The sequence below is a fragment of the Bombus vosnesenskii genome, unplaced genomic scaffold (genome assembly GCF_011952255.1).
Source record: "Bombus vosnesenskii isolate JDL3184/JDL3185 unplaced genomic scaffold, Bvos_JDL3184-5_v1.1 scf7180000013266, whole genome shotgun sequence".
Classification (NCBI taxonomy): Eukaryota; Metazoa; Arthropoda; class Insecta; order Hymenoptera; family Apidae; genus Bombus; species Bombus vosnesenskii.
In genome coordinates, this window is record NW_022882926.1 from 2,517,595 (window position 1) to 2,589,683 (window position 72,089).

Below are 72,089 nucleotides of genomic sequence, written 5' to 3' on the forward strand. Positions count from 1 at the left end.
AATTATTCTTCGATCGCTGTACAACATATGTTAAGTCAATGAAATCCTGAAGAACACGATTCAAACCCTTGACCCGTATTTTCCTGCGCCAACACCTTTCGGCGTTGCGGGCAAACCAAGGTGCGCCGTACACGTGTTAGCGTAACCCAACGAAGGAGGAAAGGCGGGTGTTTCGGGCGCAATTAACGGCGAGGGATGCTAATTTTGACCTATATAACAGTGTAAAAATGTTGGACGAGCATGTGCAATACAATCGTCTTAAAGGCATTTACGTTCTTGACCTGTCGAGAACCCCGGCCACCTGCTCAAGGATTTCATGCTCTTATCGCGGCTATATCCGTTACGTCAGTGCAACGATCCGGCAGGAACGAAATCCGGAAGAGTAATACAAGGCCTCGGTGATACGTAAAAAAGACCATGAGCGTTGAAGGAGTGCTACTTTCCGGGAGGAAGTTGTATTTCAGCCACTTTACGGCCGATGTACTTATCAGAAGCGCTCGTTTCCCGGCAATTTCATTGTCTATTTTCGGAATCACTATCTCTACTTTTGAACGAAGACTTTGCAACAAATACGAACGCAACGTGGATAGACTATTTGCACTTAATATCCACTCAAGAGCGGCGTAATTAAGGAAAGTAAATTTTTCAGGAAAGAAAAGAGAAGGTATTCTTTGCCATTAATATTTTATTCCATCGATAACGAAAATTAGTAAACGACCAATTCGAACGATCTCGACTAACTCTTTTCCCTTGGCCAGACCACAATAGACCTTAGAGGATTACGTTATCCGTGCTCGTTAAGCGAAGGAAAACAGCGGCGGCGCACCTTGCGCAATGCAACGCGAAACAGGGACACGGTAGTATTCATCAAGGTGTCGGAGTTGGTCTAGCTGTGTGTGTGGGTGGTTGGACTCAGCTGTTGGTACACCTGCCCGGCACGCAGCCAGTGTGAGAGTCGCTGGTTACGCGAGCACCTTTATATGCACTGTCCACGTCGGCCCCGGTGCATTTACATACGCGGTTCGCGCGAACACAATGTAATTGTTACCTCATAATGCATGTTCTATGGCGCGTCTCGGTGCATCGCGTTTCGCCTGACGTCTCACTCGAAGCCGCTTCTTCGACTGTTTCTTTGCAAGTTTCCCTCGAACGATGAAATAAAAAAGAGGAAAATGTAGGGCAACAACGTATTTCTACTGGAGTAGAGATTTTATTAAGAGTACGAGGGTAACGTCAAAGAGTAAAAACAGAGGGTAAAGAATCAAGATGGCATTGATATGAAAATGAATCATGATGCTTGCACAGGCTTGGCTCGTCGCGCCTGGGATCAACATACGCGATCTAGATTACTATTAATTACACGCTACTTGACGCCCATGCCTGTTTTCCCGTGAACTCTTTTATACTTGCGAGTTGTTTGAATCTCCACATCTTCACGCTGATTCTTTCACCTTTACGATTTAATGAAGATCGAAACTTCACGTCCCGTTGAATTCGCGTAATTGATACGCGCAGTAATTCTTCTCGAGCAAAGCGATGTTGCCTCGCATGGACCATCCACAGTAAGGTACCTCGCGGCGCGTATAGGCTTCTATGGAGCCACATTAATTACCAATGTCGTCGAAACGCGGCCGATATTCAATTACAAAGTTTAACGGCGGCGCTCGGTTTTCACGAAAGGCTTTTCGAAAACGTTGAAAGTCGTCTTTTCGCCGGAGTTACTTTACGATTATGACAGCGTGTATAAGACGCGCGGGCACGCACCAGCCCGGTTAAGACTGTAACAACGGGGATAAAAATCGGTTGGGCATAAAGTAGACAGTGGGAGACAGGGAACGAGGTTTTGACTCGAGAGAACAAGAGAAAAGGACAGAGGTATAGGTTGTTTCTGGCTGGCTGCGTGACTCGCGGCTACGTGGAAACCCAGGCGATTAAAAAAATATGACGAGCATTCATTTCCACGATCATAAAATCATTAGCATAAGAATTCCTCTACCTGCTCGCCACGGACACACCGGGTTCTGTGGATGGCGGTCTGTTCCTCAGGTTCTTCTCCTCTGGTGGTTGGAGAGGCCAGGCGCCCCTGGACTCGTTCGATTTTCGTCGTCGTGTTTTTTACAAGCAGTTCCGGCCTGATTTATAAACATATAATGTGACGAGGGTGTGGTCTCGCTACCACATAATGATAGGCCAACGTTAATTACGTTTGGTTAAGTCGTTTAAGGAACTCTTTCTCCCTCTCCCACGCTTTCTCGCTCCCTTTCTCTTTCGGGACACGGCACGCGGGGCCCCGAACGCGACCGCTACGCGAAAATTACTGCCCGCCAGCCATGCCGTAATATATTAGCCAAAGATTACAATGTTCGCCGCCTTGACGTGTATGGTCGCGAACGAATCGGTGTCTAAACTCGATTGCTCTTTCAAATTTGTTCACGTCCGCTATTATTAGCTCACGGTGTCGAATGGAATTTTTCTTCTTGCTATTTTTCACGATCCTTCTTCTGGCGTTGCCATGAAACAGTTGCGAGTGTTGCTTTCCTTCAAACCCGACGTAGATATATTTATATTTACATAATAAAATAATAAAATAATTGAAATATAATATAATAATAATAAAATAATACAAATTAATATAGCAACAATTAATACTTTTTATGTATAGATCATACAGTTATTTGATACATGTCTGTTCGCCATAACATTTTCTTTATTACTTTTTTTTATTATAAAACTTGATATCTGTAATAATAGTATCTATAATAGTGTAATAATAGTCACGTCATATTTTTATCTGTCTTTTACAAATATTCGTAAAACGACTGTCGATATGACGTTCGGAGATAGTCAGCGAAATTTTGCGACGAAAACGCAACTCTAATTAGGAGATAGGCCGAAGTGTCTATATTTCTCTCGGTTCGATCGACTGCCGAAGGATTCTCAGCGAGGAAAGCATTGTTCTCGTTGGTCGGAGCTACAGGAATTCCCTAGCCAGGCCGTACGAATCTTTTTGTAGCGGAGGAGAAATGATAAAATATCTCCGGCCCGCGCCTTTCTTTCGAGTCGTGTGGAGATCAAACACCGTTGGCTAGACTCCCACAGCCTAAATGGTGAGGCGAGTTGAAATATCGCGTTGGGCCTCCCTATATGTTAATCTCCGCATTAGCATAATACCGTGATTCTTCAAGGATCATTTGGAAATGCAAATAAATAATTTATAATAATAAGAGCAGACGGCCTGTTGTGGCAGCTACGCATTGCTACGTCAGCCGGAGACCACCTTCGGCCCGTAGTTGCGTCGGTAAATCTAATCGAGATATCTGTTGGTTCGTTGCTCCTTTTCTTGTCACGACAAAAACCGTTGGTGTTCGGGGATTGGCCTATTTTCTGCCTCGCTACCGTTTCGTCCTTCGTCCTACGGATTCTTGCCCGCCACGTTTGCGATTTCTTCACCCTTCACAGTTTGAATGATGAAAAACCTTCGTCAAACCATAGCTGTAATTATCATACCCTTCGAAACTTTGAATTAATTTACTTTATAATTGAAAAAAGGAATCTTCCTTTGAAAATTCACTCTTAATGGTTTTACTGGTATTGACCTTGTGTCCTCCTCCGATTGTCTCAATCATGCTCCTGACTCAGTTGTTGCGATTTTACTTTTAGCCATAATGTTTCCGCTCTTAGGAAGAGAAAATAAAGTTTCAGTGAGAAAAAGGGTACTAAGATGAAAAAGCATTTCCAAACTATCGAGACAAAGCTGAATGAAACGAAAAGTTGCACAACAATTCAAGTGATAGGGCTGCGAAGTCTTTGCCTTGTTTCCCTTCTGCACGAGTGTAGCGGACTTTATGATTTTCTGTGGCAAGCCAGCGGCCATATCGAGCGTATCCAGCTACTTTACGATCTCTAACCAGCCTCGAATTTACGCGGACGTTTATAACCGGGCCACGTGAATGAGACGCGCGTTTCGGTTTCCATCGGATCCTCGTGAGTCGAGAACACAGCCTTTACATAAATAAAGTATAAGCGTGTGCGTCCAGCGGATAATGTAGTCGCAGGTGTACCCGTGTGACGTGTTTTTGATGTGTTACGTGTTAATATACCGAAATATAGCTTTCGACTGTTCCACCTAGTCCCTAACCCCTTAATGGGAATCTCTCGGAAACCGTGAACCCGTTCCGAGAAGTCGTCGCTTTCTTTTTTATTTTTTTATGAAGCCATTACGGTTGTCGTGAACGTGTAAACGTTCGACATTAACCGTCTCAAAGCGTTATCCTGTCTTATAATAAATGCTACGAGGTTTTACGATTGTTAATTTCATTTTTCAATGTTGCCTGAATCGTTCGAACGGAAGATGGTCTGCGAATGTTAAGGGATGCTAACGAGAAGAAGAAGCCTCTTTCCCTTTATTACACGCGTCTGCGTTGAGAAACGAAGAAGAGAAAAGAAGATCGCAACGTACGGGTACGCGTACACGGCCGAGCTAATCACGGAGATCGTTCCACCGGTCTGTCAGATGCGCGTGTATTTTGCATAGAGTGGATTTATAAATCCCTTATCAGCTTATTATCTCGCAAGATTCCCGTGTGTAGTGACGCGGGTAAGGGCGAGGAGGAACGATACGAGAAACGTGGCAGCGGCCAAAAACGACCACGAACCGGCAGGGTGAAAGGAAGAGAAAGAGAGAAAAAAGGGGAGAAAGAAAGTGGGAGTATCTGTGTACGCGAATGCGTACAAGTGGAAGGTAGAAAGAGGACTCTCGCGACTCATGGGCCAGGGGAATCAGGGAGAGGGGAAAAAATAGTATATACAGAGAGAGGAGGCAGAAGGAGGAACGATGAAAAGTGGTGGGGGAGCAAGGGTGAAAGAGGCGGAGGGAGATACAGTGACAAATGAGAGCGACTACAAATTGCACTTTCCGGCTCTCATTCTCATTCGACTCTCGTTTCTCTCTCCCTCTGGCTCTGTTCCTCCCATTCGCCGGATCGGAGCAGACGGGTAAATGTTCGTCTGGCCCTCCTCTTTTATTCCTCTTCCACGCGGCCTACCTCCATTTATCCTCCTTCGTGATAATACTTCACGCTCGAATAACGAAAACTACTCACAGCGGGTCGGTGCAATTCCGGTTATTGGTAAGGACCATCGCAATATTCCAGCCCACTGCCAGGTCATTCCGCTACCCTGGCCCCGAACTTTCATTCTCGTCCTCATACTCTCGTTTGCACGCACTCTTCCATCGTGTTCTATCCGACCGTGTGAAATTAAACCTGACTCTGTGCCGGACTAATTCGAATACGAGGCAAACGATATCACGTTGATAAAAGATTTCAATCTTAAATAGACGAGTGGAATTAAAACTGGCCATTTGACAGACTAATTTCTTAAACACTTTCGCTTCTAAACGATACACATCTACTGCGAATTACACGTATCTAGGTACAATTGACTTAATCGTAAATCACTTTAATTCCTGAAATCTCTTTAGCTCGGCGTTCCACGATTCCATCATAGCGAGTTGCAGTTCTAGAGGCATAAATCCTCGAGGTCGTAAATTTCTTTCATCCCAAAGGCGATTGCGATCGGTCGATCCTCCGAGGCTAGCCTAATTTCCAGCGGAACTCGAGCATCCGCGAAGAAATACGCGGCGAGCGCGAACGCGCCGGTCGACCGACTTGTATTTACTCGGACGATTTCTGGTAGAACGGTGGGGCGAAGATGTTATATCGTGGCAGGGGCCAAAGAGTAGTGGAGGCTCGGCTATTCTCGGTAAGCACTCGCCTCGTCGTGGCTTGCTGCCGTTGTAATAACCCCCGTAGATCATACCAGCGCACGCACACCAACGTCTCGCAGTCTTCTTCGATGCAACGGAGAGCAGCACACGGCCTCGAACACCAGCACATATTATTCATTGAATGGAGGAGCGACTCGATCCAGCTTCGAAACACACGACACAGTTTTACTTGGCGGGAGCAGCCCTTAACCCTTTAACACCGGTCGTTCCGATCGTCTTGGGATGCTTTATCGATCTAAGTCGAGGAGGGACCAGTAATCGATGCTTTGGCCGATCGATGGGCTCTCGAGGAATTTGCTGGGTTGCAGAGCAGTGGCTCTGCACTCGTTAACGTAGAGAATTACTTGAATAATCGTGCGAATCACGGCGATCCGGGGGGTTGTACACGATGCTGGAATATTAGTCGGATGTTAGTAGAACTGCGAGCGATCGTTGATTTATTTGGCATCTTGCGATGTGAAGCGTTCCTGACGTCTGGAAGCAGGAAGTAAGAAAGTAACAACCTACTGACTCTAAGTAGTTTCTGTGTCGATTAAAATTTCCGACGAAATTAATATACCTAGATAAAATGAAGGATGAAGAAGCGGATTACTATTTTATGATGGCTTTTGGGATATAATGGAGCAACGAAAGACTATAACGGAGCGAGTGTGTACTCGATAGTGGCAAGAAACGAGTGAAGCATCGTGAAAGAAGCAGCAAAAGTGCGTTCGAGACAACTGCAACCCGTATAACTCGTGCTTCGGGCAGATTTATACGGGGTTCGTTGGAACACGACGCTCGGTGAGAACTGTCTCGAGAATTCGATGCTCCATCACGGTCAAGCTTCTCATGACCAACATGGTTGCAACTTCTTTGAAATCTTGCTGTGCACCAAACCGCGTAAGAATCGTGTTGAGGCATTTAATTCGGTACTTCATCATGGACAGCATTTCATGGTTAATGTTGTTACAACTTCCCCGAAATCTTGACACGTAAGCCGTGCGAGAACTTGACGATTCGATTCCTCGTCGCGTTCAAACTTCCAATGACTAAAAGGATTAACGATCTCTCGCGTGTTTGCAATTCCTTTAATTTCAAAATGTTTGCAATTTCTTCAGAATCTTTCGTCTCATCTTTCCATCTCAAAGACTAGCCACGATCGTCGGAGGCACGCGAGTATTCGTTTCATTCGGTTCAATACCGATAAATCACGACGATGCTCGAATCTTCACAATTGTATTATTTATGAAACTATCAATAGGGTAATTTATTCGCGGGAGCCGGCCGCGCGATTCTTCAACAGCGGTCCCTGGAGCAGGATTTATCGCCGGCCGGGCGAAAAATGCAACGCTTTTTAATCCGGGCTCGGTGTCCGGCGCGGTCGAGTCGCGCGAACCTACAATGTTCCCTGTGATTTATCAATCGGCTCGCGGAGGATTAACAGTCGCCGCGGAACCGGTAATAGTCGATCGATCGATATTAAAAAACGACAACGAACAACACCGCGTGTCCGCTAAATTAATGGATCCACCGGTACCAGCGTAAAGGTTCTCGTTAATCGATTGAAATCGTTCCCTCGGGCAACGCTCGTGGCGTTTGTTAATCCCTCTTAACCTCGTTGCTATATTTCGTATCTAGTAGGCGCAACCTGATTTCCCGTTAACACCCTCTATCTGTATCCCTGTTATGCTTTTCAAGCCGGTTTTCATTAAAACGAGGCAAAATCCTGGCGCTTTGTTAGCGTTTTCGTAACTCAAGCCACTCGTTCGATCGTTAAGGCGAGTCGCGCGATGCAATGATTTATCAATAGCTTTGCGGAGGATTTACAGGCGGGACAGGACCGGTAATGGAAGGCAATCGACCAAGCCTTTTAATCCTCTTACATCGTTTTACGTCGCCTCTGCGGAAGTGTCTACGACGATCTTGTCCACCCGGTGCTAACGATCGCGATCCTTTTTCTCGTAATTTTCACCTCTCTCTTTGGTCAATTACAAGCGATGTAAATCTGTTCGGTTTATCGTCGAGAATTGTGGCTAAATTCTTCAGACTTGTCTTGTCACTTGCTACATAAATTTCTGTTTGAAAATCCGTGTGTTAATCCATCGCTACCGAGATTGGGCGTCATCGATAGCCCTTGATGATAGTGTCGCTATGCATATTTATTCTAGAGTATTTTCCTGCGAATTTCTCTTGATTATCGTAAATTATTTGCTACGAGAAAGAATTAGCGTCGACTACCAGGAAACTTGAAGAAAAAAGAGGAGACTAATAAGATAGTAGCGGAAACTGGAGGCTCAACAGCTCGTAACTAATTATCCTAATTGAGGCGGTTTCGCGCGTTGGATGTCGCACGTGTACAATTATGGCGATGGGGTTATGTGGCACGCGACATAGCTACGTGCAAGCGTGCAACGCACTGTATGGACGCATGTACCGCCTTCGTACACACGTTTCTTTATAAAGTCAGGACAACCGTGGCGCATCACCTTCCTTCTTGGTTCGTCTCTCTCTCTTGCGATACGATGTTTCGTGACCGGTCGGCATTAATTATGTGTCGTGCCCTTTAATACGAATCTCGGCTTTATGAGCGACGCGGAGGAACAAGAGGAGGAAAAAAAAGAAGGAACGAGAGCGGAGGCGAAGACAAAAGGACGTTCCCGGCGACGGAATTATTTTTTCGCGTCTGGCCACCGGACCATGGAATCCCCTTCCCTCTCTTCGTTGCCCCGTTCCTCGTCTCTATTTCTCTGCGTGTCTTCTATTTCGTCGGAACGATATTTATTCGGTGTTCTCTGACGAGGGTCCAGCTGTTTTCGTCCATCCATGATTTCTGTGAAACGACGAGAGTTTGATTGCGGTCCGGTTGACTGATTGGACGGTCCCGAGCCCGGACGTCGAGTCACGCTTGCGAAAAATATTCGCGAATCTAGCTCTTCTCCGCTCGATTCGCCCTGGATGCTGTAACGATCCTCTCTATCTTCTCTCTCTCTCTCTCTGTCCTTTTCTCTCTTCTTTTTTTTCATTCTGCTGGCTTTTTCGTGATGAAAAAAACCCACAGTCGGTCGAATTCGAAACGAAATACGAGGCATACGGACGATGGATGGAATAAAAAGGAAGAACAAGGAACACAGAAACGACGAAGTAGAAAGGGGAGCATTCACAAAAAGCGAGGGAAAATCCATCGATCACGGGAGGCGATGCAAAGACACTCGGGGAGAGACGTACCCGTGGCTCTATCTGGTGAGGATCTCTCATCCGGGGCCGTGTGTCATCTCAATCGTCCGACCGAAAGAATTCCTTCGTGTTGGTGCGCCGTTTCAGCTAATAAAATCATCTGCATCCGGGCCAGAAATTATCTGACGAATTCATCTGCTTATCAAGCAATAAAATGGCCTCTCTCGCGCGTCCACCTCTGCCGATCCTATCTCTTCTCTCCACCTTTCCTCCTGGTCCCTTCCACGTCTCGCGTAGGTGCCTAGACACATCGTGGCGCCATGCCAGCCGAACCTTTTCGGTACGAACACATGTGCTTGCTATACACGCATATACATCCTCCTTTGGTCGTTCTTTCCTTGCTCGATTTTTTATACTGCCCGTTCAATGCTTGGACAGACGCCGTGCGCCTTTACGGGTTCGAGTATCGGGGGCCAGTTTAATAAGGTCCCTATACGTCCCCCCTTGCTCCGTTCTTCCCCGTGATATTTATAATCCCGCGAGGAAACTGTTTTTATAATCTTACATAGAAATCTCGGAGCCTTCGCGAGCTTAGGTGTGCGTCTTCTTTGCCGTTTCGAGGTTTTCGACGAAATGCGGTAGCTTTCGCGAAGTTAGTTTCGGAGCGTTGAAGATACTGTGCAGGAAATTTAAAAGAATAGCTAAAGATCAGAAGATTAAAGAGGAATATTAATGTTAAGGATGAAAGCATGGGTTGGTATTTAAGGTATTTAGAATTTTACAAGTTAGAGATTTTTAGATTCAATGAGAAAATGCTTAGTCGTATCACGATATAGAAGAAACCGATGTTCCGGTTTCATGGTTGGAGCAGTAAAATTCTCTCGTAAAGGCAGGTATAGGCCGTGCAATAAAAGAAACGTTAATTTCCTCGCGTTAAAGTTATTATTTATTGATACGACGTAATCTCAGGGCCGAGATCAAGGGAGATGCTTAGTCGGCCGATATTCACCCGAAACTGCGCGCCAGTCGGATTCCTCGTCGCATTTTATTATCTCGATCGTTCATAAATTTCGTTACAATACAAGTATAAAGTATCCACCGCCTCCGCGATACGAAAAAGGTCGTCCTCGGGGTCCGGGAGGTATCTTCGCGTGGAGCATTGTCATCGTTCGGGCAACTTTTCAATAATCAATTATACGACGTTAAAATCGTATATTTATGAATTCCTTTTTTCTACGGGAACGATGACAAAAACCGAAAGCAAAAGAGAAAAAAAGTAAAACTGATACTCTGATATTAAAGTCTCGATAAAGAGCGAAGTATTCCGTGTTATTTTCGATCGTTTCGTAAATTTCGAAAGAACAGGTGTAGATGATTCAGTACCGACGAATAAACCAGACAATATTCTAATATATCGCATCATCAATATATTTCACATCTTTGCAAAACAAATATTATAATACGATGCAAGGTATGGGTGGATGAACAAGAGATGCATTCTCATCCAACAACCTAAGCATATACGTAACGAAAAAGGAAAGAAAGAAAATTATTACAATAATTATTTGAACTCGCTTGGTTCGAGCCGTAGGTGTCTCGTTTCTCTCTCTGTATTTACAGCATATCACACATAGAAATTATAGCAGTACAATATATTACAAATGGAACCATCAGCCCCCGAATTTCTATTAATCTCGCAACGTTTTCGTCCTTATTTCCCGCTCGACGACGCAAACTAAATAATAATGATCATAATAATAATATATACAACAATAGTACGTCTGTTTGGACGTGACTTCCCTTCTTTCCTTCTTTTTTCCAATTTTCTGTCTCGCAAACCAAGCACGTCGCTCGGTTTTAAAACATCGTTTCGCTTCACTATCAACATTTTAATTAGACTTAAGCCCGCGAGAAGCGCGTACGATCGGTTGTGCTCGAGGAACAATTAAGCCGGAACCCAGCGAGTCGTTCTTTCGTTTCGCGATTGATAAGTCGGAACACGAACGTGGCTGGAATTACGAGACACGGCGCCGTTGGAAATTGCTTCGACTAATTTGTAACGCCGTGATTGCCGAGACACGATTTTTCGTAACTAAGAACACATAGCAGTGTCCCCTCTCTCTCTCTATCTTAATTTCTTTTTTTCATGTTTTTGTTTATTTCTCGCGTTTACTGCAACGGCCATAGCACTTGGTTTAAGGTTCATTCGTATTTACAATCGCACCTCGCCATCTAGATAGAGGTAACTCTCTGTTTGGTACATCGCCAAATTCTCGACGATTATTACATATACAGTTACGTTCGCGTTTGTAATCGCGTTTAGCATCCGTTAATACGATCGTCTTCCGCTTTTTCTCTTCCTTTATATTCTTGTTGATACAATCGTACTGGTAAATAAATACTAACAACACTCGAAAGTGTGTGTTTTCCTAACTTTGGTCACGAGTGTAGGTAGCATTACCTATCTTACAATCCCATTGTCAAATTTGCGGAACAAGTAACCTTGCCGTACTATTACGAAAAACGATCATCCGCGAATACATAGAGTAGAATTCCATTTATTAAAAGAAGAAAAAGGAATTTACAATTAATAACTCGAATCCGATTAATTGAACTCTCATCCATTGAATTCGTTTATCTAAACGAAGAAAATCATAGGTACTGAAAAAGGATCAACAAACTCCTATTGATTCGAACTTCACTTACATCTAGCAACAAGTTCAAAGGAATAAAGTTCTATTGTAACTTATTTAGCACTTCCTTGTAGTCCTCCGTTTCTTCTTCGAATAACAGTTTTCAAAAACTCCGTTTTCCCTCCATCGAACGTGTGATCAAACTCGACTTTGATTGCTGACATCGACTATCGTGTATGTTCGTCGAGGTTGCGTTGATCTCGCCCGAGCAATTGGTCATATGGTTCGTTCCCGGCAGGAATTAATAGGCAGTCGCTTGGTGATGCATCAGCGGGTTGAAGTGGTGCGGTCCAAGATGATGGGGCGGCGGTGGACCCGGCAACGGGCTGTGCTGAGGACCCACAGTTGGTGGCTGACAGACGTACCACTCCGTCAACTCTGGGCCTCTGGTCGAAGGATGACTCGACGGAGGATTGGTCGTGGTCGTTGTCGGGACGACCGGAGGCGGTTGAGGAGACTCGGTGTGTCCGGTCACGGACAAGCTACCCCCGCTGCTAGTGCTCTCTTCACCCTCGCTTTCATAGCCCCCTCCTATTTTGCCTTCGCCCAGGGTCATGCCGTGCACCTGGAAGTAAGAGGCGGAGCTTATTCTTAGGTACTCGCTGGAAATTTCTAGCTAGTAGCGAACCTACTAGTCGCCCTTCCCAGGGGTAGGAACCGATGAATGTGTAAAAGGTGGTAGAGGGGTGAGAAAGATAGCAGGGGCTGCGTGGTTTGGGAGTTGAAGTTGAAACGAATCCGGAGGAACATCGATCGTGTTTGTTGAAGATTCCTTGAGTTTCTGTTTTCCTGGTATTTATCACATTAAAATTGATATTACGTAGCATTGGTGTCATTTGTTGTGGACTACTTGGGATTTTCCTTTTCAATTTCATACATGGTAGCTGCAAAAATGCCGGCTTTCCAGAAATACGTGTACAACTCCCCGATTATTAACTATTGCGAGCGACTTTATCAAGGATGAGGAGAATTAAACGTATAGGTTTGTTTGATAAAGAAACGAGTGGATGAATTCGTAATAGTCCTATGTATTAAAATCAGTATAAGAGTTAGTGTATGCCGGTTGTAATCGTCGCTCGTTCAATGCTACTATGCCGATCAAAGAAAGGATAATAATACTGTCTGTTAGGGAGCACATTCATATATTTATATCGATGGATGTTAAAATCTTAACCTTCTTATGTAACACTGGCTGAAAATTACAAGACAACAATAACAATGCGTCCAGAGTCCAGTTGCCTGTAGACCTTGAAAACCAAAACAATCGTTAGTATTCAAAGGCACAATAATATGGGTCTCTCCTAGATGTGACATTTTTATGCTCATGTGCCGCTACAAGTATCTTCAAGATTTTGCGTAATGTCTTTGTAATAAACTGCGTGGTAGTTCGAACGTTCTTTTCCTAACTTTTGCGTAGACTCATTTTTCGCCCTTTTGACGATAGAACTACATATCTATCCTTCGGCGATGGTTAAGCCTCTCAATCGATTCTGCGGAGGCTCGAAATCTCGTTCGAGACACATTGTTATATACTTAATATCGCTACTGCTGTTTTTCAAAACTCGATCGATAACAAGTACAGGAATTTCAAAAATTACGCGCGTCATGCAATCCCATATTTGACCTAATGACACAGTTGCATGATACTTGATTGGTTTCGAATGACCTAATTTACGTTTCCACGAGTTAATAGAATGCACAACGTGAAATATCGAACGTGTACCACAGAAGAAAGCGTAGATAGTCGTATTCGATCGTAGTAAGTTATCGCTTCGGAGATCAAGGGACTATCACGAGCAAAAGGAGTGCGCGTTGGCTAAACCGAAGAAACCGGGATCAGGGAGACGAGGATCAAGTCTTCCGACTCTCTGATTCTTTCTGCCGTCTCTTTCTAGTCCTTCGTTCATAATTCAGTGAGCAAATCTCGACGACTGCCTTCCGCGAATCACGGCCGGCGAAAAGCGTGGAGAAGCGAAAGGTGCTCGCTCCTATCCGACGAACCTATCGCGCACGTATCTCGGGAGTTGCCGTTTTGGACGGTTCTGCTTCTCTTTCCGTCTACTATCTTTCTGTGTGTGCCACAGATAATTTCCTATTAAGATTCCGTAGCCGTTCGTGCATGAACCTTTGCGCGCCTGGATACCCGGCAGCCTTTCTTCCCACAACCGTTTTTTGCCCATTCCAAAGTGTCTACTAGCGTTTCCTAGCGTGAAACGAAATGGCAAACACGATAGGGCCATTCTTCATATACTTTGATACGCGCCTACGTATATGTGTGCAAGATGATATAGGAAAACAATTCGAGACTGAACCGTGGAAATACGGAATCGCGTGAAATGGACGATTAACACCGTTGAGCATTCGTAATTTAATTCCGAAGCAAGGAGTAGTGTGGAAACGGATGTAATTTGGAATGAAATTATAATTCTTCGAAGCAGATATCTAACATTTCGTCGGTATTAATGATTTTGATTAGGAAAATTAGAATTGCTAATCCTTCAAATAATAATTCCTTCGTTTGGAATTTTTCCGTTTCTATCCATGTCAGTGAATTATATAGTGATTTTTAAATATTTTTCTATTAATAGCGACAAAGGCTACGAAGTATAACAATTATTAAATATTTAATTGTAAAATCGTCGATTAAAAGGAAACCTAGTTAGCTCGAGAGAGCATCCTTGCAATTATCTCAACTTCAAAGCAGAAGCTTCGGCTCAGTTCGCTGACTTTCGGTTGAATTGAACGAGAGAATGACGCACGGTAAAATTCCATAGTTTTATAAATACGACTGAAGAAATGAAACTTAAATAGAAGTTTGCTTCATTTTCTAAATGTTATAGCAGATGATTTACTTTGGATATCTATATGTGTTCGTATATTATATGCATCGTGTGCTCTTTCAATTTTACCATTCAAATGCGTAAACATCCGTAGTTTACTGATAGTAAAGTGGAACGGAGGTCGAATGTTTCACGACTGCAGACGGCGTACCTTCATATGCTTGCGCAACGAACTAGGATGTGTGTAGGACTTGTCACAGCCGGTAACTCGACAATTGTACGGCTTGTCCGACGTGTGGACGTGACTGTGCTTCTTACGGTCGCTGCTGTTCGCAAACCGCCTCTCGCAGCCTGAGTATTCACACTTAAACGGTTTCTCGCCTGGAAAAAGACAGGAATTAATGACTTGTAATTGTGCTGGCTGCACTCGTGCCTGGCTACGATAATTGAAAACCGCTTCGGAATCACAGGAAACTACCAGCCCGGAATAGAAATGTAATTGCTACATCCTTTCTCTATCAATAACATGTGCAACATCGTACAAATGATTTAAATGTAACGTGAAGGAAATGTCCCTTATACGAAAGATCCTTGTTTATACGACGTTGAGTCTCTATTATTTGAATTACGACCGAGAGTAATTTCAGTTATACAAGTACCAATATTTATTTCTATGAAATTATAAGTAGATTATATGGATATTTGTGCAAATATTTGTTATCTACATAATTATAATATATTATAAAAAAAGACGAAATCTGGGTAAAAAATTATTTTATCTTCCCATAAATGTATAAAAATTCTCATCTTACTTCATGTCTTATCGAAATCTGAATCCAACTTCAGCTAAACTTTCTCGTTACTTTCTTGTTAAAAAACGGAACAGTTGAAATTCTTATAGATAAATTCTATTATCCGAACTAATAAAAAGTGCTGCAAGGGATACGTAGACCGAATGTCTATCCCATCCGAAAATCATACAATCTGCTTAGTCCGGTCGTTCTGTTCGGATAAACAAGGTCCCACTATAATTTAAAAGGAAATGCAAACAGTATCTGGATACACGATCGTCGAAAGTTTCCAGGGAAACGCAGTTACATTTCTAACCGGAACAGCCTAACTATTCGCAATTACAATTATCAGGAGGCCAAAGAAGGATCTTGAACGAAGTAGGAAGGGGCTGGTGAAACACGGAAACGGGCAACAGGAAAAATATTTTCTCCGGGGCAAAGAGGAAAAGCTCGCGGGCTTCTCGTAGAAGCTACAATAGGCGGCTCGAACGCGATTATATCGTATCGCGGACCGTTTCATCATGATTTCGTGGATATCTTGATGAGCACCGGTGGAACATTCTCTCCGCTGGTGGCTCCTTTTAGCCCGGGGGCGAAGAGAGGCGCAATGATATCGAGAGATAAGCTCCCCTGCACACGAATAGCCGCCGTCGTCGGGGCGCAACGAGACCGTGTGGCGTGACTCTTATTTATTTCCACCGGAAGTTGACTGGAATATATTTTACCGTCGGCTCACACCCCCGCCACCCCCCGCGGCCCCACACGCCGTAGACTCCCTTTTTCCGGGACTTCCTCCTGGCGCTCTCTCGGAGAAGTGCGGAGACGCGAGAACAGGAAGCGCAAACTTGGCGGATTTTTTATGGGGAAAATGGTGGCCAACTTTGCCCTTTTTCGCTTAAGGGAGTCAGGGAGAAAAGGGAACGTCGCACGGATTCAACATCTTAGCCCGTCAACTATAGAGACGAAGATTCTCTTTTTTAATATTTTCTGTTTAAAATATTATTCCAATTTTTTTCTTTTTTAATTGGAAACTATAATCGAGAAGGTCGGAGTTAATAGAAGAATAATAGAGATTCTGTTGCGACGAGTAGCGTTCGTTTTCTTCATTATGAAACGTTACGTAACGTGCGTCCCTCTTTGTAATTGTGCGAGAAAAATTGATATATTTACTTGGAATTAATTTTCACCGATGAAAACCAACGAGTAGCGCGATCATACGTGTTAATTCTGAAATCTTCGCCGGAATCTGTCCGGATCCTAGAAACGTACGAGAGTTAACGTCAAAACGTAATTAGAATAACAAACGTATGTTCGTATTTCATATTTTTGAATAATTCACCGACTGGTTGCACGATGGCAAATCGCGAAATTCATTTTTCCAGCGTGGTATCGCGAGGAAAGTCTGGACGTTGGGCGCGAATAGGTACAAAGAAGCATGGTGGGTTTTCGCGTACATGCCGGTGAACGTCGTTATTCATCTCACGTGTGAAAAGCGCGATAACATTGCCATGTTACAGTGACGTATCGCCGCGACACAGATTATATTTAAATCGCTCGGACGTGGAGTGCGGGTACTTATGGCAGCGGCGTCATAAGAAGGCGTCTTAAATATTTATGAAGCTGGAAAGATAGCGGTACGCGCGAGCGCGCGCGTTCTCCCTGTGTCGCCGCCTTATCTGACGTTTCACATGCCTCAAACTCCCTCGACTTGCCACCATCGGTGAGATTTCAACGTTGTTTGCAATTTGCGGACGATATACGTGTACGCTCGATACGCTGCGAACCGTATCGAGAAACTTCATTAAAGAAAATGTACGATTACTGTTCGAGATTTCGTTTATCAGCTTGAAAATTTCTGTAGGAAAAATAAAGTAGAATAACTTTAGTACTACGTACTTTTTTTATTCAATTACGTTTAAAAGACAGTATTTTTGACTCTGGTACCACTACATTGTTCAGAACTTTCTATTTCTCTGTTTTTACAAGTTTTATATTTCAATTGCTGATAGTTTTAACACTTAGTCAACCGAATATGGAGATCTCCCCTCTGTAAAGTACATCGCTGCGTGAACGAACGGGGAGATCTCCCTTTTTGATTTTTGCAGCGCTTTTTCATTTTCTTTTTTTTCGTTATTATAAGTTAGTTATTGTTTACCTGGAATTGTTCCCAATTAATTGCATCACTTTTATAAAGTACAGTACGTACTAAAATACACCAATCTAGTGGCATTCAAATTAATTAAAGAGTTACACTATCAGTTCTGACTAAATAAAATTATAATGGAACGATACCACATTGTAAAAATATTAATTTTACTTTTTTTTTACAAAGGAGTTTATTTAGTCCAGAAAATACAGATTTTAAGTACATTATTCACAATAAACATGAACTTTTGTAATGGTATGTTAGGCAAAGCTACCGATACGCGGCGGTACGACGTAGCCATGCTGTATTATGTGTCGGCGCTTTACATTTTTTGTTGTATGATGCAGTTTTTGGATTTCAGCCTCTGAGGGGTGGAGCTTTTTTTTTTTTATTTTTTTCTGTCCTGAAAAACTTGGTCGCAAAACAGGACGCTTCGTAAAAGATATTAATATTAAGTAACTAATGATTTACACGAACTATATTATACTCCATTACTTGTTTCTGTTGCAACTAAATTGAAATTATTCTCAACTAGATACAATGAATTTCGTTTCACACTCTTTTTCCTCTCTTTCCACTCTTTTTCTATCGCAGTTACTTTTTCCATAGTTGCAAATATTGAACTTGTTTCATTCGTATTATTAAAGAAATTTGTGAACTTGCTTCATAAAACCGTTATAAATTTTACATCCGACCGGTGATATTGGCAATTTTCGATTTCGATGGTTTACGAGACAAGAGTAGGTCGCTTCGTTCCGCCCGATTCATCGCGAATGGATCTCCACCCACAGATTCGCACCTACTCGAGAAACCCTTCTCGGGGGCCAATCGAGAAAGACAGAGTGAAAGGGACGAGGGTTCCGAGGTGCCAACGACGCTCGGTTTATCCCTGGCCCGCACGTATAAAAGGAGAATGTATCCCTGAGTTTCTGTGGCGCGCTCCTTCCAAAAACGGGACGATTAATAACTTTTCAAATCTGTCCCCGGCAGGGTCGTGAGCCCGCCGGGACCGCTTCGGTAGCGAGCGCGTTGGCAAATAAATAGCAGATAAATAAAAGCTCGCGTCTCTCCTACGTCGTGCATTCTGTCGTGCGCGCACAGGGTTGCGTGTGCAGATGGCAACAATATGCCGTGAAATATTGCCCCCGTTGGTCGTGTGCGGGGTTCTGTACGCGTGTGCGTGCCTCGTCCAATAGGAAGAGGCCTCGATACACGCCCGATCCCGTGGCTACGTGTCTCTCCTTTTTACCTCTCTTCGCGAGACACTGAGATCCAAACGTAAGGGAGAAACGAACAAGACAGTTGCAGTAAGCTTGGAGAATTCTGGCTAAACATTAATATCGTGACGATTGCAATGAAAGGGGTGGCTTCTTGAATCTCAATACAAGAGCGATTGCAAGTAATTTGCTTAGTTGTTAAGTAATTGGCTAGTTGATATCGGAAGATGGGAATTTCATTTGAATCGCTTAGTCTTGATGCGTTCTGCTTTTTTTCCAGTACGAAATATGTTATATGATTCAATTCAGAGACGTGAAATTTCTAATTAGTTATACGGTATTCGATATAGAAATCAATTCATCATTTTACGCTTCCTGTGTTCATCATTTTAACTTCCTGTGTGCTTGCGATGCGTTCTTGCCTTTTCGGAAATAATACAATAAAATATGTCTGAAGTGCGTGTCTTGTTCTTCCATTTTTAAATTGGGATAAAAATGAAACTAAATAACTAATCGATACAATTTTCATACTAAGTTAAAGGTGGAAGTCCAAACAACAGGAAAGCAATATAACTTAGGTGCTTTGAGCACGTTGACAAAACAAAGGAATGTGCTAAGACCAGCTATTGACAAGATCCGTTAAAATTTAGTTTGCCAACTCAATCATTCTCAAATTACGATGCATCTTCCTTTAGACGAGAGGCGTGAATCAGTTTTCCGCATTGACATGTCAATTCTAGCCTTTTCGACCTTAGATTTCCTAGTTAGTATCTCTAGGCTCTAACAACGATCAGAGTTTGATCTGTTCGCAGAAAAATACTCTATATAATGTGACTCATATTGGCATTCGTACAAAGAGACGAAGAACACGGGTACATTCACGAAAGTGCATTGTACGAGAGGGAAGAGTAACGCGAAAGAGTAAGCTTGCACAGGGGACACGCAGACGCGTATACATAAAGTGGAGATTCATGGTGCAGTGGGTTATACACAGTGTATCGTGGCTGAGGCAAGAGGGAGACCCGAAGAGCAGTTCCCGAAGGGCAGTGTAGGCACCGTGTTATGACTTTCAGAATGGGGAGGCACAATGGCCCAGATCCGCGCCGGATAAAATAGTTATTATAATCGTTTTGGCTACGGCCAGTATCGAACACAGCTGAGTGAGCGAAAAAGAAAGGAAATGTGCACGCGTGTGCGTTTTCAATTCGTATACGAGAGCCGATGCAACGCGGATTTCGAGATTCACGATGCACCCACGTCCCGAATCCAGATAGTCTCCAAAGAGAGCAGCTTGACGTAGAAATGACTGGATCAGAAAAAATACCGATGCCAATCGGAGCTTGACTCGAAACGAGCTGAATCCCATCCGCGCCACTGTGTTTGTAGAACTTGTTATTCAAGATGAAGATTCTTAACTTGTAATCGGAGGAACACGATGGTCCAACATCGCCGAAGATGGTAAAAACTCTCTTCGGGGATGTTAACGATCTCTTGGTTGTTCTAAGAATTTTTTTAATCCGCATGTCCTTAAACCAGATGTTGCTACAATTATAAAATTAAAAATCAATCTCTTAAGGTATAAATTTTTCTTTCGCTGAGTACGATAGTAAGAAGGATTAAATTCGTTGTGCTAAAAAGACAATAAATTTGTAAAGGATATATTATACGCGTAAAAATCAATGATTTAAATAATCGACTGAATTAAAACGAATCTATTCTTGTCTATATTAAGCGAAGGATGTGCTAACTTACTCCGTTAACGGATTAAGTATCTTTTTCCGCTATTTAAGAAGAACACTGAAAAGTGCAGGTGGAAGGTGAAATTTGCGTTTAAAAGAAACTCATAGATCTCTCGTCAGAATAGAATATAGCACCGGAAGATTTACAGCAGATACACTTCCGTTTCGGCGAAGACTTGAGCATTCCGTCGTTCTTTCGTCGACACGGTTCACACCTTGAAGAAGCAGCCTGGTATAAAGGCAATCTAGAATTCTATTTTTCTTGGAACGCTTCTTAGTGGAAAAACTCATTGAACTGCAGTTTTCGGAAAATCTCCGGAGTGATATATAGGCGTACACCATTGTACAGCTTTCAAACTGTCTTCTTTCTTTTTTTTCCTTTGACCATCGAAGGATAATGGATGATTTTTCGCGACCATTATGTTGGAAGAGGACACCGGGTCCTAGGTCAGCGGACATTGTTACAAGGCGTAGCAGAAAACCAAGCCCTGCTCGCTCGTTTTTCAAGACCTTTCCACTACACTCCCCCTTCATACTCTCTCTCGCCCATCCCCTATTTTCGAAAGGTTGTCGTGTGGATAATTTTCTTGTTATTCGTTCGGTATTAGTGAAACCGAGAAATTGTCTCTGTATTTTCTGTATTTCGATCGCTTATTTCTGCCAGATAAGATCCACGAAAAGTCGATGGGATCGGTTTCGGAGGATCGATCTTGCCACGGATTAGGACCCATGAGATATTGGATCTAGATAAAATCCATGAAGGCCTGCGTTTTGTAAATTGATTGTGCCGTACCCTCGTCTCTTCTTCTTCTTTCCCTCTTTCTCCTCTCTCCATTTTCGTTCCTTGAAACTTCTCCACCAGCCTTCCAACGAGATTTCTGTCCTCGTGGCGAAAGTCCGGAGATCGAGACGCGCAGATACAGAGAAGCAAAAGAGACTGGAAGAGATCGCGCGCGGTTATGATCGATGAGCTTTCCGTGGCGGGATAAAAGCAGGATCGAAACGTGAACGTCGCGATTTAATGAAAGCCGCACGAAACTCTCGGACACCCAGCTGCCGTTTCTCTCTCGGGTTGGAATTAGAATCGAGATCGTGATCGGATAATCATTGCGGGGCCGAAAATGGAAGTGTCTAGTACGCGCGATTCATTGCATCATGATTCCCGTTTACGTTTCACGATGCCCTGGCCTCGTGCACGGTTGCACTCGTGCGTGTTCGCCTGAACTTCTCCCTGGTCTTCTTTCGCGTTTCTACTGTCAGTCCGTAGAACGCGTCGCGTGTCGTAACCTTCTACTGGCATTTCGATATCTTCGTGGACGTTTAACGAACGTGCTTCGTGCACCTTTCAAGACGTTATCGACGTGTTCGATGAACTTCGTTCACAGTGTAGACTTCTTTGTTCTCTGCAATTATATTACAAACGTAAATCCCGAGATTACAATGTGACGTGTGAAAAAATGTTTCAGGATAAATATATCAATCTTGTAGCATACAGTATAGCATAACAGGATAAAATATTATAGCCTTTATCTTTATGAACCTCTTTTAATGCTAAGAAGCTGAATATTTTAGCATTCTGCGAACTGTTCGTTACTGGAAAAGACGAAAAATTGCTTTGGAAAGTGATAGTAAACGTGATCCATAAATAATAGTAAAACGTTTAAAAAGAAACAGAGGGTATTTTTAATGGAATCTTATATAATTCCATAAGGAACATATTATCGTTAAATTTCTTTTAAATTTCACCATGGACTTCTCAAACAGCCAAATACATCAAATTTATGACTTTATCTTTCTTGTCCTTACACCAAACGTATCTCTTTATCTAAGATAAGGAATCTGGAGATTCGGTCGCGATTTTCCAATCCCTTCGGGAGACCGATCGACCAGAAGGATAACCTGGCTTCGGTAAGACATCATTCAACGGCCATTCCTTTATCTTATCTCAAGATCTGTAGTTGGTGTTTCGGTGCTATCCGATAGAGGATTCCTGCACCGATGTATCATGGCGAAAGCTGTGTTCCGAAAAACGTGGCTCGTATTGACGTCACAGAGAGACGTTTAGAGGAGAAGAGAAAGAAGAGAGGACGAACAAACACTCGAATTACCTTCGTGGTGAAACATCTGTCGATGGCGCTCGCCCTTTCAGAGGCAACATGGTGGAATGATCGGCGCATCAACCGGTAGTTACGTTTACCCACGGATTTGCGGTTCTTTTTTTCCGAACTCGTCTCGTGCTTTTCCCTGGCCCCTCGACTTTTCCCTCCAGTTTTCTTCCTCGCTTGCCGATTCGCAGTGGCGGAAACGTTCCCCAAACCTCTAGAGTATCCTTGATTCTTCGCCCTTTTCCAGGCAGGTTCACGTGGATGCATCCAGGAATTCTCGTGCGCGAGAAGCTTCCCATTTTGTTTCCATCATCATAGTTCGATACATAGAGCTCGATACAGATTCAATATTTTTACAATAGAAACAGGACAAAACTTACATGTTATTTTTCCATGTCAAATTTATTCGAATTCGTTATCGAATGATTCGTATAAAGCTTCATCGTTTCCCGATAAAATCAAGTATAACAAGAGAATAATCCATATTCGACGCATTTCTATTACCTACCACAACCACAGTATCTTCAAAGATGAAATTTTTCCCTGGAAAAGCAGTCTGTTTCTCGCCAGATCCAGTTCCTCAGGACCAGAGTGTGTCTCATTCTGAAAAAATCGCGAGGGGATCTTGATTTCTCGAAAATTCGGTAGCCCGGTGTCCTGCACGTAGGTGCAGTTTAGAGTCGTATATCCTTGCCCGTTATCTGAGTCGGGATGCTACTGTTGCACTCGCACACGCTCGCCCAGAACTCGCACGTACACGCGCGCGTCCACTCGACGGACTTTCTCTCGCGCCGGTTTACACGACGTTTATACGTGTTTATGTAAACTCGGACCGTAGAACACACGTGTTGCTGCTGGCGGTTGCTGCTGTCGCTGGCAACTAATCTTCCCTTTCCACTCTTCTCCTCTCTCTTCTCTTCCTTCGTTGCTCCGCGGTTTCCTTCTTCGTGGTCCTCTCTCGTTTCTCCTCTAGGCTTGGAAGTCAGATCAAACTGAGAGATTTTCAGAAACTGCCGGCATAAAAGATAGGGGCGCCATGGCCACGGTATGCCGCTGCCCATCTAGAGTTACCGCAGGGTCGGTATACGAGGTTCCTCCGGGTTTATCCTCGTGAAAACAGAAAATCCTCACGGATTTCGGTTTCATCTTGGGCCCCTGAGAGTCCGCTTTGATTACACGGAAATTGATACTTCGATCGGAATTTCGTGGAAGGGGAAAATGTTAGGCTGCATGTTGACCCAGTGAGAGTTAGAAGACAACGGTTCCGTGTGAGCAGGTTAAGAGGATTCCGAGCTAACTCTTCCCTGTGATCGCTACCGTACGGCCCTGGCCAGCACAGGCCTCCCCGTATGCAAAACGCGAGTTATTTATTCGTGGAAGGTGGCATTTTTTTGGACACTGACCCGCGCGTATATAGTTGTCACGGCGCCGCGTATCTTTGCACCGATCTACCATAATTGAATATCCTCGCTGGCAGGGAGGAGCAGCGTGAATTCTCTTGTTCTTCTCTCGCCAACGGACTCTGAGAATCTTCTTAGGCTGCGATTACAGTGGATGCGAACTCAAAACGTCGAAGCAATTAGATACGCGTGTATGTAGATTCTCACGAATATACGCATCGCAGTCCTGAGTTGTATTATTCGTTACAAGGCCGATTCGAGCGAATTTACGTCCAATGTAACACGATAGTCTGGAACGTTTGTGCAAGAGCTACAGCTATTTTTCATCGCTTTCTAGTAGAATCTTCCAATTTCGGAGACATTATTCGTGTATCTCGATGCAAAACGTGCGATCCCAATATCGTAGGGACTCATCCGAGCGTAGATCCTATGGTAAACGGACTCCGAAGCGGCTCGAACCGACAATATTGGAGCGTGTGCCCCTCGACACACAGGTACATAAACAGAGCGGTGGTGGCGGCACACACGCTCGAGGGTCCTCGACGATCGGCATTGAGAAGCAAAAGTAGGTGCGCGCCCTTATCCCCCATTCAACAGCCACTGAAAGTCTCGTCAACTTTTGCACGGGCCACGTAGAAAACAGCAAACAGATTTGCCCGAGATATCCTTCTCTCTCTTTTTCTACCCTTAAATGGAAACGAAAGAGGGCTGCGTGAAGCTTGGACCGCTTTGTTGTATCTTTGTGCACCGGTGCTAAACGGCAGAAGAGGCAACGATGAATAAGGAAACTGAACAGTGGAAGAGAAAGGGAAGGAGACAGTGAGACCGCTTGTTAGAGGGCCTATTGTAAAGATTTTTCACGAAAGGAACTTTCCGATTCGTGCCGCCGGAAAGCTTGCACGCCGATCGAGAAGCTTTCGCTTTTTGGTAGGATATAGGAGAAGGCTAACAGAGTGAGATGTGAATATTTGGTGAAACTAAGTGAGAACGAGACGGAGTAATCGGTGAAAAGAAAACGCCGGCAGATTAGCATTTCAGGTTTTGAGAACCGGAACGAATTGTATTTCGAGTGCCGCTGTTCGTGTACACGGCTACTTAGGTCCACTTCTGTCGTTCTTAACCCTCGACAGCCCTCGCTTTAGCCTGTTCCTTGTGTCGTTATGATCGACGTAATTCTAAGCTGTCTTTTTTCGAAAGTAAAAATCGGAACTGTAAAATTTCATCGTTTATTTTTATCTTCAAAAAAAAAAAAAAAAAAAAGAAAAAGGATAGAAAAAATAAATTTGACATGTATTCGTTTGATTTCGATCAAAGAAGAAAATATCGCCATGTCCTGGCGATTCAGAAGATGAAATAAACGAGCAATACGCGACAGAAAGCCTCTTAAAGTCGGATCTCTTCGGAAAAGTTTCGATTCTCCCCTCGGTGGGCAAAAGCGGCGTTACAAGTACCCTTGCAGGCGTCAAGAAGGAAGTTGGTGATTTACGCGCGGCCAAGGATTAAGCGGGGAAACGCGATGGATACTTTGAGGGAGTATAAAGGCGCGAGACGAACACGGCACATGGAAGCGCCTAACGAGAGCAACGAGAAGGTGTGCGTACCATCGAGTTATCAGGTAACCGAGAGAGTCGCGGGTTTCCAGAGGCGATGCCTCATCGAATACCTTGAAGCCGAGACACACGTTGCCTCGAAACGATGTAAATTCAGCGGCTTTCTGTACCCGTTTTGCTTTTACTCGATTCGCTCGGGAAAGGATTAAATCATGTTCAAGAAGCAGGGAAACATTGACTCGCCAGTGTATGTCAGTCTTCGTGTAACCCGTGCGAGATTAGTGGAGATCATGTTGAGCAATAACTCAGAGGACCGTTTGGAACATCTTTACACGCGTTTGAAAAATCGAACTAAACCTGGACGATACAAGGATTCTGCCGACACAATGGGCCCGTTCACGGATGTTAATTCGAGAACACCGGAATTAGACGATTACGAATGGGATCATCGGGGACTTTGTCATCAGAAACAATGCTAGGGCAATGGTGGAACGCCGAATTAAACGCGCTTTAGTCACGGTTAATTTGGTTAGCCGACGTTTAGGTCATTAATAGATGCTGGCGTAAGATCGATCGGTATTTATTGACTGTCGATGATTCGACGATTTCTATGGACGACGTGGATCGTCGACGGACTTTCTGATCTCTACCCTTTTCCTCTCTAATTCTTTTCTCTCCATCGGTTGCTTCGCCCTCGATCTCTGTTTCGTACGCGAGCAACCTTTCGAAGTTGACGTGGCGCGGCCTGGTCTCGTGTGTGGGCCAGTTTTAGGTTTATTAATGAACAGAGCCGACCCGCACTCTGGCGATTAGACACAGGGCGTGGTGGAGAGATTGCTAAATCAGATCGCGTTCCAGAGCTGCAGCCGCATTATCCTCCGGCTATTAACGAATATCTCTCGACACTCTTTCCAGGTGAAATTTCAACCCCTTAACTTCTTGGCCTTACTTACGACTTCTTTAGAATTCGAACGTTTGACGTTCGTTGGTGGAACCGTGCTAAACCACCCCTAAATCTTTATTTTCATTCAAATGTTCATTTCTCTTTAGAAAAATTGCCGATCGTTAAAGACAATGCACACACATAGTACAATTACAATGATTCTCAAATTGATCATGACGTTTCGAACGCAGATAGTAAAGCGTTCTAGCTGAATCTGTTTTGGTCGGCTCGATGTTACAATTCCAAGGTTGTATACCCACACTTTTATATTTATACGCACGCGTTACTTGCATCTACCCACCTTTGAAATTGCATTCTGTCTTCATCAATAATGTCTTTATTTCAAGCAATAATATTTGTGCCACTGTTCACTTTGTTTGCTTCCTTACGTCAAATTAGATAAATTAAATAATGGAATCGACAACACGTGCATTACTAGCAATGAATCTATTAATATCGACTCTCACGACTGAAAAAGTGTAACGCCGCCGAATCAGCACGACAGAAAGGAACGCCAATAGCCTCGCACCCCCGGAAATAATTTCTAGTTAAGCAAAAGAGATCCTGTGGAAAGCCCCGGTAAACGCAATCTCGGGACACGTTCGTTCAACGAATCGAGCTTCTCGTCCCTCTTGTCCGATAGGGGTGCAGAGCCACGGGAACCATGTGCTTCGAGGAGGAGCAAGGGGGCCAATCGGTGAACGAAGGGGAAAGGATCGGGCCGATGGGGATCGGTGGTCGGGAGTGGGAGAGAACATAATGTTTCCCACAGCGCGAGGAGTTGTATATTTTACGATATGGCGAGCAATTTGACATCTCGCGCGAGGCATAATTCACGCCCGTGTGCAGGCCGTGCGTGGCCTGGACCTCGCCACCCTCCTACGTTCGCAATGATAGCGACTGGTACGTTGGTGTGCGTGTATGCATCGACGCGGGGAACACGCAAGAATCGCATGAAGGATAGCTCGTACACGCGTGCACACGCACCGAGCGGACAGGTACGCGCGCGTCCGACCGCATCGAAACCATTAGAGGCTTGGACTGTTCGTAAATACTACGATCGTTTTCTTTCTTTTCCTATTTATTAGGTCGTTTCGTAAGTTTTGTGACTTTCGTTATCAAAAAAAAAAAAAGAAAAAAAAATATGAATTCGATCTTGAGGTTTTCTACCTCTCTTTGTTAAAATATCCTATTTACCGCGTGGAAATTGAAGAAAACTAAAGCTCCATCATTTCCTATATATTGTCTTTGTCTTTGTTCGTTCAATTGAAAGTATCTAGTCATTAGACTGTGTCATATAACTTGAGAAAAAAAATGAAAAGTAGAGAAATCGCAGATAGGATTCCTATTTGAATTTTGTAATTTTGTTTGGAAGAAATAATCAAAACGATGACGATAATCGAAATAAAAAAATGTTGGTAGAGTTCTGTTTCGATACTCTAAGAATTCTCCTATTCTATTCACCTATTTTTCATCGATTTCCCTCAACGAGCCAAACCCTGTAAAGAGGCGTGTTCGATCTCTGGGTTTTGTTTGGATCAGCTTCGAGACCATCCTAATTGATTGTTAATTATTTCCCGCGATGATTAACGAACTGTAGGAATGTCGTATATGGACGAGTCTGCTCGTAAATGGGAATCCATGACTCGTTTCTCTATTTCGATTCCTCTCGTTCGTCGACAGTCGCCTCTTCTTTTTATGGGAATATCGAAGGTTGGTTTCCATCGTGGTGAACGTCGAGATTAAACGTTTCGACGATCGTCTCGCCATCGGTTGCGCAACGATTCTTCACTATGATTTTAGGATTTATGATGGAAAGAAACTCGTAAAACCCGTGCAATCCTTTCCAATGAATGATTGACGAATGACAGTCGAATAAAAATACCTCGGTGGTCGTTTGCCCGTACAAGCGGATAGAGTTCGTACGCGGAAGCTGGATTCTAATCTCGCCACAGGCCTCCATTTACCGGCGTGAGATTCGAACCGCGCGTGTCTTTTTATCGCTGATACGCCGTTGGCGTGCTCGCGTGTCGTTTCACGCTGGAATTTTATTTATCGAGACTTTTCGCTGTCCGACGCCTGGACGTTCTCCCGGCGCGTTTTTGCCCGGCTCTGATTAATGCCTCGCGTTTCAAAATCCAGCCCGTGTTAGATCTTCGTCCACATCTATCATATTAGACCCGAGATAATATAAAATGCTCCAAGGAAAAAGTTACATACGCGAGGTTTCAAAGTACCCAAAAACAAACTTTGATATTGCCTCATTAGAAAACATTTCTACCATAGCAAGACTACAAAAGACTGCAAAGCAAACTTCATTGCAATCTTATTATAATAAATTGAACATCAAGAACCAGGAAAACATTTACACTTTAGCCCGTTAATCTAGTAACTCGTCATTCGAATTGCCAATCCCCGAAACGCGATACCGTCTTTGTTCGATGATCCTCTGTTCAATCACGCGTACTTTCAAATCTTCTAAAAGTGAATTTCAGATCGCATTTACGTTCGCAAGGGTCGCAACCAATTCGATTAAGATCGATTTAAGAAAGTTGGTGAATTCTAAGACGTTTTTAATTAAAGGGCACCTCCACGGTTTCCTCCATAATTTTCACGCGAGTCAGGTCGCCCGGATCGACGACTAACCGTTTCAGGCTGTGGTTCGCGCACGTTTTACCGTTCTCCTTGCCCGCTCGCATCCTAATTAGCCGCGAACAATACGCAATCTGCGTCATCTATACGCGGCACCGATTCTTGCGCTTTGCCTAACAACCCATTCTACTGATTGCGCCGCAACAGGCAATAAATCTACGTAATCGGGGGTCCGGTAAGGCGCGCTCCGCGATTTTAACACGTGTACAAACTCGCTCGATAGTTATCGCCCGCGCTTTCCAGACGTGAATTCTCTCTCCTGCAAATGAATGATTCTACCCGACATTTTTCCGAGATCGACTCGCATAGTTCCGCGCTTGCATCCGCTCTACGATATAAGATCGCTATTCAAAACCGGAAGTTTAGGCTGATACGTTTCCTATGGGAACTTGTGAAATGAGAATTTGTTTTGGTGCTGGAAGACGTGCAGAGCAAACGTTTCTTATGGCAAAGCGTGATCGATCAACCAAAGAGACGAGGTGGATTAAACGTGTAGATTTGTTTGATAAAGAAACGAGTCGATGAATTCGTAATAGTCTTATGTATTAAAATCAGTATAAGTGCAACGGATAGTGTATGCCAGTTATAATCGTCGCTCGCTCAATGTAATTATACCGATCGAAGAAAGAATAACAATATTTATATTCTCCCTTAGGGAGCACGTTCATGCATTTATATCGACGTTACCACGAAAAATTGACCTTCTTAAGGGGGAGGGGGGGGTAAGGTTTTAAGACTTTTTTTTATCTTAAGAATTTTGTGTCAAAATTGCAAATCGATTGGAGCAAAATTGACGAAGTTACGAGTATTTTTATACATGTCGGATGATATTACCTATTCGACCCGAGCGTGCTATTGTTACTTCGCAGACATTTTTTTCTCTATATAATACCTAATCTTACCCCCAGATCTATTTATAGTACTTAACGACTTAAGTACAAACCTCCTTATACCTGTACTGTATATTTTGTCAGTGTAGAGTAAAAAATTTAGTGTAGGAGTAAATATTCCATTTTCATTAAGTTTTGTGTTAAATTATTACTAAAATGCCTAAAAAAGTTACTAGATCTGATAGACAATCAACTGGTTCGAGATTATATCGACCTAGAAAAATTGTACCTCCGCATAAACGTAAATACGAAGGCACTTCAACAAATAGCGCGTCAACTAAAAAAATAAAGGTGACTGTTGAAGATCAAATTACGAAGGATCGTGAAAAATATTATAGGATAATTGATTTTTTATTAGTCTTTTCAACAATTACTACGCTAGTGATGAGGTAAACCGATAAAATTCGCTTATGAACGTTTTATACCACATTTTTTAGTGTTCAAAATTTTAAAGCGTTTTCCTCACAATTCACCTTTTCAAAGTCGGTGGCCCCCATTACTTCAAAACTACTGCACCGATCTTGTTGAAATTTTGAATACTTCTGTACATAATTTGCGAGGTAACGCTGTAGAGTTTTTCAAATTTGTTAATTATTTGTATTTTAAAATAACAAATTAGCCGAAAATTTTCGCACAAAATCGCGTTTTTCCCTTCAAAGTGTTCCAAAAAAGTGAAAAATTGAAATTTCGAAGAAATCTTCGCAGCATTACCTGGGGAAAGCTGTTACCTAACGAATGAACTTTAATTTTTTGATTTCTGATGACCCAACACCACTTTCTGAGGGGCACCGCAATTATAGTTTTTTCCGAGACACGTCCGAAAAATTGCTGCCATTGTTTCCATATTGCTACCATATTTCTCCGTGAAAATTTTATACAATATTCTTCGAATATCATACTTTAATGTACTATTGGTTTTAAAAAAGAAATTTTAACTGTATCGTCAGAAAAAATTCACAAAAACATGCCTTTTTTTGTACGAAATAACCCCCCCCCCCCCCCTTAAGTAACTATAACAATCTGTCCCAATTCATTTGCTTCTAGACTTTATAAACTGAAATAATCGTTGGTATTCAAAGGTACAATAATACGAATCTCTGGCAGATTCGAATTTTCCATTTCCACTTGAACCTTTTTCGCTCATACGCCGCTACAGAGATATCTGCAGTGGCAGATATCGGATGGCTAAACGATGACAATTAATTATTAGATATTCCATTTTTAATTGGGAAATCGAAGTGATAAAAGTATTAAAAAAAAAAAAAAGGAAAACGACATTTCTTTTAATCGAGAGGAATTTAAATTTCACGTGGAATTCGATGGAAATAGAGTGGCTAAAGAAGAATTCTTCTTGAAGTTAATTATAATATAGACCAGATCTCGAAATCCCGTTGTAAAGGGACACAGACTCACATTCAGAAGCCCCAAAGGTCCGCCTAAATCATAAGAATCCTTTTCGTAAAGGGATTGGAAGTTGCGCAACGCATTAACCCTTCGGTTCTTGGAGCGTCAGAAGCGTGTCAGAGATTCGTACAAGGAAATAATAACGTGCAGCATGGCCTCTGATAATTTCCTCACCGGAGGGTACACGGCGTCGGGTTACGAAATTAAATTATAATACAGATGCCAGAGAAGGATCGACTTCGAACCAGACGCGTATTTCTATGACTTTTAACGGGTTCTACGGGTCAGTACGCGCCTGTCCAGTCCTTCGTTTCTTTAAAATATAGAACACAAAAGTCTGGTCTCGAATTTAAGGAACGAAGCAAAGGTTGCAAGGTCGAGACGTTGCCGAGAGGTTAGTGGAATCTGCGCGATATTAATTAAACTCTTAATTCGTTCGACGACAAATTATGCCTTAGCATCGACCACTTACATAATTGTTCCAGCCCCCGACTATATTTCGTTGCTCGGTCTGCGATCTAGATAAGCCTGCGTCCTTTACGAACTAGATTCGTGGCATTCTCGGGATGCTTCTTTCTGGTATTCCTGGTATTTCTGCCAAGTCTCTTGGGAATTATTTCTATCCTCGTAAATATATCTCGCGGCATTAGTACATTGGTCAAAAAGCGATAAACTTTTTGATAAATTTATAGTGGCACATGAGCTAGAGAACAATTCAAATCATGTTGTTGTTTTGCCTCGGAGTATCAATATCGTTAGGATACACATAATGCAATAATAAATAAACTCTGCGTAAAACAATATCGTCGCTACGTGTAACCGTTAAATAAATTTGAATTCAAATTTTCCGGCTCTCCCCCGACCAGTATAAATAAACAGACGCGATTGTAAGGAGTTCGGTTATCAATGAGTTATCAGCGATCTTATCAGCGATTTACATATTATCTTTAGCGAATCTGTTGGTACGAGCGTCTTAGCGAATATTGTCTGTATTATTTATCATTTTAAAATACACTTGACGGGTTCAACAGCGAGTTATCTCGTCATTACAACTCAACCAACCATCCTCTACAAATTTTGAAGAATTTTAAGCGACCAGATCGACCTTTGATCGAAATGAGATCATCGATGAGAAAATCACAGTATTTACATGGATCGAGCGTATATAATACGTATCAGGTTGCAAAATATTCTCAGTCTCCAAATATTCTTGGTCCAAATATTCATTGGGAACGATAAGATCACAGACTCTGTTATAACGATATTCACGAGGATCACGCGTGTATATAAAAGGTCCCACGATCGTCAAAAGGGTTCCAGTGCCAAAAGTCAAGCGAACATCGTTGGTACACGCAAAAGAGAAAGAGAGAGGAAAGGTCCCTGCGTGCGCTCGCACTAACGACCTATGTAAATGTTCTATCTGTTATCCTTGTCCCTTATCATTTTATCCTCCTCCGCCAGTGATTCCAACGGAGCATAGGAAAAGAGGGAAAGATGAAGCGAGAGAGGAAATTGAGAGAAGAGAGCGGATGGAAAAGGAGAGGAGAGAAAGAGGGTCCAGCATTCCAGAGCCCGGTCTCGACCCGCGACCCTCGCCCCCTAAATCATCCACCGCAGCTAGGCCGTAATTCCGTTTTGTTTTCTCTGCTCTTCTCTCTTCGTTCCCTCTTTTTTCCTCCCTCTCTTCGTACCTTCTTCTCTCCTTCTCCATTTTCTCCGTTTTCTTTTTTTTTTCGCGTTTATTCCTCCACCTTTTTCGACCTTTCCTACCAGACCACGGAGACAACCGCTCGACCCTTCTTCGTTGTCTTCTTCTTCTTCTTCTTCTAGTTCTCTGGTTGTGCGAGTTTGGCGAGGTTTGACGAAGGGATTTCGACTGTGGGAAAATTGTTTGGTGGAAAGGATGAAGTGACGAGACCCGTTGACACGGTTCGGATGAACCTTTGACTTTGGACCAGGTGAAACGTCACATATGGATGTCGATAGCGTGCAGCATGAACTGACAGTTTCGGACGATAAACGTGACGATGCGTTATAAAAGGATTCACGCGGTGAGGATGAATTTGATCTGTACCAGCGATTAGTTTCATATCGGACGAACACATAACATTTCTCCACCATGGTTCTAATTCAAAATTTGATATCGCGTCGTGAAGATTTTAAGACACTTTATATACGCGGAAAAATTCATAAAATACTTCGAATTTCTACTATTCAAAAGAAGATAAAGCATCACTATTCTTCAACGCTACCAAACCAAAAGTTCCAAGAACCATTCATAATAATTCAGATATCTTTATTTTTCAATCGTAATTTCTCCAACCCAAAATTCAATATCTTCTAATCACAGTATCAAAAGAATAGTAAATATATTTTATGTATCGTTGCAAGATCCACAATGGACAAATCCAAAGATACTCCAATTTCGTGCAATCCAAAGGCAAACCAACCGAGTTTCCCTCGAACGTCGTCAAACCAAGAAATCCTCAAAAATCACAAAAACCACGTCCCGCCGTCTGCTATTGCAAACGATACGCCTATTCTCGCCGCGTGGAATCTCGCTAAGAAACACTTCCCAAGGTGTGTCCGGACGATCCGGATACCTGGTATCCCGTGACATTGCGCGAGAGAAGCGCGCGTACGCGAGTTCTCGAGCGCAAAAGAGGCAAGTGAAACGACACGCAGGAGTCGGTGTCCCAGGTCTCGATGCCGATGCTGCCATTTAAACGGTAAAAAAGTATAATGTTACGGACACTCGATATTTTCTCGATGATCGTCATTGTGTCGCGGCCATGTTTAGCTGGTATACGCATTATTCCACGCGCGGAGCTACCGTACCCGCGGTGGCAACCATCCACGTTCCAGTGATTTACCCCGTCTTCGGTTACTCTCTTCTCTCTTCTCTCATTGTTACTTGCACGATGGAAGAAGGAAAGGGACCAGTCAACCTCTTCGGTGAAAGGCTGGGTTTCTCCTCTTTGGGCGCGTGTGTATGTGTCGAACGAATTGAATTCTTGGGGGGAGAGAGAGAGAGAGAGAGAGAATGGTTCCTATGAATAGCGGAAATTAAGTGTATTTTAATGGTGGCTTAACAGGTTGCCGCGACGATTCGTATTTTTGTGATCACATGTGCAGGAGAAAGTTTCATCCCTTAAGTATACGTTCGATAAGCGACGCGATTGAAATAAATATCTTTAACTGTGAGTGTTTCAGTTTAAGTGTGCTAGAAGATCGTAGGATATGTATTGATATGATGAAATTAAACAACCGTTAGAAGATTATTCAACTTGCGACTTGATACAGTAAAGAATATTATCTATTAATATAATAAGAAATTTACTAAAAAAATTCATGTGATTTGAAGTCGTTGATCTGCATTAAGCAACGAAGGTTTAATAAAAGTAGTAAAAAATACTAAGATCTAAAATCTTTGAACGGAAGAGTAATTGAAATTGCATTTCTGTTTCAATAAAAATCATTCGCATACTTTTGCTAACCGTAAAACCAGAAAATCTGAATCTAGTTATTTCAACGAATGTAGTAGTTGTACGGTCGACGCAAGTCTCCGAACCCAATGTGTTATACATCGTTGTACAAGAGAAACAACTTGAGAACAATATTTACAGGCAATTGCTCGTCTGGACCATTGCTCTCGATCGAACGTGGTTCTCGATCTTTTGCTTGCGGTGAATTCCTGAATCCACTGAGACAGCGGCAGAAAAATATCGCTTGTTAACTAACGGAAGCGGCCAGTCGGAAGATCGTTAAGCAGACTTTTTCGAGCGTATCCCCCTCCTCCCTGCTCGCAAACAGAATAACACACGGTCATTTAGCACCGTTTAATTTTCAGATCGTTATTTTACCAGCGGTTCGATCGTAATCCACTGCCAGCTCTCGTGAAAACGAGCTACTCCAGAAGGTAGAAGGAAAAAGGAAAAAGTGTTCTCTCGTCTCTGGTTTAGAAGGGAGATATTTCGAGTTATTTTCTCGTCGAACAGCCCCATCGCGCGGAGGATAACCAGAAATGTTTGATTTCTTTTTCCTCTCTCGTTGTTCACAACCAACGATACGCTGCACCTACGCATTTACGTCAGCAGAAAATTCGCGCGATCATCGCGACCGCTTGTTCTCGGCTGAATTTAATCCGATTTACTGGGAAAACGCTCCAATAATATCCTATTTCCGGTGGGAACTATATTTGCGTAAGCAAAGCTGCAATTGTGAACGACGTCTTACGTAATTCGCAGTTAAATGGAAAATGTTGGAGAAGAATCTTTCAAGAAATCTACGTCTCCTATGTTACATTATCGGTGCCAACTTTTAGCATTAGCGATTTACGCTATACATGAATCGTTCGATCATTGGAAACTGGACAGGACATTTTTAGAATTACCAGAAGTAGTCATTTTTAGCGTTAGTGTTCCGCGTAATCTAGAATCGATCTATTCGATCGATTTTCAGGACACAATAGAATTCAATTTAAGATTCGCCGTAAATCAGTATCTGCAGAAACGAACCATCGATAGGGGTAATTTTGATTATTCGTGGTTTTGTGTGATTGAACATCAAACAGGGAATGTTCTTTAAAAATTTGTCTAAAAAGAAAATTCGATTCAGTGGTAAATCTACAGAAAAGTGCCTCGTGTCACGTCAGCGATGGTAATTTTTAACGTTCGATAGGTTGACCATTCGAGCGAGAATAAAGATCGAGGAGGGCTGCGAAGATCGGTTAGGTTTGAGGCGGGCTGAATGAACGGCTCGCGGGGAACGTGACAAACAGGTTTCTCATTAACGCTGCAGCTTGACGAGAAGCCTTCGAAACCGCGCGACGCTAATTGTGAACTAACGCGACACACGGCTACCAGAGCTGGGGATCCGGAGGTAACCGGAACACCCCGAGGTAATTTAATGGAAAACGATGCGCATCGGTTTTATCGATCCTTTTCCATTCTAAACATTTGTCTCGATCTGTTAATTGCTCGTGAATTGCGAATCGCGATTGCTTAATACTACCACGGGATGTAACGGAAATGTAGAATGGAATAACGCGTGCTAATTTATCAAGGAAGCTTACTTAAATTGCATTAAGCGGCTGATAACATCTAATCTCAATTCATTTCTATTTTATAATAAAGATACGTTTCCAACTAATCTTTGCTCGTTATACCGATTCCAAGAGGTGAATTAAACCACTGTGAAGCAAAGTGTGCAACAGACTAATACATCCGAAGATCGCAATCGATCACGCCACTTTACTCGTTCTTCCGATTCTTCAACGGTGGAAATTAACATCGCCAGTGGCCGATCCCCGGCGGTGAGTTAAAAATACAAGTGAAGAACATGAAGGAGCAACATGATACGAATCGTAGTTTCTTTCGCCTTTCACACAAGACCGATTTGAAAGATACGCTTGCCGATCAATTCATTTATACAAAATTCTATTCCTATTTCAGCTTCGAATTAAACATAAATTTCTCTATTTTTTTGAATATTTCAAAGATATCGATTGCCATAAAACATGTAAATATTATAACGATATAATACGAAATGAATGTATTATATTAAAACATGTAAAACATATCATATAACTTTTTGACGTGTACATTACGAAACTTGAAGAACTTATCCCCTACGTTTAAGAGACATAATTTAAAACCCTGTTTTAGCTCCTCCTTTTCTACTACGTCATATTAAAACGCTTCTTTCTAGCTACGAATTAATATTATAATTAGACAATCGACCTATCACGTATCCCTTGTGATCTTCAAATGCAATGTAACTCTTCTGCGCGTACGTAAGTACATAAATACCCGAGAAACAGCAAGAAAGAAATTCTCTGGCCAGGCGAATCGATAAAGGAGCGTGCGGCGTGCGCGCGGAGAAGAAGAGGGAAGAAGCTCGCGCGTGGCCTCGTTATTTTTTCAGCTGACTGAATCGAGAGTGGCGAGAGAGCGAAAGGGTGCGATCGACGCAATAATTAACCGGTTCTGTTTTTCTAGAAGCCAATCAACCGAGCCACGGGTGTATCTATTTATCGCGGGTTTCGCGTCCCGAAAACGGACACGCGTGGTGTCCCGAGACAACCGACGCTTCCGTCTTCGTTTTCGATCGCCATTGCTTGTCCATCAAGCCCTGACACGCGCCATTAACTGTATCAACAGCCGCTTCCGCCTTCGTGAACCGTGTTCCTTGTAGTTGGCGTTCATTAACGCGAATGAACGGACCCTGTGATATCGCGTTTTTCTTTTTCGTCCGCTTTCGAACGACGATTAAACTGCACCAAAGTGCACGGACGTATCGTTGTACTGTTTGTTTTTAAGTTTGCGATTAGGCGACAGTGACGAATATTGTCGTTTAAGAGCGGCTCGTGTAGCCTTTAGACCATCGGAGAAGTGGTGTAAATTATGGGAATTTTGGAATTTTTACCAACGTGGCACATTCTTTTTCCTGTTATAATAATTTTGAGTCTTCGATTGCATCAATTTCGAGACATCCTCTCATGTACTGATCTTGAATTTTTCTATCTGAATCTCGTTTAAATTTGAACAAGTAAAAAGATTTCTAACGTTTTAAGGAGATCATCGCGACATCGTGCAACTCTCATGACTGAGATACTATTCTTTTAAATTTTTACTGTAAAAAGATATGTAATTCAAAAGTTTCTTCATTTTCTAAAAGGGGGTTAAACGCGATCTAATTCTCAAAGCGTGCGTGATTAAAAAATCTTCTAACTTTCCAAGAAAAAATGTTAGACAGGCGATGTAACCTCCAAGTCTCACATAAGTAAAAAAATTATCCAAACTTCCAAGAAGCCTTGCAACAATTTTTCACACGAGCTAGAGGACGATTCAAATCATATTGTTGTTTTGCCTCGGAGTATCAATATCGTTAGGATACACATAACGTAATAATAAATAAACTCTAGGTAAAATAATATCGTCGCTACGTGCAACCGTTAAATAAATTTGAATTCAAATTTTCCGGCTCTCCCCCGACCAGTATAAATAAACGGCTGCAACCGAAGAGTTCAGTTATCAACGAATTATCAGCGATCTAATTAACGAGTCATTAGCGATCTTATTTTGCGACTTATACACTGTCTTGGCGAATCCGTTAGTACAAGCATCTTAGCGAATATTGTCTGTATATTAATTTATTTAATCATTTTAAATATACCCGACGGTTTCAACAACGAACCATCTCGTCATTAAACCTCATCGACCAACCATCCTCTACACATCAACCTCCATAATTTTTCTCCTCAACAGTCTGTTGACTAGCTTGCCGTCAAAGCGAACCGCTTCGGAATAGAGTCGTCGAGGCTTAAACCGCGATCTTGAACGGGATTATCGACAGGTTGAAGGCGTGTAACGTGCCTTCCGCGAGGAATATGGCCGGGAATGGCGAAGACTCGGGACGGTTACGACGTTCTGAAAGAACGCCAGCGGCTATCAGCTCTGCCCACTCTCGTGTGGCGGTGAGCTTTTGCAACAAATCTTTCGGTCCAAATCAGTTTCAAATAATATACGCAGCTCGGCCCCCGGGGCCTCGCGATGCAGCCCAGCCGCAGATTTCGACGCATGAATTCTCTTTTAATGACCCTGCGAACTACCAGTGCTCGGCTACCGTACAATAAGCTGCACAGATTCTACGTTCGGCCCGATCTCTTCATTCTCCACCGATGGAAAGATGTATTTTGTGTAAGAAGCTGAAGGTTGACCGTGTCACTTTTGAGAGTTTTGTTGTGAGAAAAGAACTTCAGAATCATCTGAAGATTCCAGTTTTGCATTTCTTTAAGAATCCTTTTTGGTATAGTAGAAGTTTGTTTTGGTTGACTGTGGGAAGGATGTTACACATCTTGGGAAATCGATCCTACTTGTTATAATGAGGAATTTGAGGAAAATTGTTACATGGTAGGAGATTTTGCCTTATCTTTATCTCGTCGTGTTATCTTTATTGAAATGAATGGAGGAACGGATGAAAGTTATGCGGGTCCGAATAACATGTAACGGTGGGAGGGAGGCGATTCCTCGTGTAAAAATAAGAGGAAGATATACAGTACAATTTTACCATTCTCAGCTTAGTTTTCGAGAAAATTGAGTTTGAGAATTGTCAAGTATACTTGAACGTGCATAATTCCGGACTGGACAGGATCAAGTAATCAGTCAGGAGGGCATTCTATGTGTGAAAATAAGTCGAAAATGTAAAATTATAAGTTTTCGGACGCTTTGTTTCCGAGGAAAAGAAATTTGAAGATTTATCATACGCATGTACTAGGCCGATCCTTAACAAAATATGTCGAAATCCTATTTTCTTGAAAATTAAGCCTTCGGACAAATTTGAATCCTGTTCAGTCGGAAATTAGCTATGTTCAAGTACATTTGATGAATTTCCAAACCCGATTTTTGCCGAAAACCAAGCCGAGAATGAAAAGGTTGTATTCCGTATATTTTTCTTATTTTTCCACAAGGAATGTCGTCGTGTCCACTTTTACATGTCACTTGTTCGCGTCCTGTACATCATCGTAAAAAAATCAAAATTAGAAAGCTTCTAAAACCTGCGAAGGAAACTGTAGGAGGACAAACAGTTGATATAACTGGAATTTTATATAATCGTTCACTGATTTTCCCTACTAACTTATTACAGCAGTTGACATTCAGATAAGTGGACTCGATCGACGCTAGTTCATTAATAATCGTAAATTCTAACGAAAGTGGAGTGCATATATTTAAGAAAATTAACCACGGTATATTTTATATAAGAACTTTGCCTAAGAATTTTCACTAAGCAAAAGATGAAAAAGAACACATCGATAGCATGAGAAATTGCCGCTAGATAGAAAACACATTTTAAGCAACTAATATTCGCTACGGTACTCGACGTAAGACATATGGAAATAACTCAATTTCAAGCGAACCTACGTTCTAAATATCGTAACCGACGCTTTTCAGAATCCTAGATACTCAACGATAACGTCATCCTCCTAACGAACCTGTAATTATTTCCAACAGCATATAATTCTCCCTTTCATAAGCGTTGCGCGGACGAATCGAGGCGGACAAGAAGACCGGAATCGTTATCGCGATTCTATATCGATGGTCTCGCAGGAACGCCGTCGCGTTTCTAAAGATACGCGTTTTCGCAGCAACAACGGGCCGACAGAGCGCATTTCCGGCAGGCTGTATCTCTCGTTTTGCGTTCCGCGCTGTCAAAGATGAGCGAACGACCGGTGTCGGGTACCGATCGATGAAGGCGTAGGCGGTTGAACAACAAAAGCCACGCGGTAGAAACAGGGAACCTGAGGGCTGGTTTTTTATTGGTGGTAAGCTTTTCGAGCTGTGCACGCGCGAAACACTGTCTCGCCCTTATCGACCCGCGAGCTTATCCTCAGCCTCCACCGTCAGACGTCTTGACGATTCACGTCGAGTGTCATATCTCTTGGACGTCCTGTGGAAAAATACTTTGACACGTATTATACGATACGACGTTCATAGGTTTCCGGACGCTTTGGTATTGATGGCACGTGATTTGCATCGAGATTTGTAAATTAATAATCAGCAGACTGCGTTTCTCAATTTTCCATTAGAAAGTATAGGCGTTCTAAGTTATAAGTCAGAAATTAAAAAATTTGAAAGAAGAAAGAATAGAGGACTGGTCAAGTAACTAAGTAGTTGTACGGCGGTTGACAACGCCAGTTTTATTGCGTATTAGCTTCCAGATATCGAGCTAACCGGATCATAATACATTGTTGTAATTAAGCTGACTATGTTTGATTTATCCGCAACTTTGATAGAGATTTTTGTTCGAACGTGACAATTTTATTATTTCACATTAGGCTTGAAAAATCAATTTAATCGCGCTCGATTTATCTCAGGTTAACTTTATAATGAAAATATATCATGTCAAAGATAAGCAAGTGCTCGCCTTCTCGTCGAATCCTTAAGCCACGGTTACATTTATAAACACCTTGTCAAATTGTCGATTGTAAAATCGTCGAGGTGGTGCTTTCAACATTAAAGAAATTCCCGATCGGTCGATATGCAAATCAAGATAAGCCGGACAATTTACCTTCGATTTAGATCTCTCTTTCACGACACTGATTTACGAAACGGGTAATTGAAAGGATCGGCAACGAACGCTGACAGGGTGTTTCGAAATCGTAGCAGTTAACGCCGAACGACGTTAAACGCAGTCGATTATCGATCACCGTCGTCGTCGCTAGCGATCGCCAGGATTATTCGTTCGCGTGGCCGTCGGTGCCCTTCCACGCGCGTTTCATCTTCGAATCGAACGAGCCGAGGATCGAGTATCGAAACGTGCTCTTTCCAAGATCGATCTTTCACGCGGAAAGATTTCGATGAGTCGCACTTACGATAATCTCGCGCGGTCGATGCGCTTTCCCCGTCTCGCCTCGACAGATCGCGCCTTGTCATCGTTCGAAAACCGCTCGCCTCCGAAGCATAAAACGTGCCATCCTTTTGCGTACCGTGTCTCGATCGATTTCCATCGAAAGATCACCAGAGAATTCATGGAATTTTCTTTCGCCCCATTAAACAAGCCACTTGCATCGTAATTAATTGTCTTTTCGAAATTGCAAGTAAGACCGTGTCACGTTAATATTCATAATTCAAAGCTGTCGCGCCGGTAGATGTATCCCTGGCGAATATGTATCGATATCGATAAAATAATTTGTATGCGCCTCTGGAATCCCGATTCTAATCGAAGAGAGGGGAGGAAGAGGGTCGGTTTAGCGTGTTCCTGTCGACGTCACGCCGCCTTATCACAATAGCCGGCACGGCTTTCCATATTGGCCTCGCATAAATCCGATCATGCATCTCCGATACCGATCTTACCGGCCGCCGCCATTAGTTACCAGAGACTTACAATGTTCCCCGTGGAACGGAGCTTTACAGTGTCGTCGATCGTCGTCGATTTCCTGAGAGCGCCGCTCAGCCGCCACGAATATCGTCCTCCCGCTTTCTGGCATCGTTTCCTCGTTCTTTTCTCCGAGACTCCTTCCGCTTCCTATTCTTTCGTGTCCCCCCACGTTCTAACCTTCGAGGTCGTTCATTCTTCCGTGTCATTTCATGTTATCATAGATGTAACATAAGAATTAATAAACACCAAAACCCGCTAGTTACTCAATTGCTTGACACGACGGATCAGATCCGCAGGCTAAAAAGACATTACCCTCTAGATTTAAACATTAGATTCAGCTAGAATCAAACATACGATAATCATTTGTTATTCGCATTATAGTACTTATATAATAATTTACTTATAATTCTCAATGAGAAAAGATTTTAAACTACTTCCAAATAAAAAAGAAAAACAAATTTCATGTTCTTACACTGGTTATTTTTTCAATTTTTGCAATACTCGTTTTTCTTATTCGCGTAAGTCTCGACATCTATCTGGATCCCTTTGAAGATTTCTTATCTATTTTTCTATACGTATTTCTCTTTATATAATTCTTCCTGCCATATTCCTAGTATTTTTTGTAAAATACCTTCCCGATTGTCGTTGTTTTCTCGAATTAAAAATTCCACACGACCTTCCTGAGTTTTCCCTTGCATTGGGTTGGCAACTAAGTGATTGCGGATTTTGTCATTAGGTGGTAATGATTTCACTTACATTTAGATAACAGGATTCTTCCTAATTTTGTAACTTCCACGAATATAACGATGCTTCTGATCGTTCGTAGAAATCATGCAACAGTCCAAATCAATCTTGGTCGGTTCGATCCTCCCCCTTTCAGTACTTTCAACAAGACGATTCACGGATTATTTACAAAATAGCGAGAGGAGCGGAGACAATCAACTTAGCGAAATTTCTTCCCATGCAAACGAGCGTGTCGACCTCGTCTACGAGGACGGGGGAAAATTTTCAATCGTTCCGTTTCGTCGGCGCGGCGAAGCCATTTACTCGGACCAGTCCCCCTTTTTCTATCTTCGACATGCTCGTCCCTACTTAACGCTTATTCCACAACAACCCCCGGCGACGACTCATCCTGTATCATCCCCTTATTCAACGCGTCTCTAACCCCCCGAAAATCCTGACCAATGGCGCTTCGTCCTAGGGGGAAACCATTGTCGATCCGACCAATCGTCGCGACTCGTAACACGCATATACGAGACTCGACGCGCTACAACGCTATTCTTCTTTCTATCTTTTCTTCTTTTTTGTCCTCCTATCTCTGTCTACTTTTCTCGTCTCATCCTTCATTGTCGACGAGGATAGTCTCTTTATAATGCATATCAATTTGTGCCTAATGGCTGACACCGTTCCAACGGGTCACATCTGCGAATTAATAGGAGCATTCCTTATGCCCGACGGTTTTTAACGCACGCCCGCCCGCACGCGATCATTGTCCAACTTTGTATAATGCACGAAACGAGACGCCAACGTGTTACTGCGTAATCATCGGTGTTTTCGCGTAAACGGTTTTTGGTGGTTGTTAATTCTTGTGTTATATCTATTACTGAATTTGCATATTCCTATACTTTTAAATCGAATCTTAGGAGAGCTTAGATGTTTAAGTTAAAGAGGAAAAGGAACGGCGAGGAAGTGTTTGGAAACGGTTGTTCGCGGATTAAAGTCTTGTAGAAACTTGTGAGCGCGGATACTTTTTCACCGGAAAGCTTCTTTGAGAATGGTTTAAGAACTTCTACCGTAAAATAATCCACCGGGATTTTTTCTTTTTTGGAAATTATTTATAGATTGCGGATATTTGCGTAGAATAGTTTTACAGGCACAAGTTGCGAATTTATTTCACATTCTAAATATTGTAACGAGCAGTTTTGTATATTTTGTATATTTTCTTTAGTTTTGTATATTTCAAGTTTGTATAAATACAGGAACCTCTGTGTTCTACGTAAAATGGGCGGATAACATCGGTGCCCGTTCACGGAGATTGTTGCGTAACACCGGTGAATTCGCGCGAGCCAAAATATTTGTCCGAGGTGTTTCCACGATAAAAAACAAAGAATTCCAGCGTCGAGTCGCTTTTGTGCGCCGGTCGCGGCACAGAACGATGAAAGAAGGGTGGAGGGCGAGGGCAATAAAGGGGCATCGTGAGCGTACACGCGCGTGAAACGGGGAACGCCTGGAAACAAAGCGTGAAGCCGTGCGTGGAAAGTTTTTTGAAAATGCCAATTTATTTCGAAAGGGCTCGCAGGAGGACCACGCTCGTTCACCAACGCGCCAACTAAATGAATTTTAATTGATTTCTTTCTTCACAGTCAGCCTACCTCTCCAGTCTGTGCAAAAGCCTGACAAGGATTTTCAAATTTCCATCCTCCGGATCGAGAATAAAAAAAAGAAGGAAGACTAAGAACCTAGTGTATGAATCTTCGTCTCATACTCACAACAATGGCATTACTGTTCTTAATCAAAATCGATATAAGAATGTCTTCTTTCCTTCGAGTCAGATAACATTTGGTCTGTTTGCTTTTGCTCTTCAATTACGAAACGGTGTATAGCGTGATAATATGTAGTCTAACGCATTATATGTACGTTACATAATAGTGTATAATGCATATAGTATTATAATCCGTTAAAGATGGTTGATGTATTAGGGAAAATCATACGAGACACACCTGATTTCGTCTGGCAATTGTCGAAGGAGATTTAGCTCGTGCGAGTCACGTACGATTGACAGGCGACGGCGACAGATAGCTCGATTCGAGGTAGAAACAGAAGCGCACTGTGCGATACACGGGGGCGGACAGACGCTGCTGGCGTGAAATCCGTGCGAACGGAAATACTGGGGAAGCGTTGGTACGCTAAAATATGCGATCAGAAGCGATACAATATTACGTTCCCGAGACCCTTAATTGAATTCTCGCTCGCGGCGTTGATCATTAAAGAGCCCGCGCTTCTAACCATGTAACCTTCCAACTATAATTTCCCTACATTAATTTCACTACATCAATCGCATTAACCCCTCTGCCAAAAAAATCTAAAATGCTTCTAAACCGTCTCGAATGAAAAACAACAAATCCGACGCTAATCATTCTACGCAAGAACGAAGAAGAGAAAATCTCCCCTCGATTACTATATCGAAGTATAATCAAGTAACGACGTCCGTCTAGCGGCAGATGCACTCGCTAATGGATTTACGCGTCCCCGTGGTTTCACGAGGCGTTTCGAGAAACCGAATCGCGGAGCGGATCGTCCGCGAGACGAGCGTATTCTCCTCCAGAGAGATAAATTGAAATGAAAAACGAAGGGATAAAAACGAAAGGACGTTGCTCCAGCACGCAGACACGGTCGTCGTGGTAACGGACGGACGGACAATAAAACTACAAGGTGAAATTAGTAGTGACTGTCCAGAAAGGAATCTCGTAACAGCAGCCGGTCGTGAGAGAAAGATCCGTGTGGCTGGCTGGACGCCTGGCGTCTATCCGTCGGGCCCTGAGCCAATGGGACAGGCTGGTGGTTTCGTTTCGTGTGTGTATATAACCATATGTAAATACATTGTCCAGGGACGCGGGCATAAAACGCTACGATATATGGCCCGGTAATTTCTTAATTGCGCCCCGAAAAATTCTTGTCATCGTAAACAGCCGGTTGATTATATTGAAACGACTCGAGGCGCCGGGGGCGTTTCATGGATGAAGCGAAGGCTGGACCAAAATGAGCCGAGATAGGGGAAGGTGGAGGGGAAGGCGATAGTAACTGCTTCGGCCGTTTATTTATACGTCTCTGGCATTTAACCCTTTTGTAGCTGGAAATCGACCGATTTCCATCGACATCCTTTGTTTCCTTTCTTTGTTCGGTGCCCCTTCCGTTTTCTCTTGCACGCGGTGTAGGCGATCGTCCCCGAATTAATTAGCTTCCCACCGTTTCGATTCCTTCTAACTAGCCAATATCCGGCTACGATTCATGGCGCGTAATTTGTCGCGAGTTATTTATATTTCGATTTTCCACGATCATCTAGCTTCGGTAGAATTTCAGGATGTTACGAGAGGATTGGTATCGCGATTGATTTGTATCGGATGACAACGCTTCTACAAGGAATTGGAGGTATTTCTTTGAAACATTCGAAACACAGTTAGGAAGGAATCTGTCTAAAGACGTAAAAATTATAGGTTTCGTTTTAAACTAACAAGCAACAAGTGCAAACGTACTTGTGAAGGATGAACAGACATCTATAGTCCTAAGGGGAGGTATATAATATGTACATCACTTACCGGTGTGCGTCCTCTTATGAATTTTAAGATTCTCAGACCTGGCAAAGACCTTTCCGCAGCCGGGAAACGGGCAAGGGAAGGGTTTCTCACCGGTGTGAACCCTTATGTGGTTAACAAGTTTGTACTTTGCCTTGAAGGCCCTGCCGTTACGCGAACATCCCTGCCAGAAGCACGCGTGCGTGGTGCACTCGGGACCGCCCACGTGTTCCACCGTGAGGTGCGTCACGATATCGTGGAGGGAGTTGAAGAGTTTACCGCACAACTTCCTTCCGGGTCCGGGCGCATCTTGATCTATCCACATACAGGACATTTCTTGCCGTTGGCCGCCTGCAACCCCACTGGTTCCGCCACCGCCGCTTCCGTTGCTTCTCATATACCTTAAAAAGGCACCGTGAGGATGATGGCTTGGATGGCTGACGGCTGGATGTTGTTGATGATGGATCGACGCTGGCGTCAGATGAGGAGCACTTAAATACTGATGATGAGGCGGTAGTCTCGAATCTTGGGGATAGTGTCCTGGATAGTGACTCGCTGCCAGGGGATGTTGGCTCGGATGATGAGGAAACTGCTGCATCGTTGCGGCTGTCCCGTCGTGATGTAACGGTGTGAACAATCCTAAACCGCTTTCCGGCGTGGTCGGATTCGCGGTCGCGTTGAATTCGTGCTCGCGGCGGAGGAGAAAATCACGTGCCGCGTATCCAGGATGATGGCTCATGTGGTGTCCCATGTGCGGTGCCATGTGCGATGCCGGATGGGGATGATGAGGGGGATAGCCTTGGGGGTGAAAGTGATGGTGTTGCTGAGACGGAGCTTCACCTGGTGCCGGCTGCACACCTGTACCAGCGTCCGTGGCATCACCACCACTGGGTGATAGCTTGATGCCCAGATTGGCCAGATGGTGTGGATGCGAGGACACGCCATCCAGGAAAGCGTTCATCATCGTGATGGACGAGACGGTTGCAGTTGCGGTGTCGATCAGTTTAGATACCAGCTCATGCCTCTACACCAATTTCTTGTCTCTTTTTCACGGACAAATACGTTTTAAAACGTTCCTCGAAGAATAGGTTTATTATTTTAAATCATACACTTGGGAATCACTGTAAAGTACACTGTCTATGCAACTTCACTTCAGTTCACTGTTTCTTCTCTTCTTTTATCCGTCTGTCGTTTCTATTTCCTAAATTTTTGTCGTTTGGCTGACTCACTGCATTTAATCGCCAATTATGTCAGTTCCAAAGTCTTCGTACACGTTCTCCCTCTTTCCACGCTTTGTAATCGCGACCGTGCGAACACTCTGCGAACTCTCCGTGAGACGGTTCCGTCTCACGCGTTTGCAGAGACAAACACGAGTTTACGCGTATGACAGTCTTGCTCCGTTTCACTCACGTCGAAGTGGTTCTTCGACCAACACCGAGCGTATTTTCATGCATCTTTAGACTACCACGGAGGAGGACAAGTACACGGTAACTCTGACTAACAACACGATTCGCGTGTACGTCTTCAAAACGCGTCCAAACATAGAGGGTAAAACATCCGTTGCGTTCCTTGCTGCGTTCACAGCGGGACTGAGAGTCGGCACTGGGCTCCCGCCGAGGAGCAGCTCGGCCGATTTCGGCATTTACGAACTTGCCCTCTCTCCTTGTCCCGTCCTTCCCTTCTTCTCTCTTCATCGTCCTGCTCGCCGTTACCGTCTCTTTTTCTCTTTGGCTTCGTTCTCGCTTCAGTACTTGGAAACGACCGCACGGTAGAGTTCGTGTATCCTCGGATGCCTGCTCGTTGGAAACACCCCCTACCCCCACTGAAAGCCACCCGATATACGGTGGATGCAAGCACAAGCTCCGCCAGTGGCGGACGTTCTCTGGTGGATACCAGCGTTCCATTGGCGACGATCGCATCACTGGCAATTGGAGGCTTGCTGCTTCACTTTGGCCTCTCACCGAACCAGCCGGTTTCCATGGGCGGGAAACACGGCAAAGCGCATGTCGGAACTCCGCCTTCTTGAGCACGCCTATCGTGGGAGGATGACATCAGGGACGTCGCGACCTCGACGCTCGATGATCTTCCGCGTGGAACACGTTTCAGAGGTTTTTCGAATGGTTACGGATATTTTGGGTCGCTGGGAGTCTTGCGATTTTGGACGAAGGAGTTTCAGTAGTTGGGCGTGGGAGTTTTAATACGGTGGTTGTTAGAGACTTTCATTTTATTAATTTTTTAGTATTTGCAAAGTTTCGTAGTTTCGATACTGGCTATTTCTTAATACGCGATTTTTCATAAATCGCCCCTTACTCCAATTTCGTTTATTTCGATCGTGATGCACTTGTTATTTGAAGAAAGGTCTCTGACTATGAAAGACAACTTGGATGGACAATATTTTGTGAATTTTCTAGCATTTTCGAGTGTCATGATTCTTTAACAGATCTTTTAGTGAAACATTGTTGGCTCGTATAATCTTAATCTTTAGATTACGACACGGATGGTCTGGAATCGACTATCCGGCAAGCATAATCTGTAATCCTATTGCTTCTTTTTGAAGCTATTTGTTAACGCGTATCACAATATTTCCCAAACCTTGTCATATGTCTGTTCGATCGGTAATTCAGCCAGTTTTTTCACCCTCGAAGGGCAGGAGCGAAGCTCGATTCTAATTGCGGAGCGAGACGCGCATTCGTGCGAGTTTGCGTATCTGCATGATTAGTGGAAAAATATCAAGCCGGCCAGGAAGGAGACGAGTCACGCGAACCACTCGTTTATAAATTATCACGGAGAGACGAGAAGGAAATCTTCTCGTTCAACGTTTAACCTCCATCTCGAAAATTGTATGCACGCGTAATCGCGCGACGCTCCATCCTCCTTCGTTCGTTTATCCAATTAACCGACTTTACTTATTTGCAACGTCGATTAATTACACCAGACGCACCGGTGTTTCCAGCTTTTCTTCGCGCTTCCGGGTATCGCGTAATATCCTCGCGAGTTGGGACGCGGAAGCTCGCGTGTTCGAGCCTTATAATTAAATACTTCGATATTTCAGCGTCGAAATTCTTTCAGCTAGTCTTCACATTCCTTCTATTTTATCCGACATTCTCCTTCTTTAATATCTCTCTCCAAGCGAATCGATTTGGTAAAATCGGAAAAATCAAGTATGACGAAGTTCTTCGTTGAATATAATTGATGGGTACTTAATCATAATAAAACTAAGAGAACTGTAGAAACTTCAAGGAACAGGTTACTTTGGAAATAAGTATTATTTACAACCATTATTATGTACAATTACCTACTTAGGATTCAGATTAAAGGTCCTAATTTGTAGCAATTTTCCGAACGGTCAAAACTAATAATGCTAATCCTGAAAATCCATTGGGCATATTTATCTATCGTAGGGTAAGGTTTCGAATCTTTAATAACTGGCATAATATAAGTCAACGGATCAGGAGAGCATTTAACTTGGGTTAAACTAACCATTGCATGATCAATTACTGTTTTCATCATTGTTCTTGGACAAAGTCTACAAATCAGAAACATAAACATTCTGTTCAGTTTGTCTCTCTGTTGACGCTTCTGTTCGCCTAATTATCATAGACTGAAAACAAACGAACTAGGAAGTAAGTTAACGACTAGTACATAAAGTTTATTGCCAGGTTCTGCTAATTTAGAAGATTTAGAAGATTTATTTTTAATATAATAATATAATATAATAATTCCATAGTATTGTCATTTATTGGCAATATCTGTTTTATGCTCCTCCTGGTACATCAGCGTTTATGTCTACAGCATTGTTTCGGGGACAATACGAATAGTGTTAAACCTACCACCATTGTTCCTCTACTACCTGTTTCCGTAATACAAAAACTTCTTTATCTGGTTTCCCAGGCCATTTAGGATACGTACCTTAACAAGCCTAGTAATACTAAACAATACTAGAAATACCTAACAATACTAGAAATTATTGTAGCAGTAAGGACAGAATATATTACAATAGGGACAATTTCTCCCTTTACAATGTCAAAAATACTTGCACTTAAATATCTTCTAATAATTTTTTTTTTTATTTATTTGTTGAAAATACAATCAATTCTCGCGTTGAGAATTTTCAGTAATTAATAATAATTCTTCTAATAATTTGAAAATCCTTATTGGATAAAAATCAGTTCTGTTTCGCGTTCCACGTATCTTCTTGTTTCGTGGCGTTCACTGCCATTGGATATATTAACGGAGCTTAATCATCCGCGTGAATAATGCAAACACATCGAGTGTTTAACGGGGTGCCTCATTGTCGCGGCAAAAAATGGCGTCCCATTATGTCCATAATGGGCACGGTGGCTGACTATTTGATATTAATAACTATCATAAAGCCGGACTCGTGGCTCCTTCGTGCACTTAGGAGGTACATCTGAATGATGCTTTCCATCCACCTTCTGTCGCTTACTAACAGCACGACCCGTTCCTCCGGCGCACACATCGATCCTCTTGTGTTACCGGACGATCGGAGTGCGCCACGAACACGAGTAACTTGGTCCGTGCATTCTGGACCCAGTTCAGGGATCATTTTTATTAGAAGTCACGAACGAAGCGTGTCATTTATGCCGGATGACGTCATTCGTTTCATTATTGGAATCGTTTAAAATGCTTTGTATTTAAGAACCACATTCTCTTAATTCACAAATTGGATATGGCGTTACATGAAATAAAATGTTACTCTATAAATGTTAGAAGATCTACAAATTTTCTTCTAGTTTCCCTTTCGTTCTGCATTTCGGTTGTATGGTGTTTTTTTAACTAATAAATTAAATATTCCAAATTTCTATAAATATTTTATGTATAAATATACATTTTTCTATCAGAAATATAGGTTCGCATGGAATAAAATATTTTTTTGTAATAGTTAAAAGATGGACGAATTTCTTTCGATTTTTCAAGAGCCAAATGATTCCACGGGGATTATTAACGATCACACGCGGATGTAACTCAACGATCCGCATTGCCGAGTACATTCGTGAACGGACCATCAATCTAAGGGCCCACGATAGAACTTTCATCACGGGAGTGCGGTTACAGGGTCGCGAAACGCGAACACGACGTACGCACCTACGCGATCGTTCGTTCGTTCGCGAGGGCCATCAACAAGGCCAGACATTGTTTCGTTCGTTCATCAGTCACGCTCACGGTGTAGTCATTACATTTAATTAATCGTTAATTGCGAGATCGTGAGCGGATCGTTGCGTTCCGCTCGCGTCATGGCTAGTGCGGATGGAAAGTTGCCGAGTTCATTTCTTCATTTTCCCCCGTGTTCTTCGTTTCTCATTGTATACATGTATATTTTTTTATTATTTAATTTGTACTTTACAATTTTTTCAGCCGAACATTCGGTAAATTTTTCTAGCTTAATTAATTTTAATAAAATAAAATGTGGATGGCTATCCCCAGCGGGATACCATTATATTTCTTTAATAAAATTGGCGACATAATATAGCGACAGATATAGCAAAAGAGTCAACAAACACCGAAACCCCCTAATCACTGGACTACTTGATACGACGGACCAGATCCGCAGGCTGAAGAAGCACTACCCGCTAGACCTAAACGATAGATTCAACTAGTTATTTAAATTAAGTAACATTTATTTATTTACAATACTTACGTACAAATTATACTTATCTATAATAAGTATTAACTTATTATAAATAATTAGCCATGTTACTGCGCCACGCCAGAAAAATTACTGAAAATTCTCAACGCGAGAATTGATTGTAATTTTAATAAATATTAAAAAAAAAAAAAATTGGCGCAATATAGTTTTTAATATCACGGTGATTGTTTCACGTAGAAAGCTTTAGTTCTTGAAGTATAATTTATTGTTATCCTCCTTTTACGGTCCCTTGACTATTGATGTAATAAAATGTATGATCCTTAATTTGGCTGCAAATGATTCATTATTTATACCTCGATTTTTGCTTCTGAGATTTATTCTAAAATACTTTTAATTATTTCTTCATTATGTACCAGCAATTACCAATAATCTATTTCGTTTTATTTTTAAATCGACTCTTCCAAATCGAATAACGCAAAAGGAATTCTCGCCATGTGGAACAGGTAAAACAAGTTTAGGAGAAATCTGATCAACCTAACTGATTCTCGATGCGTGTATACGTGAAAACACGGATAACCATCGTGTTTCCGCGCGAAAATACGCATCATTAAAAACGATCACGTGATTTATGCGCCATTAAAGTTTTGTTAGAATCGTAGCGGAATGACATTTTCCCGAATCAGGATCAAAGACGACCGACACGCAAAAGCTTGTAGATGCCGCGGTTAGATGGAAAGACAAGAAAGGAAAGATAAACCGATCCGACTGCTAGATATTGTCTCGAAGTCATTAGAGACATGACGATGTCTGTCGGTCCGTCACAATAGTCTGTCCTATTCTTTAACGTAGCAACTTCTTTACATTCCTTCTATTTTGGTGACCTGTAATGTTTCAGACGCAAAATGGTGAAAAGTTCATGCCACGGATATCGTATCTATCTTGATAAATTCTTTGTTAAAAAAATTTCTACAGAAATAAATTTCTAACGATAGGATAACGTTATTTTTGAAATTCTTAGATTCCGTGTAAGACGTGTAAATTGTGAATTTTTAAATAGTATTCGTTTACTAATACTTCTATGTCATCTTGTGCGATCCCTTGTAATTCCTAAAAGAAAATTATGTCTTGAATTTTTCTTCGTATTTCTTAGTAACAAGGATTTAACGTACATCTGATGATTAGAGCAATGGTCTTGTATAATCTGGGTATTTATGTAACGATGGATTACTGTAAAAGTAGTAAAAATCACTGGAAAAGTAGTAAACGTTGTACAAAGTGTTACATATTATAAAATATGCATTCAACGTTCCGTTAAGCTTAACTGCCCTAACTTCAAAAGGAATTGTAACACCTGTAGACACCAACAAATCTAAATGTTAACTTCGGTTGCAATCCTTTTATTTATTTTTTCTAAGTTTCGTCGCTTCGTAAACGAATTTCCCTATTGAAAACCATAAGTTCTATGGTTCTAACAATAAATTATTAAAAATAGAACTGTTGCATTAACTTAGCTCTGCTGCACCTTCGTTGCTTCGAGACGTATCGCGCCACGAAACGAAACAAAGCGAAGGAACGACACGCAATTATGAGAAACATGTAACTAGAACACGTTTGGAACACGATGGAAGTCGGGATCAAAGCGGAATTCCGGCGCAAAGGATGACAGAGTCGTGGGCGGCTCGAAGTGGCTGCAAGATAAGATTTCTACGAGCGATGCAAGAGCAGATATGGTTCGATAGGTAATCTCAGAGGAGGATCGCCGAAAAAAATATTAGGGAACTGGCTGGTAACCAGTCGAACAATTCACCAAATCTGGCCTCTATGAAAATGAAAAATACTTGGAATATGATAATAAAATTTATTTATTTCTCTCTGCTCCCATCCGCACAGACCGTGCTAGTCATTCCTAGCTGAATAACCGTGAAGATGGAGAGAATCCGAACGACCAGTCTGCGAGCGCCCAACGTCAGGAACAATGAAATATTTCCTTTCATTTTCCAGGAACAGAAAAGAGAAAATGGTCCTGGGAGGAAACATTTGTCAACGATTTCTCCGCTTTCTGGGGGCAATTTTTAAAGTTTCTACTCTTCTGTTATCTATTACACGCTCCTGATTGATCGCTATTAGTAAAATTTGAATCATTTTGCTGGAGTAAAACCGTTTGAAAGGACATAGGAGTGCGAAATATAGTTTAACGTTAGAGGTTCCGAGGTACCAGTCGTTTCAGAAGAATCGACTGGCAGAATTTTGTGAAAAATCGTAACGAAGAGGGAAACGAAATGGCGAAGAGCCCCCATAGAGGGGCACAACGTTCGAAGGAAGTTGTCGCCGGCTAGAGCAATGTTTCTCGAGAGGCGAAAGAGATTCTGGCATCTAAAACAAACTCTTACCCCCAGCAGCCTTTATCCGCCGTATTTTTCGCTGACAACCTCCTTCTAGCGACTTGATTTACGGTCCGCGTCCTCGAGAACGCCGGGACAGGGAACGAGACAGAACGAGAAGGTGGAAAAAAAAGAAGGCGAAGAGGAAAACCGTTTTTGGGAAGCATTAATATTTATAGTTGGCCGCGTCGCGCGGCATAATTTTACGAGAGAATTTACAGCTACGCTCTTTCGCGAACGCGATCTTTCCTTTCGTTTTTCTCTTTCGCGTGTCACTAGTCGTCGACGACGGTTTACGACGCGTATCGGTCCACAAAGAATCGAATCGTTCAAATCTAAGGGAAGACACACGAAATTACGCTTTATAAAATTTGGGACAGGTTGGGAAATTTGGAAAAGTTTAGAATTATTCGCAACATCCGATCCTTTATGCAAATTCGTATGCTTGCGAAGATGATCGAGCAAAAGGAAATTTATTTCATTTTGCATCAGAGTTACACGATACGAAGTTAAATTCCTGTCGAGATATTAAACATCGAATAATAGTCATCGTGTAACAATTATACTTATGCTCGTGCCATAGTCACACCCATTTCTCGAATTCAATAATTTTCCAATTTTTCTTGGTAAAAATATTTGACGACGCCCCTTAACGAACGAACAGGAGACAACGACGGACAATCGGATAATTGGCGGGCGTAGAAGCAATAAATTTCTATTAGCCGAAGCGATCGATCGATTAATAAATACATTAGTAACTACGGTGTTTCTGATGAAAATACAGCGGCGCACAATACGAGGTAAATGCGAGGGGTGGGACTCGTCGCGGCGTCTGTTGTCCGTTTTAGTTTTATTTGTGTGTCGATGTTTGTCCGGGCCGCGAACAAAAACGATTCGTTAGGCGACTTACCCCCACGATAGCGGTCTTACCCCTAAAAAATGATCGTCCACCCCCCAGTGAGCAGCAGATGCAACTTCCCTCGGCTATCCCTTGACCCTTCGCCATGTACCCAGTGTGTAGGTGTAGGTATACGTTTTCCCTTGTCATATTTTGTTTTTTCCTTTTCCATCCTCTTCCCCCTCAGCATATCGTACCGTTTACTAGACGATCCTCGAAGATCTTCCGATTAGATCATCCTTATGAAACCACTATAATAACGTGTCTCATGGGATATTGCAGGGGAACTGGATAAATAATAGAATATCACACGTATTTCATTGATTCCCTATACTGTCCTGCTTAATTAAAATTTCCTACCTATTCTTGTTCTTGTTTTCCTTCGTTCGATTAAATATATTTCGTTGGTATTTTGCAACAACGTGTACACCTTTAAGAGGTACAGAGTAGACTAACTTCAAGCATTTTAACAAATATTGAAAGATGAAAAAATGTCAGATAATTTCCTATATCTTCATTCGGTTCTATGCATTTTTTGCAACTTCAAATTTCCGGCAAATGCATAGAAGTCTGTTTACCGTGGAACAACTGGAAAATAGAAACAGCAGAAAGCAGTTTATTTGTCTTAAGATTGGTCTGTCAAACATCGACGAGTATTTTATTATAACATTTATGGTCAGTGGTGTATATTCGTTAAGGTTAAAGCAAAACCTGCATTTGCATACGTAACTCAGAAAATCGTAGACGTCAGTCGAGTGTCTCAGAGGGGTGGAGAAGAAGGCGGGCACCCCGTCGAGGGGCTCGTGGTCTTGACCGAACCAGTGAAACACGGGGAAAAATGGAAATGATCGTAATTACCAGGAGAGAGCAGGTTGAGACAAAGGGTGAGTCGTAACTCATCGCCGTTCGCCACGCCCAATGCTCATTTTCGACATCTTGGTCACGTTGATCCAGCTCGTGTACCGCCTCTGTCGTCGCCGGCTCTCCTTGTCGAGATCTCTCGTGGAGACAACGAAGCTGATCTTGTAACCAAACGCTCATTACGCTCGAAGATGGAAGATAGTCGCGCTGTTTCTTCGACCTTCTTTCTGCCACGATCTCGTCGAACCGAGACGTCCTTCTTTGTAATCGACTTAATTACACCTGATGACATATGTCTCTTTCCCTGTGTTCGATGTTTCAAGTTATGAACATTTCGTTCGAAATCTTTTCTCAATCCATACACTGTCGAATTTTCCTTTTAACGTGGTGAAAAAGAATTCACAGGATTCCCTCAATGTCTTTTTCATCAATATCTCATCAACTTTTATTTCTCCCATTTAAATTTTCCGAAATTTAAAAAAGTCAATGTATCTATGAACATTATGATAAACCACACACACATTGCTTGGTTAATTTTTTCTTCCAAATAGAGGCACAGTACAAACAGAACATAGACACGGGACAAACATAGAGTACTGAGTCTTCAGAAAAATTTGAGTGGATATTTATCTCAACTTCGCTACTGTGACACGAATACCACGGGTCATAATCGCGGCGATTTTCTCGAGCAGCGTGCACAATAGCTGGATGATTTTTAATAAACGTCCAGTCGGTCGTTCGCCATCCCGTATCATTGTTAATCCTTTGTGTCTGGCGAATGAAGAACGCCAGATATTGAGTCGATTAGTACAACAAAGAAGAGTGCACTCAATCAGCTAGGAGCATTAAGCCTACGTCCTATTGCGAAGAGGACGCAGCAATATGGGAACAATGCGAATTGTCCATGATCTTTCCTCGTTTACACAACAACGTTCCATTAACCCTTTCTCGAAATAACACCACTCAGACTCTGCTATATCATCCCTTCATCATTGCTTCTATTAGTTTCCACTTCGTTTCATCCTCCAAGTGTATCCAAAATCTGGATTCGTCTTCGTGACACGTTCGCAACGTTGATTAAGGGACAATCAAATTTTTACGATTCTCTTCCCCTTAGTGGAGGTCGGAAACGAGGGCTAATTTTCTTAGGAAGAGTTTCATCGCGATCGGAGGCTCGGGGACACCGGAAAGGCTGCTAATGAGAGAACAGAGAGGAGAGAGAAGGGTGGTCGACGAATACGGAGATGAAAATGAATTGAGTGAATGGACTTGAAGTGCTCCCGAGTGGCGGGAAGTGAGCAACTCCGACGAGAGAGTCGTGCCCCTCACGCGCGTTCCTCGCTCCTTCCGGGACATCCGACGTAATCTAGTCGGCTAACTAGCTCGTTTTGAACGATTTCTTCTGCATCGATGATCTACACGAGACATAGATCCCAATGATATATCTTCGTTATATTACAGAAATAATCTTTGGGATGAGAGAAATTACGTTTCCAATCCAACAGCCATCTAAGATCTACCGTCTTGTATCTTACAATTATTATAATCGCAATTATTCTAATTATATCAATTGTAATCAGAAACAAAATATTCGTTTATTGTTGCCTCGTAACAGGATCTAAACAAATATAGATTATACGAAGAGGGCAGAGATTTAATCGAATCGTGTACAACACAATCGTCTACAACTTGACCGATCGTCTAAACTCAAACAAACGTTCGAACAAAATTCATTCATCTTTTAAGTAATTCTTTCGCGTCGTTCTGAGATAGTTACTTTCATGAACGCATTAACGTTCCACGGTGCACAGAAACTCGAGTCGCGATTGGTCGGCCACAATAAGCACCGATCGGACGTACCTGTCTGCACCATCGAGCAGACAGGATAGAACCGACTGGAGAAGAGAGAAAGACGATGGGTATCGTGTGGGTGATGACTAATAGATTTCGTGCTCTGGCCCATCCATCTCGCGTTCTCGAACTGCCTCGACACAAATCGATCTTGCCGAGGCGGTCGCGTCTACGAAACACAGAGGATATCGGCTATCGATAGATCCCTCGACTCGTCCTACCTCTTCTCTCTCTCGCTCTCTTCTTCGGATGCATTTATAACATTGGCCCTGAACCGATCGCTCGCGAGAGGCTTGGACGGTTTGTCATTATGAATATTCTACGGATGATCTTCTGTCAGACACCGGCGAAAGTTAGGCGACTGCGCTCGTCACTGTGTCTACGAGAGAGCGAGCCTATTTCAGAGAAAGAGTATTAGCCAGGATTAAGAAAGTATCGCCGTGGAAAGGCTGTGTTTCTTCGCGTATAACATCTCTGTGATGTATTTCTAATGCGATTTGAATTAGTTGTTCAGGGTAAAGAAATAGAATGTGAAAGTAGTTATTCGGATCGACTGATACGTTTGAGAAGTCATCGATTACTAAAATTTATCGCACTTGTTCGAGCTTGTAACGTTCGACGTCAGCAATGCCAATATATCAAACTAACTTGCAACGTAGAATTTTGAATGTCATTGTCGTTTACTAGAATGTTCAACCGTTACTTCTAACATGTTCTAACTCAACGTGTGTTTCATTGTTAAACATCCGTTTCGTAAGAGATACGTAACACTTATTGGTCGCTCATCGTGGTTTTGTACTGTATCATGCTACGTTTGTGATGGATTTTTGGAACGATTTATCTTCCAACGATGTAGCCCGATTTTCTAGAATTCTGTAATAATTTGTAATATATATTATAAGTATCACAAGTATATAATATACTCCACACCAGTCTGTGGACCAAGTTCAATAGCAAAGGTTCCTCGTATTCGATCCGCGAGGGAATCCATCGATCGTGATCTGCGAAACCGACAGAGTCGGCTTAATCTCAATTAGCAAATTCGTGCCGTCCAGCAAAATAATAAATTACACGTCGTTAGAGCGGTCCCTGGCGATCGTCACGCGTGCACAGGGACGCAAGAAACGCGGCTGGACAAGGAACCGGGGAAACGGCCGATTAAACGAACGATAAAAATGCCGGAGCAATTTACAGGCGGGTCGTTGGATCGCGGAATAATTGTCATCGCCGATGTCCCGTGGCACCGTGGCGCCACTCATAGCCAATTAGCCGATGCAATTAAAGAATTACACAGCGATGCACCTCTAATCCTGAATTCCGCGGCCAAGTTCAAGGCAAAACGATGGTGACATCATCGTCTGTCTCTTTTTTTATCTCTCTAACGTTAACGCTGTATCGCCGAAGAGAGGAGGAATTCTACGACGAAGGGAGAACGCGATGCGCCAGTAAAATCAACCCTTTACGATTCTTGCGAGAACATAATGTGCCAGACGTCTCCATACTTTGTCGTTCGTGACATCAGCACTGTAGTTGAAGACGAGTCGGTGTTTCTGGGTTTCGTTGCTACGATGAGATATTGGTATAAGGAAGAGGGTTGTGCAGGGTGTTTTGTGGTGGGAACGTCGTGGAATGTAGAGTTTCTAGGGAATTGGGAATCCTAGGAAAAAATTTGTAAATAAATATATTTCTTTATTACCTCTTACTATTGAGATAAATTATTATCGTTTTAGCGTTGCTCGAGAAGAGTAATTTATGAGGTTGATTTTAGGAAAAGATCGTGGGAATAATTTTTTTTCTTTTTTTTATTTAGTTGTTTACATTCACAATTTGTCCGATTTGGACATTTGGTAGAATTTTTTGGCTGTTTGATTATCATGTGGGTGGTACCCAGCGGGGTAAATTGGATAAATTTTTGAGCTATTTTAGAAATGTGATTAAGGAAATATGTTGCGAATAAATAATTCTTTCTCGTTGTTTCTTATTGTTTACATGGATTTTCATATCACCTTATAAAACGATAAGACGTGGAACTGGCTTTTTGTAGAAACTTTGTGCTACCAGAACTGGTTCATTTTTTACCCCAGTATTATCCGCGTTGCGAAGATGCATTGGACGCGAGATCGTATTAGTAAAAACGACAATGTAGAACAAATTATGAGGTTCGAGGTTGGCCCCGTCTCCTCGCGGCAGCTCGTCTGTAAGATTTACGTACTTCAGCCTCGCGAATGCCAATAAATAGTCGATTCGGCGAGCGGGAACAATGACTGGCCGCTTTCCTCGCAGAAATCTTTGGCACGGCGATCCACTCGTGCCGGAGCTGCCTTGAAATATGGCGAGTCGTAAATATTTTCCGGTGGAAATATTTTGTCACCTTTATTGCCGCGAGCTTTTTGTTCGATCGTAAATTCGGTGGCTAGGCGTGTTAAAGAAAGAGCACAGGTATCACTTCTGTATTTCCTGACGATGTACTCCTCGATATTTTATTCTTCTCTCATTATTCCAATAATGATTAATAGTTAATAGATTATCATATAGCGAGTAACAAATTTTCATTAGTATTAAACGATCGATTTGTTTCGCTCAAACAACAGAAAGCTTGTCCAACCTGAAAATTCGAATGAAGTAAAGCTACAAAATATTTTTGCTGAGAAAAACAAATTTTTACGGCTTTTCAAAATACGCAGATACATACTTGGGAGTTTCTCAATAACTCGGAACGTCCGTTTGGTTTCGACCAGAGAATTTGTTTTTTAGCGTTTTTTCATTAATGTCATACACGTGTCGCGTTGACAACGTGTACAAATATTCCATTTAACCTTATCCTTTTCCAACTTCCTTCTTTTTTTCTCTTCTTTATCTGATTTTTATCTGATCAAGAGGAAGGATTACATTTGTTGATCGCGACGCATTATTATCTCACCAGCAATTTATTGCCAATGATAATATTTTCTGAGCAAATAATAAAAATAGTCGAGACGGGGACGTCGTAAATAATTGGACGGCTCGAAGAACGAGGTTCAGGATCTTGGAACATCAGTTTCGACAGCGTTTACGAGGGGATCGTAAGCTAAACGGTCGAAAGTGAATTCCAGGTGTGTACTTTCCAAAAGTTTATGGCAACGGACAAAGGAAAGTCAGAATGCCTGAATGTCTCTCTGGACCCTCTCCTCTTCTCTTCTCGTTCTTCGGACTTTTGACTTCTGCCTGGAAGTTAATTGGTCGTGATCAATATTTTATACGCTCTTTAAACTACTAGCTCCCCGTAGAATAGAGAGTATAGAAGAGAGGGAACGGAGGGCACGAGTCGCGTTTATGGCGTTAATTTGAATACGACCGTGGTTTGTCTCGTAGCAACACGTCTTTATACGAACGTTCATAAATACCGACTGCGTTAATGGCGGTCACTCCCTTGTCTAACTACGGCAGGTTTCAGTGTAACTTAACTGATGAATCACTGGGCTATTCAATTTTTTGACCACATAATAGCCATTATTTTTAATCGAAACATGGAAGATGAACGATCCATAAAACCTAGCTCTGTTACGATTATATATCTTGGTTTTTTCTTTCTTATAATATTTGTAGTTCGAATCATTTGTTAGTCAATGTTCCTTAGTTCAATGTCCTCTTGCATAATTAATCCTGTTGTTCTTCCTGGATCTATATGGCTTGAAATGAACTGTTTACTGTTTGATAAATATTGTTAAAGTATATGTAGTTGTTTGCTTTTGGTATTTGATGTAATTTTTCTATAAAAAGTCTCATGGAGGACGTAGAAGCGAGAGATGCAGAAGGGTTGCAAAGAGAGCGGTGGATCCATGGAAGGAAGGCACGGACTCACGCCGAGTGGGAGTGGCGTGGGTGTGTCCAACATACTAGCTCACACGATCTCCTATAAACTTTACAAACACGATGTAACGACTGCCGTTTGCACCGTTTTATAGGGACCAAAGCGGGTGATCCTGGGCGAAGTTTGGCAGACCGCGAATAATGTCCTTGTTTCCCCCTGCGGAGACCAGACATTGACACCCTCTTAAAATCGACTCGACGATGGATTCATGGCGTTCGCCGAGAAATAAACGCGTTTCGAAAGTATTTGTGCCTGAGTTACTTCTTCGGTCGATTTTAGAAGAATTTACAATTTTTCAGAATATTTATCAGTGTTTCTGATGCATTGTAAAATCGTCTGAGAAATCAAATATTTCAAATTCTTGGAACAAAAGTGGAACTTCTTTTTGGGTTCAAGTTGAGGAGCGAAGATTTCGTATCATAAGTTTTTCAATTTTTCAGTTTGCAAAATTTCGAGATTGCAAAGTTTGAAAATTTCAAATTTGAACGTTCCAATTCCAAGTTTAAGCTTCAAGCTTAAGCTTAGGTTTAAGCTTTAAGTTTCCATTTAAGTTTCAAGTTGTATTAGAACACATTTCCAACTTTGAATAGTCTGAGGTTTCTTCGTTCACTCTACAAAGAATATCATCGTTAACAGAATGTGAAGCACAGTATTCAAGTTTCACTGTCATCTCCTCCCACACTTTACTACCATATCTTTGGCGGAAAAGAGAAAGTTCAAATCCAGAGCAACATGAGCGGATGTTTGAAAGACCTGGACGTTCGTCCTCGAGGCGTCCACATAAATTTTGTCGTTGACTGCGCTCGAAATGGTCAAATAGCTTCCCGAAAGTGCCGTTTGCGGAATTCCGTGTTGCTGTCACAGGATTTCACGATGTCTGTTTACGCAGCTCGTGAAAAATCACTTTTCCATTTACACGGAAAGCGTGTGTTGGGCACATGGCGGAAGTGGGTCACAATGAACGCAATTTATCCCACACACAATCTTTCTTCTTCGTCGAACTTTTGTCCGCTTAAACCACGAGATCCCTTTTTCGCACTCGTAGGGCGAAAGAAAACAGACAACGTAAGTGTAACTCTACACTGCAGTCGGAATTCGGAAGCTGCTGAAATATTTGTGAGTTGGAACACTAGACAGGACTAAAAACACATGCTCGAGTACTAGGGTAGACGGAAATGTGGTGATGAAACTGCTTTTTTCATCTGTAATTTCAAATTCAGACTAAGATGGGATCGATTGTTTGCTTTCTGAAGGATTAAATATTAATCACAGCTGGAAAAATTTACTGAATGTCCAGTTGGACAAATTGTATAGTAAAAATTAAATAATAATAATAATAAAAATACTAATCACATATTCTTTCATGATCAAAAGAAGACTAGAGAGAAAACATCCCACTGACCTCACTAAAGAAATAAAATAAACAAACTCGAAGATAGTATCCCCCTGGGGGTAATCATCTACATGTTAATTAGCAATGAAGCTAGAAAAATTGACCGAATGTCCAGCTAGACAAACTGTAAAGTACAAATTAAATAATAAAAAAAGAAATATTCTTCCATGCTGATCATTAAAGTTTTTTATTTATTTATTTACATTTTACAATTTGTCCAGTAGGACATTTGGTAAAATATTATATCTTAGTGGTATAATAATATAACATGTGGATGGCTACCCCCAGTGGGATACCATCTTCGAAGATCATTAAAGTGGCTCAAATATGAATGCTTACTTCATTCCAAAGTCTTTTTCCTAAATCTTCTTCGTCTGTTTCGAGGAATATATTTCAAAACGAAAAGAAGATTCGTTCCCTTGACACCTTAAGGAGGTGTCCTGAATTAGAATATTCTAAAACAGCGTCTTTTTGTGATTCTTTTTAGAAGGGAAAGAAAGAAATGAAGTTATTGAATTTTGAGGTATGGATTTATATATATTTAACGAATACAAAAAAAATTTCTTTAAAGTAAAAAAGAAGATTATAACAGATTTGTAAGCCTATTTCATGGGCTGCAGTTTTCAATCGGCGTGAAAGATCCACCTCGTAATTCTTGTCCGAAACAAAAAACTAAAAAAGGATTAAATTATTATATATTTTTCTTCTCGATATACTAAAAACAAAAAGGCAGAAAATAGTGTGAAATTAAACATTTTGGCGGGTTTAAAGAAAAAATGTATTTTATAAAAAGAAAAAATAAACTTTAAGGCACTACAACAATTATTTAAATAAATTTTTTGACGAACATTTTTAGTTCATCGAGGAGAAAAATATATAGTAATTTAATCCTTTTTTGGTTTTCTATTTCGGTCAAGAATTACGAGGTGGATCTTTCATGCCGATTGAAAACTGCAGCCCATGAAATAGGCTTAGAAATCTGTTATAATCTGTTTTTGACTTCGAAAACATTTTTTTGTATTTGTTAAATATATACAAAGCTATACCTCAAAATTTAATAACTTCATTTCTTTCTTTCTCTTCTATAAAAAATCACAAAAGGACGCTGTTTTAGAACATTCTAATTCAGGACACCCTCTTAATGCAAACTTTCCTAATCGATCTGCTCCCAATCGCCACAATCACCATTAAGATCAAGATCAAAGAAAAAGCGGCAACTATCCTAAAAATCGTGGAATACTCCTCTGAGAATCACATAGTCTCGAGGGATGAAAATATTTGCTGCGCGGGAAACCGAGATGCTTTTTTTTTCCCGACAATAGCTTGGCTGTAATTTATAACTCTTCCATCAATCATATGAAACCATCGAAAACATCTGTCCACTGGACCAAATTCTTCAAAACTGTATTGGAGGCAACGAAATCGTTCTTGCGACCTACCATCGAAAAACGAACGAAGTAAGAAACGACGAGGAAGAAAGAGGGCAGGCTGTTGTTCTCGAGATACCAGAGCTTCGAAGGTAGACTGGAATAAGAGGCCGTGTCGAAAAAGCGTGGCGAATTCCTGTCGACCTAAACGAATTCGTGAAAAGCAACGAGGGGGTCCAGTACCGTTCCAATGAATCAATAACGTCGTATTGCCATTGGTGGGCCCGGTGGAAATACGGGAAACGGTTTGTGTAGCGGCCTTTGCTCGCGAGGACGGAACAACGTTTCCCAAAGAAACGTTTCTCGTCGTTATCGAGGCCGTGAACGAAGGGGGGTCGTTGGCGCGCGCCCTGGGTTCCGCTCTAAATGGGCATAAATGGCAAACAAATACCGCCGTGGGTTCCGGTTCGACGAAAGTTGAGACGTCACGCGCGACTCTGAGCACCATGCTTTCTTGCCCTCTACAACCCCCACCCCTCTTAATTTTCCTGACTGTCGTCAGAGAGTTGGATATTGAATCTTTAGTCACAGACTTTGCAATTGTTGACACGACGTTGGTGATCCGTGAATAAAGTACCAACCTTTGTGGTTAGGATTCCTTTTGGGGGAGAATGTGCTCTGATGGGAGAGACTCTAGTGTGGTGCTGTTTGATAGCGTTTATTGTGAGCAAATAGATTTGCGTGAATGGGTGTCACTATTTTGGGTGATGTGAATTTTTCTTCTTGAAAAATGGACCTATAGTCACCGATACATCTTCCTTCTATCAGTATGTTTCAGGATCGTTTCAAAATACTCAATCATCGCTTCTTCTATCTTTGCTCGAATTCTATAGATTGGTTTCCCTATTTCGAAGAAACGACGATATTACTGTGACTTTACACCCTAATTTTGGAAATTGTTTCTCACTTCTGCTGCAATAAAATACATTGTTACCTATTCCGCTGTTAAACTGTAACTTCAAAATACGCAATTATCGAGTCTTCATTCTACCAAAGGAGATCTTAATTAACCAACAAAGTATAACAAGTACTATCCGTAGCGAACATCATCGTCCACGTTTCCTTCCTCAATTTATGACCGCAATACAAGCAACACAGCTACCTGAATCAGCCGGAATAAACGAAATAGCTGCTGCCATAGATCCTTGACGATCCAATATTTCTAGAAACGATCATCGGAAGCTGATCGTCGATTCATCGTTCGCTATGATTCCTCGAAGGCGAGTTCGCTCTCGCAAGACTCCTTTAACGAAGTAGTCAGCTCGCGTTTTTACAAATTCCAGTGAGGCTCGGCGGTGCTTTCCTTCGGCCATTCGGTTCTTGCGGACGGTGTCCTCGTTCTACGTGTCTTACATTCGTGACGTGAGCGATGGCCCCGCGTAGAGCAATGACTAGCAGGTGCGTACCATAACGTACTCAATTACACGCCCCTCCCCCCTCAATGATAATTAATCACCATTAATAGCCGGCGAACTGAGAAGAACTCGGGATTTATAATCGACCACGGCCGATTACGTTCGTAAATCAAAGGAACCCGATCGTGGCTGTGTCTTTTTGCCCTTTGGAAACTCGCGTACCTCTTCATTTATCCGCGGAATGACCGCGTTTTTAGATAGAACGTATGTTCCGGCGAAATCGTGACCGTTGCATTCTGAATCTCAATCGTTGTTTAGTATCGCGATCGAAGTTTTTTTACCGTAAATATACTAGAATCGTCAGCAGTAAAGTTGAAGATTCAAGAAATATTCTACGCTTTATATTAACGAATCTTTTTGTTATAATTGCATTCGACGAGATATTTCTTGATCTATGATCGAACATATACATCATCAAATTTTCTATTATAATCGAAACTTTTCTTACCACTAGGATACTAGGACTCTCGCAAACCAACTCTCTCTTAAAATGTAAGAAAATTTCCTACCTGGTAGTTTCTAAGAATCATCATTGTCATTTACTTTCCTTTCTCGCAACAACTGCTTTTCTTCTTTTCCAACCTTCAGCGTACGACCAAAAATTCTCGCAAATTCCGAACATCCCCAAGAGCAAGTTGGAACACCTCGATTTACACGTTTTTACCAATAATTCTTCTTCGTTTGCATATTTTCTCTTTAATCTTATAATCCAATTATGGGGAACAGCGAGTAATTCCAACATAGAAATTCTCCAACGATTCCAATCAAAAACTCTAAGATCCTTAATACATGTACCTTGGTACGTTACCAACGAAACAATACATCGCGACCTTAAGATACTCACAGTTAAAGAAGAAATATCCAAATTCAGTAACAGATACAATATAAGAGTTAACAACCACCAAAACCCATTAGTTACCCAATTACATTTTTTTTTATTTATTTATTTATTTGGATTTTACAATTTGTCCAGTAGGACATGCCCAATTACTTGACACGACGGATCAGATCCGCAGGCTTTAGATCTAAGCATTAGATTCAACTAGAATCAGAAGTACCACGTCAAAATAATTTACTTATAATTCTCAATGAGAATTGATTGTAAAAATTCTACCAAATGAAAAAAAAAAGAAAAAAGAAATCCTATAATGTCCGAAACACTTGTCGATCAATTTCTCCATCGTTCGCGTAGGTAAAATCGCAGATACATGGAAGGAGATATTTACGCTGTCGACATGGACAAGGGATTTCTTGCTAGTCGACTGTCTTGTTCTCTTAGCGATCCTCGCGATGACGTCGTGGACGAAGGGCGGTTAGGTGCGCCGGCTCGGGACATAAGTCAGCCGGTATTCAATGAGTTCGAGGAAGTTGATCGCCGGTTCTTCGCACGCGAGCCGGCGTACCGACGCGAGACGACAATCGTACGGTCCGCGGACGATGCCTCGTTCCTCGCCCCGAAAAACTGGATCCCCGGCTCCGCAGCCTGAAAAGGCCGGTTTTCTGGTAAAAAGTTACGCGAGCCGCTCGCCAAAATCGTTAAGGTCGACGCGAGGCGACGCTGCTTTTTTCCACGCGTTCCCCGAGCGAGCCGGATACCAGTTTGCGCGGAAAGGAATGGAATTATCATCGCTAGATCCTCCCCGATGATATATTCTTCAGTTTCGAGAAGATGATTCAAAGCAGAGATGGCGATATTTTTGTCGAAAGTTTGTTTGGTGGATCGTCAGATGAAAAAATTAAGCATGATTAATCATTTTTAAAAACTGTAAGATTGCGAGTTTGATTCGATGTGTATTATTGTTATTTTCATTCCTTTAATTTTATTGCGTTTCTAAATTGGTGTCTCGTGGCTTTTTAATTAAACGTGTTTCAAGTAGAAACTCGGCTCATTTGTATTTGGAAGGTTAACAGATCTCTGGTGAGAAAATCGGCAGTAAAACATAATTTTTACGATTACAATTTTACAGTTAGTTTATTCAATTTCGATGTACGTAATGATGTAAATTTTTCATATATATATACGGTGTGTATTAGTTTTGAAATTTATATGTAAATCCCGGGGAGAAAGATTGGGGAAATGTAAAAGTCGTGCAACATCTTGCAGCAGTGCTAAGAAAATCAGCGGTATCGCCCTTTTTGCCATTATCGCGCCCATTAACGCGAGTAAAGTCACTAACATACACTTTTCGATAATAATAATCCCTATAAAGAGATCGGTATCAGCATCAGAGAACAGGCGAATGGCATTAGCGACGTGTTAGCGATACCACGTGGCACGGAAAATCACTTTCGTGAGACTTGAACGAGCTGAGCTCCTACTGTGGCAACAGGAAAAATATTTCAGAAGTTTGTGTATACGCTGTGTGTCGAGGCCGATCTAGTGGATTGTTTATCGTGCTACTCGATTAACTAGAATCAAGAGACTTTTTTTCGAGCAAATGGAAGCTTTTATCGTGTCAGGTTTTTAGAAAAATATCCTGAGGAAGCTATTTTCTCGACTGAATTGCTTGATGTATAAATAAATTAAGAATATAAGTTAAGGAAATAAAACGCCCGTAGCGCTTGCGTTGCTTTGCGTCGTCGTACAAAGAGACTACTTAAAAATTGAGTGGCTCATCAGCTCGTTACATTATTACCCGACGCGCACATTCGTTTCCACGACCTTGTAATAAAAATACAAAATTTCAGGAACGATCGTGGTGTCTCGTTGACGTCTAACAATCAGAAAATCGAACAAATTATCATGAACAGAGGTTCGTGTGTGTAATTCGCAAAAATTAAATAAATTAGCTCGCTTAAGAGACGGGTGTCTACGAACTTATTTAATAGAATCGAACAGTTCAGAGTATCATAAATATACAAATATATAAATATAATCGATATACAGGTGAAATTTAAAAGGTTCGTCATCTACCATAGAGACGTGTGCCCTAAAAGTTATCGAATAGAATTAAGAACTCGAATTACCGCAAACGAGCTATCACGCACAAAATACAAAAATAATCCATACGTAATAAGAATTTAAAAAATATATTTCCTATCTAAAAAAGAAAAAGAGAATAGAAAAGGGAAGAGAAAAAAAATGTGTATATAAAAATCACTGAATAGGATCTAAGCAACCCCATCGATTGTCCCCCAATGATCTACGATCTGTTTATATTTCCTGCGATCCAGATAGAAAGGTAGAAAGTTCCATAGTTGAAAAGGCAGGTGGTTCCGAGGGGAGCTCTTATTTTCCATCGAGGTTAACAGATTATGAAGACGTCCGCGACTGAAACGCGCATAATCGCACCTGTACGCGTTTTCCCATACACCCTCGCACTCTGCACCTCTTCTCCAGGGCGTGACTGTGAAAACCACCAAGGCCCAAACGAGGCCCATTCGCCATGGTCGTGCGAGAGACACGAAGATACTGTCCGATAGAAGACGAGTTCCTCTCTCACACTCTCTTTCTCTCCTTATACACCAAGTCACTATAGAAAGTTCGTGCGGGGACCGAGTTTACCTGACTTATGGGGGCCCAACATTCGGCATTATTTATGGCCCAAAGAGCTTCAATGCTCTCAAAAGAACTAGTTCTCTTTGTCCCTCTCTCTCTCTCTCTCGTTGTCTTCTTTCATGGCTTCTTTGTCTCATCTTTGTCTCATCTTTGTCCATCGAATTGCGAAACCTCGATTTCTACGCCATTTTGTTGAAACACGGGATGCAAAGAGTATGCTAGACGTGTCGAATTCGTCAATAGATAGATTTTCCGTCGTTTTCTTACTTTGCTGGACAGTTTAAAGCTTAATAGTAGAGAAGTATATGAAAAAGAAGTTTACCAGATGAGCGAACGTTCGATATGGTGAAAGAATATGCATATGGTACTCTTCCATCCTTTTATTTTACTGGATAGTTGAATGGTTGACAGCAGGGAAGTGAAGAATAGAATGCTCACGAGATGAATGAATATTAGAGACGATGGAAGAATAAGGATGTGGTAAACGTTTCTTGAACTTTTAGTATGGGTTAAGGTCAGTTTAATTTAATTTGGTTGGATGGCGAGAGAAAGCAATGGTTTGGTTATTAATGATCTTTTGTGTGAACGGGTATAAGTTTTGTAGACTAATGGTTTAAATATTCGGTTATTTATTCTCTTTATTTGAAGACAGTGTAGGGATGAAACGATCTTAAGAGACTTGGATTTAGTTTGAAGATTATTCAAATATAAATTATCTTCTAATGCGTAATAGTTGCTAAGAACTATTAAAATCACGCTTCGATACTCCAATTCTATTATCTGCATCTCATTATCAAAGCCGACACTATGAATCAAACTATTTGCGATACCACAAACAGTGTTAGCAGGTATCTGCTTAGTTTCGTACGAAATATTTAAATCATCCCTTCAACACCTACCTGCAGCTGGCTACTGAAGAACAGCGCTACAAATGCTATGGAGATCGCAAATCGTGCGGACAAGTATCTAATTTCAAGCGCCATCCACTTGGTTTTGAAACGCGATTTCTATTCGCGTGGCGAGAAGCCAGCGAAGTGAATTTGTCACTTGGCGCGGGCAGCATTGCCGCGTAAATTCTTTTGCCGCGCGTCCTCTCGTTAACATTGTTCGCGCCTACGCGCGCGAGAACGCGCGGCGGGTGGCGCGTCTCCGTGTCACCTGCCGGCTGCTCGTCCAGATCGACCCGATAAAACGGCAGCCTTATCGCACTTTCATGACGTTATACGGCCAGGTTAATTGTCCTGGCAATTACGTGGATCGATAGCATCCGTTGACGATCGATTCCGATAGAGAGTTGGCGCGTGGTTATTGGGCAACACGCGCGCATGTTCTTTCAGAGTGATTTCCAGTCGTTCGCTCGTCTTTGAGATATCGAAACGGTAAACGAATGAACGATACAGTGGTGGAACCGAGATGCGTTGCGTTGCATGCAAAGACGAAAAATGGAACGTGTGACTATGGGGAAACTTTGCACGATGAATGAAAAATTGGCTGTGAACGCGAGATTATGCGAGATTTGTAGATAGCAATATTGGAAAATTACATCATTGGAAAGTTACGTTTAGGATAGTCTATAAAACATTGCTGGACCAACACGTGAAGATTCTCATCACGAGTCCTAAGAAACGTGACATTTTCAAATGACTCTCCGTTTGGCTTAGTCCATCAGTCTTCAGATCGGCTAATTTGGGATTCAGAAATGAAACGAATATTTCCGTTGTCAAATATTCAAGTCAGATTCGATATGTTCTATTTGTTAAAACTGGATTGATCGTTTTACTTCCTCCATCATATTAATCATCTAACAGTCGAAACATCCACCTCCATCCATGTCTTCCACTCAACTTGTGCTTCTTTATCCACTCCAACAAGGTATACACAACTCAAAACCAATTTTACCGAGTAGTCTTCCTCAGAAACGAATCTCCCCCGAAGCTACAAGTTTTCCAAGGCGTTTCGAAGAATAACGATCCGCGAAGCGTCCCCGGCGAGAACGGTTAGCCGCTATAAATTCCGGTCGAGGCGAAGTTATGCGCGCCGAGGAGGTGTAAGTTCTCGAAATTGATCGCGAAGGCATCCGTAGAAGCGGCCCTGACCGAGTGCCTTCGAACGCAGAATCCGAAAACTGAGCGCTTCCGAACAGGCGACCAGGATCTTTTGGGTCAGGTAGGCATATAACGATCTCCGGGGCCTGCGGACGGAATATAAACTGTTTCTGGGAACAGGCAGTCGTATATCTCGCCGAACGACAATGCCAGAGTCAGTCACCCACTCAACCGCATGGACCCACCTCGATATAGACGCGTCCATCGAAATCTGGCTTCAGGAATTAGAAGGAAAAGTTCTATCGACTTATACTCTCCTTAGATCCCTTGGTTGATTTCTTATAACACGGCCGTGCATCGTTTTAGAATTACTTTCGACGTTTCCTCGATACCGTATTCTGTCACAGCTTTGATCATTTGCAAAGTGATAGCGAAGT

General features: G+C 42.2%; 1 protein-coding gene across 1 annotated transcript; it reads right to left on the reverse strand.

Moving 5' to 3' along the window:
* Nucleotides 1–10,346: 10,346 nt before the first annotated feature.
* Nucleotides 10,347–47,469, reverse strand: LOC117243550 (zinc finger protein ZIC 4-like). Its single transcript, XM_033511150.1, has 3 exons — nucleotides 46,449–47,469; nucleotides 14,629–14,798; nucleotides 10,347–12,202 (listed from the first exon to the last, which is right to left on the reverse strand). The coding sequence occupies exons 1-3, from the start codon at nucleotides 47,386–47,388 to the stop codon at nucleotides 11,879–11,881; spliced, it is 1,434 nt and encodes a 477-aa protein (XP_033367041.1). The 5' UTR covers nucleotides 47,389–47,469; the 3' UTR covers nucleotides 10,347–11,878.
* Between the last annotated feature and the right edge of the window lie 24,620 nt (nucleotides 47,470–72,089).

What these genes read in the sequence shown, in the direction of transcription:
- LOC117243550 (XM_033511150.1), bottom strand. Translation starts at nt 47,388, where the DNA reads ATGATGAACGCTTTCCTGGATGGCGTGTCCTCGCATCCACACCATCTG. An exon ending in TCATAAGAGGACGCACACCG is followed by an intron (nt 14,799 to 46,448) that starts GTAAGTGATGTA and finishes GTCTTTTTCCAG; the next exon opens with GCGAGAAACCGTTTAAGTGT. An exon ending in CGTTGCGCAAGCATATGAAG is followed by an intron (nt 12,203 to 14,628) that starts GTACGCCGTCTG and finishes TCTTACTTCCAG; the next exon opens with GTGCACGGCATGACCCTGGG.